This window comes from Phoca vitulina, unplaced genomic scaffold (genome assembly GCF_004348235.1).
Source record: "Phoca vitulina isolate PV1807 unplaced genomic scaffold, GSC_HSeal_1.0 scaffold4, whole genome shotgun sequence".
NCBI lineage: Eukaryota > Metazoa > Chordata > Mammalia > Carnivora > Phocidae > Phoca > Phoca vitulina.
The window spans coordinates 61021692-61093780 of NW_022589707.1; the positions used below are offsets into that span (position 1 = coordinate 61021692).

The following is a 72089-nucleotide window of genomic DNA, read 5'->3' on the forward strand; positions in this document are numbered from 1 at the left end:
CATAGAAGAGTCACAAGACTTTTTTTAAAGATTTATACATATATTAGTGTCAAAGAATGTAAAAAAGTTTATTAGAAATGAAACAGAAGTTTACCAAGAATACAGAGGACTTAAGTTAGTAACCCTTCACTCCATCTCTGTAATTAATCATACTTCATGTAAACAGCCATTATGTTTTTAAGTCGTAAAATGTTAAGTCAACATATATGATATCCACTCTCTATGTCTGAAATGAGAAATCGGCCTGCCCCTAACTCCCATGCCAAAAGCGAGCTCATCTTTCCCCTAAGGCACCCAGGCAAATTCAAACTCCACAGCTTCTGTGAAATATAAAATAATGAAAAGAAAATGTACAGGCTTAAAAAGAAATAATGATAATAATAATAAAACACTGCTTGCAGGGATAATAGATGAAAGGCAGAAAATCAAATAGGTCTCCAAAGTAATTCCTTAAGACTCTCATGTCTATCCTCCCAAAATAATACATATCAAATAAAATCTAAATTCCTCCTGCTTGTCTGTGCTGTACACACATAGTTCATTAGCAGAGGAGATAGGGGTCCTGGAAATGGGGCCGTGAATGGAGTGAGCATTTTCCTGGCCTGGATATCATTGCCCCTACCGAGGTAGTTCTTGGCCTCTCCCACTGCCCATCACTGTCCCTTCACTGACCCCAGCAAATGATGCCTTCAGCTTCCACTTGTTAACATGCTGTCTTGTCTTCCCGAGGTGCAGTCAGGTTCATGGTGTCCCTGACAATGTCAAGGACTAGCCCCAGAATCTGATAGTCGGCTGGCTAATCTTTACTCTGTTCCTCAGATGTTTCCTTGAATGGGCTTTGAGTCTCCCGTCTAAAACTGAAATCTGCTGCGATGCTCTTCTTTTGTTTTCTGTGGCAGGCCCAGTTCCATCCCTGGCACTGCTTTTGTCAGCCTGGAGGAGTCAAAGCTGTTCACCAGAACAAAGAATAAATGGCAGGAAAGGGTACTCAAAGGAAGAAATAATGCATTTTTTTCAGAAAACTCGCCCACTTGAAGAAATTAGCCGAATAGTTTTTTGCTAGTTCTTACTAGGTAAGTGTATATGGTCACCCTCAGAACTTAGAACTACTACTCTAAATTTATATATATGCTATTTCAGTGAAAAGCCACTTTATAAAGAATCAGCACTGTGAAAAATGAAATTAAATAGTACGTATGAGTGAGAGGCAATAGCTTTTAAGAAGAAGACATTAAAACAAGGTCAAAAAATTTTCAAAAGTGGAGTGAGAGAATGAGCTAAAAAGATAAGAGGTGGTAGTGGTAAAAATGAAATCTTAAAGTTGAAATTTTGGAGGTATTGTCATTATTGTTAATGGCAAAGTCTTAAAACATAACCATAGGAGTGGGTGGCAGAATAGGGTAGAGACAAGGCCATTGGAGAAAAGGTCATGGAACTCAGAAGTTGGGTCCAGAAAAGTTACAGATGTGGCTGTTAAGATCACCAAGAATTGAATACAGGTAGTATAAAAGGGAGTGATTGCGAGCCAGGACCTAGAACCTTCTAGGACAGATGAGAAAGTGTCCTGGTTGGGAGTCAGAAGATAATGCGGAAAGTTGAAGAGAATACTTAGAGAAGACAGTGAGGATATAGGGGATTTTGTTAGGACTATGAGTTCCAGAGCACACAACAAAAGGGATTTGGAAGTTAGGGGGGGAATAGGGAGATGGGAGAAAGTACTCAGCCAAACGGGAAGAGAGTCTGAAGGATAAAGATTGACTAGAGAGATTGGGCTTCACATAGTGACCACATAGGGCTAAAGGGTCTGATGAGATTACATAGATATTGAAGGTAAGGCAGTGGGTGTCGAAGAAGAGAGAGGTCTTGCCAGAGCATGTTCTTGTAATTCCTGTTATAACTCTTGTAACAAGCTCTCTTGTAACTCCTGCTAGTGGAGGTATAGAAGTGAGGTGAAGGGCCATCTTATGCCAAGCAGAAATAACTTTGGAAATTTCTTTCCAATCCCCCTTTACCTTCATCTTCCACGTGGGTCCCAGGTCCAATAAAGGGATAACAAATATGTCTCATTTTCCATGGATAGGGAGTGACTGCGTGGAGCACCATGGGATGACCAACTCCAAAACCATTCCCAGACTCAGGAGAGCAGGCAAACAGCCACATCTATGCCGGTGTCCATTTTCCCTCATTTAAGATAATTCCCTAAAGTTCAGTTCAATTCCCAATTTTCCATCCCACTCCTCACTTTGTAACCCACCTGCTAGCTACTTAGACACCCATAAAGCTTTTAGGACTTTAACATACTACTTCACTTAGGGCTCCAACCTCCACCCTTCCTGAAGGTGATCTACTCAGCCTGCTGCACTGTCTGCTAATAATCCCCAAGTCTTCATGTCCAGACAAGACCTCATTCCTGAGCACCAGAAACTTGTCTGCAAGTGTCTACGGGGCTTTGAGCACATCAGATGTGTTCTTCAAACCTCCCTGTCCTTGCCATCCTGTTGGTATACCCCCATTTGCCCATTTGAACAACCCAAGCCGTCTTCACCTCTCCCTTTCCCCAGCTCATCATGAGTCCCCAGTGTCTATGCATCCGGCCTCTGACATTCCTTAAATGTGCTCCCTCTCCTCTCTCCCCACTGCCTCTACCTTGTTCACATCTGTCTCTTCTCTCAAACAGACTTGGGAAGTGCACTCTAGCTCCCCTTCCCACAGCCATCAGAGTGACCTTTGTAAAACAGAAATGTTTCTCCCTTCCTTAAAGGCTTCCTGGCTTTACATCACTCATGGGATAAAGATCAAAGTTCTTAATCCTTGACACACAACATTGCATATGTTTGTCCAGGTACCTCTCTCTCTTGCTAGACTGTGACGGCCACCAGGGCAGGAATGCACACCTCTTTTATTTTGAATTCCCACTAATGGCTTGGAGATGCAAAACATACTCAATCAAGGTTAAGTGAAGTAATGCAAGCAGGTAGAGGAAAAGTATAAAGACAACCTAGTTTTAAAGACTCTCTCTCATGCCAGTTGACATGAGATCATTTTTTACTAGCTCTCACCACCAGATGGTTCATCTCTCTCACCATGAATAGCAGAGGCATGAAATTTTTTTTATTTGACAATTAATAAAAGATATACCAAAGGTGGAAATAGGGTCTTGATATGAATTTTCTAGTATTGGATTCTGGCTTCACCATTTTCCAGGTGTGCAAGATACTTAAACTCTATAACCCTATAACCTCTATACTAATAGTATCTGATTCAAATGGTTCTTATGGGGATTAAATGAAGCAGTGGGTATAAAGTGTGTGGAATAGGAAATATTCAGCAAAAAGTAGCTGTGGTTGATACTCTGAAAGAGGTTGCATGCATGGTTCATTCACAGATAACTGGAAGCATTATTGCTGTTAGTTAGATGAGAAACATGCATGCATTTCCTAGAATGGGGGAAATGTGTCTTTATTTTTTCCATAGAGTTCAGGCCATACAGAGTCAGCTTCTGAAGGAGACTGGGAGTTTTTGTCTCTGGTCTCCCTGACTTTTTTCTCCCCCAGTGTTTTCTACCCCTCTGTCCTCTCCCTCCATGGTCCTATTGCTCCTGGAAGAGAGGCAGCAAATCTTACAGCCCTCTGTAGAGATAGGCTTGGGTCTACTGGGGATAGGTGGGCTATCTTGTTGACTTTCAATATTATCTTAGAATTTGTCTATCCATATGTCAAAGCAATACCTTGACCCCATTGAAAAACCTCATTCCTTTTAAACTTGAGTTCCATTACTGGACCACAAATTACATTGTATTTTGTATTGGGGTGTTTTTGACCTTTCCAAAAAAAAAAAAAAAAAAAGGTTCATATTGTTCAACCTAATTACTGAAGAATGATAATTTGTTAACTATAAATATGAAAATATGTGTGTACAACCTTTTTTCTGTTATTGCATTTTTTCATTTTTTAACATACTGGATTCTCAAAAAAATGACTTGGGTTGGGGGAGGGGGTCTCCTTTACTCTCTGAGAAGCCATAGAGTGGAGCCATCTATAAAGCAATTCTTTCTTTTACTGACAATAATTATCTTTTATAACATCTCCTCGATGTATTTTTGTGTTAAAAGATCTGCCCTCTCTTAAAAGAGAGGAAAGGAGAGGGAGAAAAATTAAAGGCATACCGAGGGATCATATAGTATATAAAATGACAATAATCATGAGCCACCTATTTCACAAATTACCGGGGACATTACACATGATAATACAGGCCAAGAACTTTAAAGAGTTAAAAGTACAATCATGAAAGGCAGTCCACTTACAGTGTACTCCAAAGACCATTTTCAATCTGTGAACTCTTTGTTTCTGGTCCATGGTGAGATAAATATGAAAATTTGAAAGCAAGCATTTAGAAACTGTTATAGAAATTTGACAAAGTAATTTTATGTCTGTTGAATCAAATAATAAAAGATTTGGGCTTGTATTCTGTATGTCTGATTTTTTACTTCATTTCTAGTAATTATTTTCATTGTACTTCACAAAGGCAAAGAAAAACCTGTCCTTCACTATACATAGTTTGAGAAGCATTGATAAAAGGTATTATTATTTCTGAAATTTTGCTTAAGAACCATTAAATTTCTAATTATAAACTAGTTACATGTCATTATTTGAGAAACACTGTTTCATACCAAGTGTAAAGAGTTGCCAGCATACAAACAAGTTCCAGAACAAGTTTGTTTTGTGTTGGGTAACTTGGTTATTTAAGAGTTAGAAACTATTCTTCCCACAAAATTACATAAACCTGGGGTTATGTTCTTGGTGTAGCCCAGAAATCCCAGTTATCTCAAAAGATTGTTAAGCTATACTATAAAATTTAATGAACAGGTATATGCTATAGCCTTTAAAAACCAGTCTTTTCCATCCTCCTACAATGGAGAATATAGACTTCTGATTTCCAGATCAGAAAATACCTCTCTTTCCCACCTGCCTGTGCAAAATGGCGATTCCTAGCCCTAGCATGGTGGTGGGGATTGGGTAAGAATGGGGGCTACTTCTGCAGAAACTGTTTCAACAGCAACACTCAGAAGGAAGAAGAGAATGGAGCTACAGTACTCTTCACACAGAGCGATGAGGAAGTTGGGAGTTGGAGTTTGAGGGAACTCACTGGTTGTGTTAATAACGTTAAACTAAAGTTTCTCCAAGATTCTCTGAGATTGAGATGACGTTGGTTTTGCTGACCTTGAAAGCCCTGGTTCTTTACCACAAATGCTTCTGTGCCCTAAACTCTGGGCTGTTGTTCCCTTGGTGGCCTAACACCAAATTGGGATGAGGCTTCATCCTGAATTGAGATTTGTCCCTGCCAGAGGGACCCATGACACGAAGAAAGGTAAGCCTCCTGTTCTTTCAAAAGACAACTATTTATCTCTCTACCATTCAGCATAACCTAATATCCCTTAGATACACACAGGAGAGGGATCTTTTTTTTTTTTTTTTTTTCGGGGGGGGGGGGGGATGAGAAACCAGAATCTGCTTTTACTTACTGATTGTTTATGAAACTGATGTTTGTTGAAAATTGGCAATTCTCATGGCTTCTGCCTACATGCTGTAGGATGGAAAACCCTGGAAATCAGTAGAAGCTTATTCCAGGCATACTCACTTGTTTGAACTGTCTCAATCTTAATGAGTTTCCCTTTTACACTTCTTGTCTTTCTTTCTTTTTTCTTTCTTTCTTTCTTTCTTTCTTTCTTTATGTTATGGCTGTTAAAGTAAAAGAAAACAAAAATTAAAAAAAACGTTAGATCAAAATAGCGTCCACGTCTTGAGGTCTCCGGTGCAGATGAAGCATTACTAGGAACAGAATGTCTCTTTCCTTCCGTCTACACCCTGTCATAGAAAGGAGTTGATTCCAACATGAATTATTTACAAGAAAGAATCCTGAATCTTCTCCTGTAATGAAAAAGAGTCTTTCAAACTTTATCTAGAAGTTTCTTGCCGGCCTATGGGGTAAGGGATGTCTGTGAAGACTAGGATGAGAAAGGTACGAGGGCTGCTTGAGGTCCTTGAGGGGGTCGTCCGTTTGGGAAAGGAGGTGGAGGAGTCCAAGTTTCACGCCCTTAACCTAAACTGGGGCGTCCGTGGGTGGGGGGTGGGGAGGGCCGGGGGAAGCTGGTGGTGACAAAAGCCAAGGGCCGGCGGAGGGCGGAGACGGGGCGGAGCGCGGCCCGAGCGGGGAGGCGGGCGCCGCCCTCCGTGCTCCCCGACCGGCGCTAGCGAGGCGGCGCCGGCTCCCGCGCCATGGGGCGGCTGGTGGCTCTGAGCTTGCTGGGGATAGCGCTGGCGCTGCTGGGCGAGAGGCTCCTGGCGCTCAGGTAGGTGGGCCCGCTCGCACGGGGCCGTCGGCGCGCGGCCTGGCTGGGGGCCGCCCTCCCCGAGCGGCCCCCGCCCGCGGGGCCCCGGGCCCGGGTGGCCGCGGGCGGCGGGCGAGGGCGCAGGCCGTGCAGGGCTTCTCGAGCTGCGGGGTGAGAACTCCTGATTGTTCTCAGTTCCGCAGCTTGGTGAACACCTCCGCCGCCGCCCCCCAGCCTCTAGCAAAACCCAACACAGTTTGGGCTGAATCTGGAGACTTTCTGGGAAGTTGAGAAGCCTTTGCTGCTTACCGAGGTTTGACCGGCGAGGGCTTTGTAGTTACACAGGCAAACCCAGCGCTTCAACTTGAAAGCAAAACTATTACTCATGCATCGAACCTTTAATTATAAAGATTTATTTCAGGTCTTTGGTGCTGCTTCTCTTTGGTGCCCAAACCAGCCGCCGTCTTTTAATAAAGTTGCTCACCATCCCTTCCCTGCATAGTTTGAGAAACTTTTCAGCTTTCTAATCTTGGCGCTGTAGATCGAAGATACTTGAAACACTCAGCTACTGTTCTTGCATCACTTCCTTATTTATCTTCACTCAGGAACCCTGCAGCCAGAATGTCCAACAGCCCAAGCCTGGTCCATCTCCCAGTATTAATTATAATGAAAAGCTCGGATGGGTCGACATCATAGTTTCTAAATTACCAACTCAAATTTTAGAAGCCTCATGCGAAAGGATTCCAGAAATACGGAGCACCTACTATGTATGGTGTGCCATCCTAGGCTCCTGTAATGGAGTGAGGCACAGTCCTTACCTTTAAGAGGTTCACGCTATTACAGGGGAGGAGAGAAATAAAGCAAATATATCCATTAGGATGTCCAGACCAGGTACATACAAACCCCTACAGGCTTAAGGGGGAAAGATTACAGCCCCCGAAGTTGGGAGTTTAGGAGGAAGAGACTATTTGACATTGGCCTTGAAAGATGAGTGAAACACATATGGGGCCATCCTAGATGAAAAGTGCAGTGGGAACAGAGGGGAGAAGGTGGGGAAGTTTGGGGACTAGCAGTAGACCAACTTGGGGGAGCATAAAGTTAGGGGATGTGAATAATAGGGATTGGGGGAAGGATAGGTTTTGAGATGGTTAACTAGAAGTTCAAAAATTGGGGCCTGCTTTGATAGGCAAAGGAGAACTATTGATGTTTGGGGGGTGTGTGTATGTGTGTGTGTTTAAACAGGAATCTGTTTAAACCATATAAAACATAATCAGTTGCTGTGCTATAAAGCATAATTAACTGTGCTGCTGTAGAGATGAAGCTGGAAGGATGGAATGGAGGAGAGCGATAGTTCTGGATCCTGGCTGGACATTAGAATCTCCTGGCGGGCTGATGTCTGGGCTGCACTCCCAGAGACTCTGATTCATCTGGTCTGCGTGGGGTCCAGGCATGAGTGGTTTTGATTTTTAAAAATTCTCCTTATAATTCTAATAATGCAGTTACAATTGAGAAGTAGTAGAACAGAGAGTGGGTAGACATGGGGAAACTAGTTAAGGTATTACAGTAGTTTGGAGAGAATAACAGGACAGGGGCCCAAACTCGAGCCTCACTGATAAGGGTGGGGAGACTAAAGTGGTACCAGGGTTTCTGTCTCTACTGTCCTGTAGCTGGAGCTTCATCTGCTGATAAAGGGATGCAAGCAGGAGGAACAGTGTATGGTAGAGGGAGGAAATGGACACGTGGACCTTAATTTTCATGTTATGTAAATACCCAGCCTGCTCTGCAGAACATTCTTGAGTTGGATAATTTTGTATGATCTGTCCACCTCTCAGTTTCAAAGGCAATACCACTAAATTCACAAGCTCATTAAATTGTCCTAAAGTTCAAACTACTAGGCTTTCCACAAATAATGGTTTTTTCTTCTTATTAATCTTAAAGTTTTAAATTTAAGTCCCTTTAAATGATGTCACAGTTGCAAACCTAAGAAAAAGTAAATAAAGCTTATGTACATAGAATGTACCTTATAGGTAATTCACAATTTAATGCACCTTTCTAAAGATTTGACTGCAATAAGTTTTACTGATCAGGGATTTTCTAGGTTGGTAACTTCATTGGATAGTTGAACTCCCAAATCAGGTGATGTAAGAATGTTAATATGTGATAGGTGGCTAGATTTAGCAAGTAAAAATGCAGGATGCCCAGTTAAATTTGAATTTCAGGTAACCAGCGAATCATTTTGTAGTATAAGCATATCCCATTGCAATATTGGGGCATAATTATACTAAAATATCATTCTTCCTTTGGAATTCAGATTTGGGCATCTTGTATTTTATCTGGTGACCCTGTGCTTGGGGAATATCAAGCGCCTGTTGTTTACAGAGTTCCAGGTGGAGTGCTCAAATGCATAGCATCTCTCCTTTCAGACCCTTAGAGTCTGTTTTGAAAAGCAGCATGTTCCTACCTCTCCATAAGGAAAGGCTCTTCAAAACCCAGGCTTGTTTTTGGTTTTTTGTTTGTTTGTTTTTTGCTCTCATTTGGTGCCTGCTCTTTCATTATCCTATTTTTAGAGATGGCACTTAGGCATTCAAGTTATTTCTCTCCCCCAGGGTGCCCACTTAAATTTCAACTTGAATTTCAGATAAATAATGAATACTTTTTTTTAGTATAAGTATGTCCCAGATAGATAAGTGGAATCAAAGCTGTCTCTTTCCTTCTGAACTGTAACTGGCTAAAGTGCCCAGGGGAGGGTGGCATATTATACCCAACTTTCCTACTCCTCCCTAGTTGAGCAAAAGAGGGGGAAATAGAAATACACAAATATCCCCAGGCCAATTACTACCTGTTGCAAAGTACACACCCTTGGATGAGTCATGAGACTTGAGTACATCAGAGGCCTGTGCATGAGCAGGAATCCCTAAAACAAGCATCTGAACATTCTGCTTGTTGCCTGACTGATTTTAGGACAGCTGTACCAAAAAGCTATCCAGTCTGCTTTTGAACACTTCTGCAAGGTCAGGCTTTATTTTTAAACTACCACCCTCCTTATCATTGATTGTGTGACTACTGTGTTCTGGTCACTGTGTCAAAAGTGTCAAAAGTTCTTTATATTAAGCCAAAATGTACATTTTTAAAAAGATTTTATTTATTTCAAGAGGTGGGGGAGGAGGGCCAGAGGCAGAGGGAGAGAGAGAATCTCAGGCGGTCTCCCTGCTGAGTGTGGAGCCCGATGTGGGGCTCGATCCCACGACCCTGAGACCATGATCTGAGCCAAAATCCAAGAGTCGGACGCTTAACCCACTGAGCCACCCAGGGGCCCCTACACCAAAATATACATTTACTGACATTTGGAAAGAAAGCCCTTTTACATTTATGACTTCATTCAGTCTTCGTATATGTCTTCCTTTCTATATTAGACATGTTAAAACTGAGGCTGGAGGGAGTCAGCTAATTAGTTCAACAGGTAATTAGTGCTGAACCTGTACTCCATGCCAGGGCTTCTGATTCCAAATACAGTTTGCCCCAGCTCCCCCACTGCCTCCTAGCTCTTCTGCCTTTGGAGCAAATTACTCCCAGCCTAAGATGCCTAATCACAAATTCTTAGTTACTAAGTACTACAAGCATTACAGGGGCCCGAGAGGTAAATTCCAAGGGGTGTTACAAGTCTGTACTTAAAAGATAAAGCCTCTGTTTGTCTGTATTTAAGCCTGTACTTAAATGATAAAGCCCCTTCAGTAGTTGGTAAATTCAAAGGCAGTGAAAGGTGGAACAAAGTACTGCCAGGTAGTAACACTGTGTTCCTAGTTTGTTGAAGATAAGGCAACATAATAACTAATTGCCCCATCTCATCCCACTCTGGATGGGTAATGCTGTCTCCTGAGTGAAAGAAACAGAAATTGAGGGGCACCTGGGTGGCTCAGTCGGTTAAGTGTCTGCCCCTGGCTCAGGTCATGATCCCGGGGTTCTGGGATTGAGCCCCGCATCGGGCTCCCTGCTTGGCAGGGAGTCTGCTTCTCCCTCTTCCTGTGGCCCCCTGCTACTGCTCTCACTCTCTCAAATAAATAAATACAAATCTAAAAAAAAAACAAAAAAAAAACTTAAAAAAAAGGAAATAAAAATAGATTTCATGGTAATGATTGTTGGTTAAAATAAAACACATAGGATTCCAAAACAAAATTAAATACTATGTAACTTAATACTAATTTAAAAACTTAAATACTATTACCAGCCTATTTTTAAAATCTAATGTATGATGTAATAATCATGCTCTGCGGCCAGATAGCCTGAATTCATTTCTTAGCTCCACTATTTACTTGGGTTCTTGGCTTTTTATTTCACCTTTCTATGCCTCAATGTCCTAATCTGTAGGATGGGGATATTAATACTACCCACTACATAGTGGGGCTATAAAAAATACCGGAGTTCATTCTTGTAAAGTGCTAAACAACACCAAATACATGGTAAGTGCTCAATGAAAGTTACTTGTAATGACAATGTTCAGGCAGGGGTTCTTAGACTTTTGTACCATAGATCCATTTGGCAATCTGGTAAAGCCTTGATTCCTCAGCATTATGCTTTTATTTAATTTTTTTTTTTTTTTTTTTGTGGTGCCCCTCCTTTTTTTGTTGTTTTTATTTTAATTCCATTTATTTAACATACAGTGTTATATTAATTTCAGATGTACAATATAGTAATTCAACAATTCCGTACATCACCCTGTGTTCATCACAAGTGCCCTCCTTAATCCCCATCACCTAATTCACCCATCCCCCCACCCACCTCCCCCCTGGTAACCATCAGTTTGTTCTCTATAGTTAACAGTCTGTTTCTTCATTTCTCTCTCTCTTTTTTTTTTCCTTCGCTCATTTGTTTTTTTTCTTAAATTCCACATATAAGTGAAATCATATTTGTCTTTCTCTGACTTATTTCACTTAGCATAATACTCTCTGCCCCATCCATGTCATTGTAAATGGCAAGATTTCATTCTTTTTTATGGCTGAATACTGTTCCATTATATAAATACATACCACATCTTCTTTATCCATTCATCAGTTGATAGACCCTTGGTCAGCATCATGTTTGTAAATGCATAAAATAAAACACATAGGATTCCAAAACAAAATTAAATACTATGTAAGTTAATACTAATTTAAATACTTAAATACCATTACCAGCCTATTTTTAAAATCTAATGTATGATGTAATAACATGGGCTTCTTAATTAAAGCCTTAAATAGATATAAAGGTATTTGAATATGTAGCAATAGATATTTTGAAGTAGCAGTGAGTATAAACGGTACTTTGAGATATCTGCAACTGAGATGTGATGTAACAATGTCTGTGATTTCTGTTATTGACAGAGAGACAGGTACTGCTAGAAGGAAGTTCTGTGGTTTCCTGCCTGCACTCATCATCAAAGGAAATGCTTAGTTTCAGTTAGGTTTAAATAAAGATGTATTTTTTTCCCATCCCTGTTCATGGATCCCTGAATTTTACCCATGGACTCCTTAAAGGTCACTAGACCCCAGATTAAGAACCTTAATGTACATGTTTCCAATGGTGTCATTTGGGGAAATGACTGCCGGCTCAATTGAAGGAAAACTGTATTTTCTTCGCTGTATTATACCTATGATATAGTTGTAACTCAAAGGAAAATAACCCAATTTTAATGAAAAAGAAGAGGAAAGTGAGAAAAACATAAGGAACCTAGAGCAGTAGTGGTTGCCTGGGACATTGTATATGAGGCTGGCTGTGGGTTAAAGGGAAGGAGTGCTGAGATTGATTCACAATGTCTGCATGAGAGCAGACTGCTATCCCTGACCTAGTACACTCATAAGCATGCTAGGACATAAAGTGCTAGGCAGCAAATAGGCTATGCCAAAATCATTTGTGTCTGTACCATTTGTTTATTTATTTTTAATTTGGCATGAATGCATTTAGGCTTCTTGATCTGCTAGTCCAAAGAGGTTTGTAGAGCTTTCTCTTGTATAGTACTCCAAACTTCTTAAATCTCTTTAACAGTTAGGAGTGCTTTTAGCTGCAAGTAACATACATCAAATTAATTGTAACATATACAAATAAAGGCTTATTTTTCTCACATGATAAAAACTTTGTAGGTGAGTCATTCTATAGCTTGTCCCTTGAGCGCATGATCATATCAAAAACTTAGGTTCTTATATTTTTGTCCTTCAACCCTTCACTATTGGCATTATGTCCTCATTCTTGTCATGTTAAGAATACCGAATGGAGCCCTGGGTGTTATACACAAACAATGAATCATGGAACACCACATCAAAAACTAATGATGTAATGTATGGTGATTAACATAACATAATAAAATAAAATAAAATAAATAAAAATAAATAAAATAAAATAAAAAAATAAAATATGTCATACACAAAAAGTAGTCTATCCTTGTTAAAATAAATATATAAAATAAAAACATAGATACATCTAAAAAAATATAATAATACTGAATGGTTGTTATAGTCTGAAGCACTGCATGTGTGGTCAAATCATGAAGAAGGGAGAAGAGGGGTGGGGGGATACCAGTTAGCTCTCTTCTTGTGTCTGCCTTTTCTATCGGGAACAAAAATATCTTTCTCCAAAGCCTGAGTCATATGATTACCCCTAAATACAAAGGAGTCTGGGAAAGCAAATGTTTGGCTTGTCTGTCTCTGCAGTGGAAAGGAGTGAGGAAGAAATGGGGTGAGGATGGCTTTAGGTTTGTCAGCTAAGAGGGCCTGCCACCCCAGAATACAGAAGTTCACTAATGGGTAGGGAACTGGTGCTTCTACCAGGTAAAAAGCCTAGCAATTTTCCACCAAAAGAATTTGAAAGTCTTCATGGGCCACAAAGGTTGGAAATAAAATCCTGTCTTTCTTTTATTATAAAAGAGAATTAAGAAAAAGTGATTTGATTAGCCAGAAGTTATGCACAGCCCTTGTGTAACTTCAGTTTTAATAGTAGGCAGTCTGCATATTTAGAGATGATACTGTACAACTAAACTAGTTAATAAAGATTACCCTCTTGGCAATGTGTAGTTATCAGTCATTTACGCAGACCTGAGTTGACTCTAAAAAATAACCCATATTAAACTGTTCAAACACAACTGAATTTTATTTTATCCATATAATTTATCTTTGAAAAAGGTAGATGACAATCCTCATTACCCCTATTTTTGTACGGTTAAATGAGTATAATAGGAGGTTGTATAAAATTGACACCCAAACCAATCCATGATAGAGAAACTTGATGAAACTGCAGCTGGGACCTACTGACATATCTCCATCTGCTTCTGGAATCATGCAGTGTCCACTGAACTTGGGACGCCATCTAGCCTCATCCTTATTTTATGCATAAAGAAGACTGAGGCCCATAGAGATTCACCTGCTCATGGCCAGGCAGGCTTGCTGCTAAGGAACACAGATCTCTTCAGCCTTTTGGAGAAAAATACTGGAGTGGGTTAGAGCACCGCCTCTGGAAGGTTCTTCCCAGCAGGTGCCAAACCTCAGCAAAGTTCCTTCACCTCTGAGTCACTTCCCTCATCCCTAAAGTAGGGACAATGGTACTTACTTCTTAGGGTTGTTTTAACAATTAAATGACGTCATTCAGGTAAATCATATAGAACAGTGATGGACTCAATAAGTTTTAGCTGTTTTTATTACTGATTTCCTTTTGCCACCCATGGTCATCAGCAGCAGCATCCCTATCACCACTAGTATTACTGCTACCCATTAGGCTAAATATACATGTTTTCCCCCTTTAAATCACTCCTGGGACTTGTAAATGGGAGATGTATTGTCTTTTTATAAAATGCTTTACTTTAAAATTTTATTTTATTTTTAATTTTTATTACATCTATATATTTAATATATTTATTTGATTCACTTTAATTTTGTTTTATTGCCTTATTGCTATATTGTTTCAAAAAAATTTTGACACTAGGGGCACCTGGGTGGCTCAGTCGTAGGGTGTCTGCCTTCGGCTCAGGTCATGATCCCAGAGTCCTGGGATCGAGCCCCACATCGGGCTCCTGGCTCAGCGAGGAGCCTGCTTCTCCCTCTCCCTCTGCCTCTCTCCCTGCTCATGCTCTCTCTCTGTCTCTGTATCTCTGTGTCTCAAATGAATAAATAAAATCTTTTTAAAAAAAAAATTTGACACTATTTGAATTATATGATTCGAAATAACATACTGATTTTTTTTTAAAGATTTTTATTTATTTATTTATTTGAAATTGAGAGAGAGACAGAGAGAGCACAAGCAGGGCTGAGGAGCAGAGAGAGAAGGAGAAGCAGACTCCTCACTGAGCAGGGAGCCCGATGTGGGACTCGATCCCAGGACCCCGGGATCATGACCTGAGCCGAAGGCAGACGCTTAACCAACTGAGCCACCCAGGTACCCCTCGAAATAACATACTAACATTTTAATTAGGAACTTTATATATGATATGAGTTGCCAGATTATATAGTTGCTACCACCTGTTGGTGGTTCTGGGTTAGGTGGGCCTCGGCCTTCTTCCACGTTGCTGAGACCAGTAACCTTCCCCAAATTTGGTGTCTAGCAGTCAGACGTTGTCAAGGATATGAATAGGAGAGGGACAAGCAGCAAATGGTCATTTTTCTCTCTTAAATGTGGGGTACATTTGAAAAAATGTAAACTACTCTGCAAGCACTATTATGACTTATGACTGTAGAGAACAGAAAGAGAAGGTGAGAGACAGCAAGAGAAGAGAAGGGAAAGCCTACAGCATGTGGCTTCCAAAGAAGAGCTCCCAGATGTGTTTGGCCAAACTGCTTTGTGGCCCTCTCTCAGGACAGGCCGGTGGGGAAGGTATTTCATTACAGTTCACCATTTCCTCATTATTTCTGTGCCTTTACTTTTTGTGAAACAACAGCAACAAGTTCTTTTGTTACAGTAGTTGGCGTTCTCCAAAGTTCTCACCCAGTAAATATTGTGATGGGGATGGGACCTCCTCCACATGTTTCTTAACAGCTTCTGTGCGCCTGGCTCCGAAAAACGCCTCTTCTCTTGGCCTCGCGTCAGGCCCCGTGTCATTTTGCAGAGGGTCTGAGCGTTTTTCAGCTCTTCTGGTTCTACATCTGGAGCTCTTCTGACCACACCAGGGCTGTGAGAAATATGACCTGGTGCTGTGTTCGTCTTTGTTTGGGAACTTGCATTACAAGTTTTATTTGTTGAGTTATTGGCTTTCTTTTATGACCGACATTCACATATAGAACTTTGTGATACGCATTTTTATTTTAACTTCATTTCTGGTGCTATTTTATGTTCCTACCCTTGTTTTTCTATCTTTTCTTTTATCTGCTTTAGATTTATGCTGTGTTTTATGTATTGCTATAAGCCTCTTTAAACCCTGTCTTCAACAAAGCAGGGAATACATAAACATAGATTTTTTTTTTTTAAAACAGAAATCGACTTAAAGCCTCCAGAGAAGTAGAATCTGTAGACCTTCCAAACTGCCACCTCATTAAAGGAATCGGTAAGTATGAGAAAATGCTTGTTATACACCTTACATTGTTTGGCCATCAACACGAAAAAACTCATTAACAGTATTTTGGAACTCCACTAGTGTTGATCAGAGGAAAAATCACATTAAATCAACAAAAACCTCTTCAATCTTTTTTTTGATCACATGCACCTGTATTTCTTCTCTCTCTCACTCTCCCTGCAATTTGTTAATTATTTGTGTAGTCCTATGTTTATTGTTTGATTTCTTGCCTGCTTAGTGACTTTTCTGAACTAGTTTTGTAAAGTCTGTATTCTTCGCTGTGTGTGGCCCCTGAGACTTGTGCTCTGTCAGCCTAGTTGTCGGCTAGTGAAGGTGTCAGAAGGAAGAGAAGTCACAAAATGGGAAAAAAAAATCTCTCAAGAAAATCTCCATCCCTCACAGAAATAACTCCAGGGAGAAAGTTTTTCTTCTCTTTCCTGATATTTCCAGCTCAAATGCAAACAAATATATGCATACATATTTATTTTTCACAAATGGCATCTTAGTATAAGATTATATTCTACAACCTGCTTTATTCCAAGTGCAATGTGAACAGCTTCCCACATCAACACATGTAGATCTACCTCATTCTTTTTCATGTTTGCAGGAACCATGGTGGATTTAATCATTTCCCTCTTAACGCACATTTGGATGGTTGTAGTTTTTTTTTTTTTGCAACTACAAACAAATCAGTGAACATCATTGTACATAGAGCTCTTGTATATCGATAGGATAAATTCTTAACGGTGAGATTGTTGTTCAGGTAGCATGTGTATTTAAAGTTTTGATAGGGTGCCTGGGTGGCTCAGTCGGTTAATTGTCTGACTCTTGGTTTCAGCTCAGGTCGTGATCTCAGGCTCGTGGGATCGAGCCCTGCATCGGGCTCCACTCTGAGTGTGGAGCCTTCTTGCAATTCTCTCCCTCTCCCTCTGCCCCTCCCCACCCCCTCACACATGCGTGTGCACACTGACGCTCTTTCTCCCTCTCACTCTCTAAAAAAATAACTAAATATTAAAAAAATGTTTAAAGTTTTGATAGTCATTGCTAAATTGCCCTGGAGTCGGCAATGCTAATAAACTCAGTACCTCCTATTTATAAACACATTCACTACAGACAGGGCTCAAGATGCTCTTTGAGCAAAAACACAGTAGTGATCCTTTGCTGGATCACACACAAAAAGGCTTCGTTTTCATGAAACCTATCAGTTTTCAGAGCAGCCTTCTCTACTTCAGAGTTTCTTTCCGGTTCTGTTATTTGCCTCTCCTTCACACATCTGTTTTTTATGTGCCCTGTCTCCTAGTTTCCATTGCCACTTTGGTACTTTTTCCCAGTCCTATCTCCCTGGGCCTAGACTCCTTGACTTCTTTCTCCTGGGGCTTCTCCTCTTTGTTACTGTTGCCCATACACTTAGCAGGAAGATACAAACTCAGGATCAAATAGCAGACTGACTAGATCTGTGCCAGATAAGGCAGACAGTTCTAGAAATAAGGTTGTCTGGAGTCCCAAGAAACTCAGCCACTGCGCCCTGCCTTCTGACTGCATTCATGAAGAGCCCCCTCAGAACTGGCCGCTAAGCAAGAGCCAGATGGCATCTGTGAGGGATGTTGTACAAGGTTGGGAGGTTGAGTCCATGATCTCAAAGGTTACTGTTGCTACTGAGTTAATAATTGTCACATTATTAAACAGCCCTTGGCCCTGTGGTGCCCACCTCCTGTGAATTCAAGTCTCAGAGTAGACAATAGGGCACAACCAGACACATTACAGGACGAACCGCCAAGTGTATTGCTGTTACAACTCACTGGGATGGAGGGCTCCTCGGAGAAAAACAAGCCCGAAGACATTTGTATTCCGAACAGGCGTCTGTCTGTGTTTGTGACCTTTATGTTGTGATGTGTGTGAGCTGCTGTCTGGAATTGGAAAGAATGAGGAAATATGTCACCTCTGGCCCTGCTTGTGAAGTGTTTAATGCCTCTGAGGCACTTCAAAAGGCAACAGAGCGAAACGATGAGTGATTAGAAGCACATTTGGGATACATTTTTAGATCTAATTAGAATTGTGCTTTTTTTTCTTTCTTTTTTTTTGTTTTTGCTCTGTGGTTAGCACGCACTGTATGAACATTTGTTGAATGCTATGTTCGTGATGACTAATGGCTAGTAATAGCATGTGGTTTTATGTTTGCAATAACAGTCGCTTCTTCAGTGGTCTTTTGATTACAAGGAGTAACAGTGTGCTGGGCATGTACATTCCCATACAGGCAAAAGCAACTTCTTATGGTAGGCAACAAGGGGAGAAGGTTCTCTTTTTTTAGTATGCACTTTGGAAACAGTGGTAGCCATGCACTTGAGGCCAGCAATCCCTCTAAGAGGTAAGACCACTTTCCCCTACCTTTCCGTCCCCATCAACATCCATACTCACACACCACCACACACACACACACGCACACACACATTCCAATGCTACATTCACCATGACTAGAAATGAACTCTTTGCAGTTCTTCGGTGCTTCATACATATCATCTCAGGTCTTTCTGTTTTAATCAACAGTAGTCATCTACCACATATCATACGGATGTGTGCCTTCTGTGGGAGCACAAGGTAGGCTCACAGTCCCATTTTGTGTATTCCTTCCCATTATCTTACAGACAAGAAACCAAGCTCTTACCCAAGATTTGGCCTAATATCAACATCTAAATAATAAAAATTATAATGACAGGAGCTAGTTAAGTCTATTTGAGGCTTAAAAGCTTAAAACATTTTCTAAATGTCTTTGAAAATGCGGGCATTCAGAGTTCTGGACGAAAATAAAATTTTGAATGGATTGTCTCTTTGAGTTAATTAGCGGTTTTATACACTTGGCAATCAAGACCTTTACAAAAACTGCGGCTGGGGAGATTAAAAAAAAAAAAAAGAGCATTGAAGTTTGCAGCCCTTGTGATCAGTTACTTTACAGTCTACCTATGAAAGGAAAACAAAATACACACTACTGTGAGATTTAGATTTCTTTTTTCTTTTTATGACAGAGAAGGACCCAAAGCTCAGAGAGGTTTAGTACCTTTTGCAAATTCTCTTTCCAATATAGTATCTCCTCCCAGAGTGATTAACACACATACCTCACCAGTGAGCCAAAAGAGTGAACAATAAAAGGTACATTATATCTCGGGTACTCTATTGGGAATGGGCAAGGGCTGATTTGCTGTTATAAAGTTACACCTAGAGGAGAGAGAAATTTATCATCTTTTACTTGGCCATCCAGAGATAAGCAAATGGCCTAGGGTGATAAGATGACTACGGGCTCTGTGTGGCCAGTCTGGTACAAAGGCTGATGAAGCAACACAGTTGTCTTCAACATACTGCTTCTTTCTTGGTCCAAGACTAGAACTCCAGTTATGGCCACTTCCCAGCAGGAGAGGGTAGAAAGAACATTGACGTGGCTATTATTTTTAGTTCTTTTACCCAGAAATTGCGTGCATACTGTGCTCTCACATCCCATTAACCTGAACCGAGGCAAATGGCCTCAACTGTTACAAGAAAGGGTAGAAAATGTCTGTGGCTATGTTGCCAGGCCCCTGGAGCTGAAAAGGAGGAAGGGCAGTATGGATAGTAGGCAGCAGCTAGCTATCTCGGACAGAGATCATTACCAAAGGAATGAGAGAAAATAAAAAATCAGATGTGCCAAGCTAGAAGACTTTCTAGCACAAGAGGGTTTTGAAAAAGGTTTTAAAGAAAAGTGCAGACTATGGATTGGTGAAGATCTTGGGAGGAGGCATGGAAGCAGAACTTTTGGGGGGAAAGCCAACCTCTGGAATTGACCACAGTCAAATTTACAAAGTAAAGTGTCTGTTCAGAGAGGAACGAGCGGATGGTTCTGACAGAGAGAACTCATTCAATGCTAGGTTGTCTTTTTTCTGTGTGCTTTTAAGTCAGAACAAAAGAACTTGAGTCCCAGCTTCCCAGTGTGTGACCTTGAGCAATTTGCCAAACCGCTCAAAGGCTCTATATCTATATTCTTAACTTTAAAATAAGAGATAATAATATTGCTTCTTAGGGTGTAGGAAATTATGTGAAATAATGTATGTAAAGTGCTTACAAGGAGCCTGGCCCTTGGTAAACACTGTATTTTAGTAGCTATTACTATTACTACTCCTTTTATTAAATTAGAGGAGAAAAAATTTTCTCCAGCATTGACTACTCTTGCAGTAATCACACCAAAGAGGTGATACGAAATGATAAAATTCTCTTGTAGTAATGGATATAGAAATGAAGATGGGGTGGGGGATAGATCCGGAAAATATTCTAAAGAAAACTGCAGGTAAGACTTTTTTTTTCAGGGAGCCTGGGTGGCTCAGATGGTTAAGCGTCTGCCTTCGGCTCAGGTCATGATCTCAGGTTCCTGGGATCTAGGCCCACATCGGGCTCCTGGCTCAGCGAGGAGCCTGCTTCTCCCTCTCCCTCTGCCTCTCTCCCTGCTCATGCTTTCTCTCTCTCTTTCTCTGTATCTCTGTGTCTCAAATGAATAAATAAAATCTTTAAAAAAAAAAAAAGACTTTTTTTTTTTCTTCTTGGAATTAGGCAATGGGGTTAAACAGAAAGAAGTTACAGTGTGTGGTTAAAATGAGAATATCTTAAAAATGTTGTTCTTTCCTTGACTACTAAAACAGTACTATTGTTTGTAGAAAATTTTAAACAAAGAAAAGTATAAAGAAGAAAATGAAAATCACTCATAATCCTACCACCCAAAGAAACCTTGTTAATTTGTTTCTATATATCTTTTCTTGCACTACGTGTATAAGCATGTACACGTTGAAATTAAATTGTTTTAAGTAATTTTTCAGGAGCAACCAATTTTATTTAATTGACTTCCTACTAAATGGATCCAGAAAGTAAACCTTGGACTGACATGTGCATGTGAGTGTGTTTGTATGTTTGTGGTTGCATGTACACACACGTGGTGTTGAGTTCCCCTGATCCCTGCTCATTACCAGTTGAGAACCACCATGGGACTAGAGACTAGGGATTCTTAACTTTTTTTGCCGTATTACTGACCCTTTTTTAAACCTGCTGAAAGCCAAGGATCCTTTTCATAGAAAATTTCTCAGCTGAGCCTACAGATGACATTTTGCACTGCATAGAATTTTAACAAGTTCACAGACTCTAAAACCCATTTGTGGCTCCTTAGGAATCCACAGACCCAGATTAAAAACTCCTCCATTACGCCAGGCGTAAGTGTATATATATATATATATATACACTTACGCCTGGCATAATGGCCTTCTTGCCAAGGAACAGGAATTGCAGGTGTTCATGATTGCAGTCATCTTTACAAAGTGAAGTTCTTGGCATTTGTATTTTCTTTTGCTTTTCTCCACTATGATAGAGCCAGCAACACTGGAGGCAATGAGCCAAATGCAGACTCATGAATCAAAACCAAAATGGCTGCTTAGATGCTGTTTGTTTTTGACAACCTAGAAATAATCTTGGAGAAAGCCTTTGGAGAGGCCTTAAAGGGGAAGATTGGATTTTGTGGACTCAAAGAATGTGTCATGATTTGGCTTAATCTAAGCCATTTTTATTCCTCTTTTCTTGTGTTTGGGTCTATTATCTGTCTGTGGAATTTACACAGTGAGACCACTGGGAAGGTCTTATGTCTAATTATTTGCTGTGCTGTGTGGAGTGGACTGCAGGCAATCAATAAACAATCAATAGTAATTGTAGCCTGCTCAGAGACAAGCGTTAGAAGATTCAGCTGGCTTAGGTGCATGGTATTTTTCATTAATTTTCTTTTGCTGGTTGTTTTCTGTAGTTTAAAGCCTAAATTTAAAGATTAAATGGAAAGCTTTCTTTGCTTATGAGAACAAGCAGACATTGTTTTTTAAAGAGGGAATATATAATCCCAGGTGTTTTATCTCTGTTAATGAGAGAAATGTCTGTGTTTGCTTCAGATTGAATGAGCAGAGAAAGGGACAAGAATATTTGCATGGTTAAATGACTAGGAGCCCTTCTCTCTGAAAGTAATATTCCCCTGATGTCAATTACTTTTGTACAGACATCTGGATGTTTATCATAAGAGTGTACAGATGTCAACTTTTTCTCTATTATAGCTGGAAATGTAGTGATTACTTGACTTTGATTTGAGTAAACATAAAATATCTAACACTTAAAGTCAGAGGTTCACTGCAGGAAGGGATTTAGACTGACGTGTATTAAAGAGAGTGGTTGGTTCCTTGGAAAAAATTAGAACCATTCCTAAAAATGCAGGCACTGATAAAGTAAAACTAAGTCCCAGTTACATCTAACAAATAACGGAATTTGAATGTGACATTTGTCTATTTCTTGAACTTACAGAAGCTGGTGCGGATGATATTGACATCCTTCCCAATGGTCTGGCTTTCCTTAGTGTGGTGAGTATCTCCTTCGTTCGCCAGTCTCAGTGGAGGAGGTACAAGGGAGTTTGATGAGCCCTGCAGAGCAGTACCTTGTTTTTTAAATTCCTCACTTTCAAAAATATGTTCTGGGGAAAAAAAAAAAAAGACAGTTTAAACAGGATTTTGGAAAATCTAAATGTAGAGATGAAAAAGTCTTTGCCAGTTGATTAATTGCTCTTCATGTCCCCACTGCATTGCACTAAAATATTTCAATGCAATCTGTGTTTCAAAAGTTTCTTATTAAAAAGCATACTTGGGGCATTGTTGTGGATATGCCATACTCCATTATACTCTTTTAAATACAGCATCTATCTCTCTTTCCATTACTCAATTTTAAGCTCATGTTCTTGCTGTTATTGTTTACTTTCAAACAGTATACCAACTTTCCTAGACCAAGGCTTTTTCTTTCTTTCTTTTTCCCCCTGAATAGCCTCTCGTGAAAGTCACCAACTGAATTTATTTATGCCCTTCACTTTTGCCTTAATTCTTAGAAGCTGAAAAATAACCACTTCCCTGGGCCTACATTAGACAGACTGTAAAATTGATTCGCCTGTGTGCTGGCCTACACCAGTCATCATCTAATTGGAAGACTGTGTAAGTGGGCGATTAGACGTTCTGACCACCTTTCTTCCCTGGCTTGGGCCCCCAGGAGTGTCCTTGCATCGTCATGGGTTTGGCTTTTCTTGAGGAAGGCGGCCTGTAATGATTCTGTTCCCCCGCAGCATCCATTATTTTCAGGCTCTGAGACTCAGGTGTGAAAAGCATGGAGATGCTTTCGAAGAGTCACAGTGCTAATAAAACAGTTGTCAGGCCTATGGGAAAGGTGAGATAACTTGGCTTAGAGGAGACTGAGGGTTAGGATACCAGTCAGGCTCCTGATGGTTTTTAGGTGGAACACTGAGCAGCTGGTTGTTACCACTGAGGGGAAAAAAAGAAACATTGTAGGCTTGGGCAAGAACCTAATATTTATATTAAATTTTTAAAATACAGTCTCAAAAGACAGGGTTATGTAATTACCTACACAGAATGAGTAAAATGATATTTCTGGTAGGACTGTCAGTTTGTTTGGAAGCACATGCTTACACATGTGTATAGGCTTAGGAGAAAACACTGGGACTCCTTGTCAGAGTTGTTTGTAACTAGAGACGCAAAAATCCTAAGGCAAGTAAAAATCATTTGCCTTTTTTTTTTTTTTTCCAAAAGAGGTATTCTCAGAGATTTTTGTAATCCAGAACTCACATGTTTCGAGATCTCAAGCCCCATAGGAGTAAATCTGAATTAGGAGAAGTGAGGTCTCCTCCAAGCACATAAATCTATAGTCATTTCCACGAAGGGGCTGATGACTGTCACAATGATCTTGTAGTCATGTCATAGAATTTCTTCAGCTTTTTTGTCCTTCCTTGGTTATCTGACTGTCTTTTCTTTTTTTCAGATTTAGAAACAATCCCACTGTATTACTGCTGATTTTTAAATTACTCAGCATTGTCTCTCCTGTTTCCCAGAATTCACTCCTTTCTAAACGAGTAACGTGTATCTCACTGCAGCTGTCTTTCCCTCTTCCAAGCATGTTAGCCTGTCTGACCCATCCTGTTCCACGGTTATGGGTATGAGGGTCAGCCCAAAACCAACATCACACTTCGTGAAGAACTGGATGACACAAAATAGAATATAAGAAAGATTTAAATGGCAATGTGAGTGTACTTAACACCGCCGAAATGGTACGCTTAAAATGGTGAAGATTGTTAAGTTTTGGTATGTGTATTTTACTGCAAGTAAAAATAAATAAAACTTTTAAAAAAAGAAAAAACAGATTTAAATGATAGGGAGCATTAAAATGAATAGTGAGCACCATCGCTGCTAGAGCTTTCTGTGCCTTGAAGTCATGCTCTTGTTTATGGGACAGTGATACAAAATAGAGATTATCGGCCACTGGGGTGGCGCTGCCATGTAGGGATGGCCTAATTCTGGTTTATTCCGCTTACTGAGCCTGCCAGCCTTGAAGTGTTATCATTTGGATGAATTTTTTTAAATTGGAGATAATTTCTATTATGTTGAATTTTGTGCGTAAAGTGAGACTTAATTTTTGTATACTTTTTTAATCTGCATAAAATATGCCTTAAAAAAATCTACAAGAGAAAAGGCCAAGATTATTTTGGTGAGTCCCGAGAAAACATTAAGTAAAATTCAGCCTTTCATTCCTGGTTGAAAGCTCTAAGAAAACTAGAAATGGAAGGTAATTTCTCTGAAACCTACAGCAGACATCATTCTTAGTGGTAAAACATTAGCGGCCTTCCCATAAATGTTTAGAAAAGGAAGAAAATGCCCCCAAATATTATAACCATCAGTAATCTACTAGAGTTCTTCATAACCCAATAAAACAAGAAAAAGAAATATGAGGTAGAAAAAAAGGCAAAACTGCCATAATTTTTAGACATCATCATTACCTGCTTTTTAGATAATCCAAGACATTCAACTAACAGACTGTTCGACCCACGGGGAGAGTTCAGTGAAATGGTTGGATTCAAAATGAACATGTAAAACTTCACCAGCTTTCCCGTGCACAAGGAAGAACCAAGCAGAAACTGTAATAGTGATAAAAAATAACAATAATAATGTTCCATTCAGAACAGCAACTTAATTTTCAAATTTTATACAGAAAAATCAATGAGCAGAAATATCTAAGGACTGGTTGGTGAAAATAAAACAGGTGTGGGATATGGGGACTCGCCATAAATATATTGGCTGTATATATAAATAAAGCTCTAGTAATTAAAGAGGGGTGTATTGGTACAGGAATAGGCATGAGTCCCCAAACAGATCAGTATACAAAGGGATCTTGTACATGATAAAGGTGATAATCAGTGGGGAAAGGACAAACCGTATGCCAAGCACGGCTCCAGGCGCTGGGATGTAGCAGTGAACAAACGAGACAAAGTCCTGACTCACGTTGCAATGGGGAGAGGATGAATCTGTGTCAGATGGTAGCAGCACTTTAACGAGAAGTGAAAGAAGGTGGGGCAGTGGAGAGGGACAGCTGAAGGTGTGGTCAGGCTGCCGTTTATGTATGTCTAAATATGCGTCTATGCCAAACAGCTCTAAGTGCCGTTTGACACAGCCATAAAGCATCTAGCAGCCCTAGATCTTGCGGGCGGGGCGCGGCAGGGCGGGGCGGGGAGCATTCCTAGGCGGAGGGAACAGTGTGGATAAAGGCCCTGAAGTGAGAGTGTGCCTGGTTGGTTTGAAGAGCATTAAGGAAGTCATGTGGCCAATAGGAGATGAGGGAGGAGACCTGGAGTGTTTGGGGTGGGGAAGGTGGAGGAGGGTGAGCAGGGCAGATCATACCGGGCCTTTAGTCAATCAGAAGAACTTCCACTTCGTAATCTGAATGAGATGGAGTTTTGATCAGAGGTGTGACATCATCTGACAAAATTTGGATGTTGGTGGGAGACCGGTCTTCCTTAGGGAAAGGCCAGAAAAAATCAGTAAGGGCACTTAGTTGTGAGCTGTTGCCATAATTGTGGGGGTGGTTTGGACCAGGGCAGTCATAGCCGAAGTGGTGAGAAAGGTTCGCATCCTTATGAAGGGATATTTATTCAGGGTGAAGTCAACAGGATTTGCTGAGGGATTGGATCAGGGGTGTGAGACAAGGGGGGGAGTCTTGACTGACACCATTCACCAAGACTTTGGGCTCTCTAGGAGCAAAGGGCAGGCCAAGGACTTGAGGGTCAACAGCCCATGTGTAAACTTTCACTTCTCCCCTCCCCCCCCAACTCTGCTTGGTATCTCCCAGTCCACCAACCTTCTGGTTATCCCTTAAGAGACTACACCCCTAGTCTTGTGCCTCAACTCAGAAAAATCAATACCTATTCATCTTGCAGCTCACCAGCCCCCAATTCCTATTTTTTTCCAACGTCTCCTCTCTTCTTTCTTGCTGTTTGTAGTTGTAATGCCGCCACCTTTAACCAAAGTCTCTATTTATCATTTATTTATACAACCCATTTTAGCCCATAAACACACTGAAGCCTCAATATTTCCTCTATATTTAACTTTTTCCTCTGTTTTGAAAAGGGTTTAAAATGTCCAGGACTCCACAGCTTTTCCCCAGATAAGCCTGGAGGGATACTAATGATGGATCTAAAAAAAGAAAACCCGAGGGCGCTGGAATTAAGAATCAGCCGTGGGTTCAATTTAGCTTCGTTCAATCCACATGGTATCAGCACCTTCATAGACAATGGTAAGAGCTGATGAGCTCCCCACATTGAGAAACTTATCATGGTTTGCAAATGACTGTGGAAAATAGATTTGGATCGAATCTGTAGTTAAAGAGAAGAACAATTAACTCATGAATTATTTCTGTATTCTTCATACAAATAAGTTGATCATTTGCCTCTCCAGCTAGCAGCAACTTAGGCTACATTTGGAATTTCTAACAGTTAACACCTGGGAGAATGTTTAGATTTCATAACCTTTTTCATATATCTGTGATTATTGCATTAAAAAAGAGCTATATTTCTGAATTAAACTATAAACAGATTATTCATGAATTCTGTATATGGAGTGGAAAACACTCTTTCTTAAAGGTCAGGGGACCAATGATCAGAAATAACACCAGCCAGACAGTGATGGGAAGGACGGGGAAGAAGAATGATCTGTTAGGTCGTCTAACAGCTTATACATTCAACCTTTTCCCGCCTGTGGTATTTAAATGTCAGTGTCTGCCCAGAGGTCCTATGGTTCTATCTTGTAAATTAACTCTGTTCTTTCAATTCTTTAGACGACACAGTTTATCTCTTTGTTGTAAACCACCCAGAATTCAAGAATACAGTGGAAATTTTTAAATTTGAAGAAGAAGATAATTCCCTTTTGCATCTAAAAACAATCAGACATGAACTTTTCCCAAGGTACTTCGCCCTTTTGTTCATTCTCCAATTTATCTCTGGCATTTCTATGTAATTCCTCATGATGGTCCTCTCAGCCTTGATAAGAGCTAAAATAGGTATATGTATACACATACGTAAATACGTGTGTGTGTGTGTGTGGTTTCCTTGTAGAGCAGGGAAAGTCAGTGTCACTCATAATAATCAGTGTTCTATGAGGACTCCCTTGAGAAATGATAAAACACTGGATTACAGGCGAGCTGCTCTTCAGGGCCATCTTGGGAGCAGAAGACAAGCCTCCCTGTTTTCCCTGCCATCACCTTCCATCTCAGATGACTCATCACCCGAACCATAATAGTTTGTCCTGCCAAGGAAGAGTAGCCTGCTTTAAGTGAAGTCAGTGTGCTTTGTATGGACTGCTACAAAGTGCTTCCACCGGGCTTGTGGTACCTGTGGGCTAACACACAGAGTTGGAGGGATTCAGACTGGAAGCAGGTCACTCCTACTTCCAGAACATTCAGCTGGTTGATAATGTGGCTAAAAGAGAGTCATGTGTATCTCCCCGGCTCAGCTTGCGTTAGCCTACTGCTTCTTTTAGTTTGAACTTGGTGAATATTTTTAAATTTCTCCATCCCTGTCTAGGGCTTCTGCATGTAATTTCCAAGAGTTCTTCCAAAAAATGCACTTCGTAATCAGTAGGAGCATAAATACTGCCCAGGCAGTCTCTGCATCATGGTGCTCTTTCAGGAAGAGGGGACTCACCTTCCCTGTAGCTCTGTTTTTCATTTAACAAAGAAGAAAGCAGCTCTTTTCAGAAATTTTTTGCATAGGGTAATTGGAATTTCAATTTAAGAACGCCCTTGCCTAACTGGTTTTAAAAAGGTAATTGTTTTTAGCATATAAATCTCTCACCTGAAGCATTGTACTATGGCAATTTCATCATCCATCTCTCCGCAAGTGTTTATTGAGTGCCCGTTCATTCTCGGCAGGTCCGCTTTGTGAGTCAGTTAGAATTTGAACAGTCAACCTTAGTTTGACTAATAACTAAGCAAAGGAACTCAGGAAAATCCGGCAACTGAGTAAATGAAAGCTAGGTAAATGTTACTGACAGCCTAACCAGCTCAGCAGCCGATGAGGCTCTATCCAGCTCTATACTCTAGATAGCTGTAGCCTTTCATATTGTTGTTAAACCCTACGTTTCTTGCTGTCAAAAACATACCCTGTTGGCACCAAGTTCTTTTTTCTTTTATAAGAGTCCTGCCATAATTGCTAAATGACCTGTCTTCAGATTACCTGTTATCATGGAGAATTGTTCTCTGAAAAATCGTATTATAGTAGATTACATATGACTATAGCCATGTGATTTTTAGCTGAGCTTTTCCTGGGAAACCTCTTACCAAAAATTTAAAGCACAGATTGTGTATGCCTTCCAGAGACTTAATCTTTAATACGGAGACCAACTGGCTTCTTATTTTCTCTCACATGTTAATTTTTCTCTTTCAGTGTGAATGATATCATAGCTGTTGGACCAGCACATTTCTATGCCACCAATGACCACTATTTCTCTGATCCTTTCTTAAAGTATTTGGAAACATACTTGAACTTACACTGGGCAAATGTTGTTTACTACAGTCCAAATGAAGTTAAAGTGGTAGCAGAAGGATTTGATGCAGCCAATGGGATCAATATTTCACCTGATAAAAAGTATGATTCCTTATAAGAGTATCTTCCTTTCTCCTTAGTAGTGGTGCTGGGTCAAATTCTTCACTTTGCTTTTTTTTTTTTTTCCCCAATGTAAGAAGCTTCCTTGATATTTTTTTGGCCTATGACTTACATAATATATATATTATATGCATATAATATATTATATACATTGATTATTTGTATAAAATATTATTAAGTAGATATAATGTTTATATGTAATATAAAATATATACTAAGCACATATATATTTACATACAATATCTAAATTTTGGTATATATCATTGTAGAATTTAATTTTGTAAATGTAAATTTTTATGAAGTGGGATTATATTTACATATACCTATTAAAGTGTGAGGTAGGTGTTTCTTTTTAAATAATTATACCTTTGTTTTATTGGCTGCATATTATTCCATTATAGGGATGATCCTAAAGTAATTTAACCAATTCTCTGTTAATGGATACATTGTTTTTCATATTTTTTTTTTTATAAAAAATGTATTTCTCATTTACCACTGAAGCTTCTCCAGATATTTTTAAGGAACGACTCCTGAAGGGAGCATTTCAGCATGATCCATCTTCAGGTTTGGGGATGATACAGACAGACCTGGGTTTGAATGCCAGCTGGGCATGGGCTAAAAGTGATGCTCTGAGCCCTTCCTCTCTGCACATTTGTACAACTGTGTCCATAGAACGAATCCCTCAAAATAGAACCACTTACCCAAAGAGTGACCCCTTTCAATTGTAACTTTAATAGATATTGCCAAATTGCCCCCCTCCCAAATTATCTCTCTGTTTCTATACATCCAACCATAACATATAGAAAGGATATTAAATTTTATTAACTTCCCCTTGTGCTACCTTAGCACACTGAACAATTTAAACTCCTACAAATATAACATGAAATAAATTTGGCATTCCTTGACAACTAAATGTCTTTTTTCATGACACAATTTCTTCTTTCTTGTTGATTATAGAAGATGAGTGGAGAATCATTTAAATTATCTCTAACTCTCCTGCCAAATCTGTTTTTCTCCCCCAACTCTCATCTTTCAATTATGAGACTCAAACTTTCCAGCACCCGAGCTGCAAACAATAATAATGAGAGAGGATTCAGCTCTAACTGCTTCTCTTTCACCCTCCCCGGCCAACCCGCGAGCCAGCCGTCCTCATCCCCTTTCCTTTCCCACTGACGCCTGCGCGCTTTCGGTTCTCATCCTCTTTGGCTCGAGTAGTAGACTTTCTTCCAACTTGTTTTCAGTCCACTGACATTTTCTGCCTTGTTGCCAGTTTTGTCTTTCTGTTTTCCACAAGCCTTTAAGGCCCTCCAAAAGAGGGGGCTCGGCCGGCTTCATCTTTGACTCCTCCTGCTGAGCCCCGCCAGGTGCAAAGCAAATGCTCAGTACTTGTTGAATGGAACTGACCATTTGTTATTATGCCACTTTGTTATTCTAAAAATTCAGTGGGACCCAATTGCTTATCCAGTCGAGGCAAGCTAAAGGGTTGGACTTGCTTTAATAGGCGAGCTTCAACCTCCCTTTTTGACCGTTTTCATACTTTCCCTTCTTTAGACAAAGAACTCATTATTTTGCAAATATGCCTCTCTCATTCTTGCCCCTGTGCCTTTGCTCACATGTTTTTTTTCTGCCTAGAAGGTGCTTTGTCCTCATTTCCTCAAATCCAGTCTCTCCTTCCCTAGCCACTGCAGATGCCTTTCCTTTGTGAAGCCTTCTGTGTTCTCAAGGAGTGAGATATTTCTTCAGTCTCTAAGGCCTGAAATCTTTCTCGTGCTACCAATCATGCTGTATTATTTGTTTCATGTGTACAAACCAGTCTGATCATCCCAACACACTATAAACTTTTTAGGAAAAGCCTGCCTCTTCTTTATGTCCGTCACCATACTGAGCTCATGGCTTTACACATGATAATTGCGCAATAGAACAGTTGCCATGGAACAGTCAATTCAATGAGTAAAATTACCGTAAAGTAGTCCATTAATTCATCCTCCCTAGATGTAGACAGATTGTTCTGAATACCTCTTACTCTGAAAATTCTCAGTGTGTTAATAAATATTTTATTAAGTGTGAAGGACTGTTAATAAATAATAAAGTGTATTCTGTTCTGCACCATATATTTCTACGTGAAGATGATTCCTAGAAATATCAAATTATATCGTGGAATAGAAAAGCTTTTTTCTCGGAAGGCAGACATTTGGTTTGTTGTCCTTTCGGTGGCAAATATCAGACTTTATATTCAAAATAATATTCTATGTTACTTTTCCCCTTACAAACCTTTTGAGAAATAATTTAACAATTCCGTGATTGTTTGTAGCAATAATGAATTGATTTTGGAAGCTTCCTTTTTAAATAAAAATTGACCTTTATCAAGCATTCCTTGAGGGCCCATCATTGATTAACTTCCTGGCAGGTTATTAAGACTTATTCTTCCATACTGTATTAATGAAGCTTTATATTGGCATGGAACTCTAACCAGTGTGTCCTTTCTGTGAAGGTACATCTACGTTGCTGATATCCTGGCTCATGAAATTCATGTTTTGGAAAGACACCCTAATATGAATTTAACTCAATTGAAGGTAAAATATTTATTTTCATATATCAAGTAGGCCTTAACCTATTATACTTTGTAATTTTGTAGTTACACTGTATTATAACAGTACTTCATTCACTTAGAACAGAATATGATGCCAGGGTTGCTATTCTGGGTTTTTAAATATTACCTCCCTACAACAGGCCAAGCCTCCTGTCCCCAGCAATCACAAGGACCGACTGATTACATGCAGCGGAGGGTTGGGAGTGATATTTGCATCAGATTTAGAGCCCATTCCATGAAGTACTGATGGTACCCAATGAATTCCAATAAGAATTTTCACAATTGAAAAGACTAATAGATGAATTCTGAAATGAAGATTTATGCACATTGTCAGCTCTTTCAATAATAAATGAAGGTAGAAATTGGGTTCCACACCATTATCATTTTCTTCCTGCTTGACAACACATATTTTAGATTGATTAAGAATTTCCTATTTTGCTTTGAATGAGTTCCTTGAGCTAACTGATCATTGTGCATCTTTTAAAGGAAAAGGAGTTCATTTTTTAGAGAGATTGATCATCACCCTAACTTTCTTAATTTCAGGGAAGATGAAAAGTGGCTCTAAACCAGTTTATTAAATTTAGTTTAAGCCATATGGGTGTTAAAAGGGTGGAAGCAGGGAGCTGTGTGTAATTTTCCCACGTGTAGAGAGGCAAGAAAGGTTAGCCCTAAATTATTTAATCAAGTTTCTCAAGTCATTTAGATATTGACATTTTTTCATTTGGAAGGTGCTCAAGTTGGATACACTGGTGGACAATTTATCTATCGATCCTTCCTCGGGGGACATCTTGGTAGGCTGTCATCCTAATGGCCAGAAGCTCTTCATTTATGACCCAAACAATCCTCCGTCATCAGAGGTTCTTCTATTTTTTTAAACCTTAATTTTTCAACTTTAATTGTCCAAGTCCTTTTGAACTAATAATACAGAAAACTGTCACGGGGACAGTTTGTTTAGTAATTCTAAACCAAGGATACAATAAACTTATGCAGTGATTTTGTAAGTGCTTTAAGCCAATAATTGGCAGAATTTCACTTATTCAAATACTTTTAGAAAGATAATCTTTTGATGTATTAAATTATGGTGGAAACTAGTCAAAAGGCCTTTTCTTTAAAGACATGTGCCTCCTTGTGTGGTAGACTGGCAATGTTTTTAAATACCTGGCTTATTGTCAGCTCCCCACATGATATGACTTCTGTTCATGCTAGCGTAGCGTGGAAGTATTTCCATTAATGCTCAATTACTATAATAACCCGAAATCCTGTGTTGGCATGCAGTAGCTAGATGGTTTAAGAAAGTACTTTCTTTGAAGGCTTAAAAAAGTACTTTCATTTAAACATTAAAAAGATTGGTAACTGCTGTTTTCAACAGCATGTCCTCTTAATCATTGTGTCGTTGTGGAAGACAGGGATTATCGGCGATTGAGTGACATGGGTGTATGGTGGTTCGGTATTAATCTTCTGTATCCCCTGAATAGGTTCTGCGCATCCAGAATATTCTATCTGAGAAGCCTACCGTGACAACAGTTTATGCCAACAACGGATCTGTCCTCCAGGGAAGTTCTGTAGCCTCGGTATATGATAGGAAGCTGCTCATAGGCACTTTATATCACCGAGCCCTGTTTTGTGAACTCTGAATCGTGCTTTTGGCGTGCAAGTGTGCTAACTTCTTTTAACACTTAATTTTCTATGAATTGCTAATCGTGTGGGGATTTAACCGGCAAAATGGGCCCAGAAATGTATGACCTGTATAGTTAATTTTATTTCGGTAAGGAAAGGCCCCTTCAGTTCTGATAGCACTTTTAACGTAAAAGGCAAAGGGACAGTTTTTAAAAATGTGGAGTGAAGGAGAGAGAAGACAGCTGCTTCCAGTAAAGTGGATTCACTGAACAAAACGAACCTCGTCTCTGCCTTCCAATTGCCAGAGCGTGCATTCCACCGAAACAGGGTAGACTGCGTTTCCTGAAAATGTGAGTGACCTCAGTTCCAACAGTGTGACCACTGTGAGTGTTCAGAACTACTGATAGGTAACATTTGGATGTTTTGTACTTACGTCTTTGTTTACTGTTAATGCGTTGGAGTTCTATTAAAGGCTAACTAAAATCCGCATTTGGCCTGTCGCTTCCTTCCCAAGGCATGCCCTCAGGAGGGGAATGGGAAAGTGGCCCCTTCTTTGTGGGGTTTTCCTTGGGATAGGCAGGCAGGGCAGCTCGTTCATTGAAAGCTGAATGTAAATGAGCTCTTTATTTGAATAAAACGGAACAAAGCATCGACTAAATATAGCGACTCCAATTCTCAGTGAGTATGGAGTGTTCCCTCAGCTCTCTTCCTCAATGGCAGCCCACCTTGCCTACAGAGAGGAGATAAAAGGTTGGAGCCGGCGGGTCATGCCACCTCCCCATTGAACACAACTGTGAACTTCATCGGGAGAGATGAAGTCAGCTGTCTTGGGCCGCATGGTTAGCCCTAGCAATGCTGGGGTTAGGGCCAAGAGTGTCTGCCTCCCATAGGAGAGTTCTTTCCACTCATTAAGCGTCCTGTAAAATTATCTTAAGCCCTGCAGAGAGACTTGCGTGTGTTTCTATCCATTGTAACCTACCAAGGCATTTCGCTTCTCATACTTTTTTTTTCCATTTAGAGCATCATCATGACAATATTTGCCAGTTCCTTAAATTTGCCAGATAATGCACTAAAAATGGCACATTCATTATCTCATGGAGTCCTAATTACAGTCCTGAGGGAGTAGGTATTGATATTACATAACGGTTAACATTTCACAGATGTTCGAGGTCACACACCTAGTGAGGGGTGGCTCCCCATCTAGTTCTGAGGCCACAGGCTGAAAGGTCACCCACATGAAGGCACTCCACGGAGTTAATGAGGATCTCCTTACTTACTCTTTTACTTATTGTAGAGTTTCTTCTATTTTCTTAGGTATCGAGTTCTGCTTTTCGATGAATCCTTTAATGACTTTTAAATGTAAACTATAGAATTGTTCTTAACCTTGGCCACTGTCTACTTGACCTGTGTTTTTATTTACATTTTAAAATAGTCTCTGACTAATGTATATTGGGACTCTTTCATGCTAAAATAATTACAGTTTTTTGCTGTTTTCATTATCCATAGGAAAAAATATGTCACAGACGAATAAAGCAAGATTAAATATTAGTCACTAGAGATCCAAAACCAAGAAGCATATTAGATTTTGGATGATAATAGTGACCATCTAAAGACCTACATTCATGAAAAGTAGCAGAATACAGTAGGTATAAAGTAAACTTGTTTTCTATTGTATTTGTTAGAAATTTTATTTGAACAAAAGTAAATATAATTTTAATGAGCTCATGTATTATTTATCTTAGAAATACAAAAAGAATTTTTGAAATAATTTTGGCCTCTATGGGTCAGGGATTTTGTTTCATCTAAGCATAAAGACTGCATTTATATATGATGATACTATTGTGATCAAGTATTGAGTTTAACAATTTGGTTGGTTATTAAGAAGTCAAGTCACTCAAAAGGACTAAAACTGCAATTGGGATATGTCACCACTAGGTGGATACAGGTCTCACAGGGGTGTGAGGGTTTTTCTTGCTTTTTAACCTGACGTCCTGTTCCGTGACAGTAGGTTTATCTGAATATCCTTTTGGTTTTTCCAATTATTAGAGACTATTTTACAACAGTTAAATGTGAACCTGAATTCCTAATACACGGAACAAGGAAAATTAAATATAAGCTGTAATACAGTATTTTTTTCTCCTTTTGTATACAGATTAATTATTAATGATAACTACTCTAAGGCTAATCCTTTTTCTAAACTCATTTTGATTTGCTCAGTCGGAATCCTATCCTGGATTCACAACGTAACCAGGCTGGTGAGTGTCTCCCTGGCAAAACAACGAAGACTGAAATGGCACCCACTACCATACCACCCACTCCACCTCTCTTGGGCTACTCATAATTTTCATTACTCACTTGGCCTTCCACAAAAGGATTTCTGAGTGTGTAAGGAACAGGGTCGAGAGAGCCCCAACAGCTCTCTTAGTTTTCTGCTCCTGGTTTTCAGGATTTTTATTCCATAAAGCAGAAGGCTGAGAAGAAGAGGGAAAAAAGCCTCATCTAATTTTTACTATTGGAAAGAGAATGACTTCAGTAGGACACTGAATGGCTTTTCTGTGGCCAGCCCTGAGCTAGGCATTATGATACAACGGTGAACCAGACACAATGCCTGTATTCTAGTGGGAGACTCAGCCAATGAGAAAATAGCTAGCTAGCCAGGTGATAGATAGACAGATAGATGGAGTGATTAGAAGGAACTCAACAAAGAAATGCGATCAGGAAATAATTTGGAGAAACCTACTTTCCCCCTGCCACACACAACTTTTGAAAAGTTTAAAGTGGAGAAAAGTCAAAAGAGGAATTCAGTGACCTATATTCACAAATCACCTTTTTGCAACATTTGCTTTGTCTTTCCAAGTATAGAGGCTTGCGTTTTTCGGAGAATCTATTTGGAAGCCAGTTGGGGATATCATAATCCTCACCTGTGCATGCTTTAGCTTGCAGCCTCTCAATACGAGGCCATTCACCTACATAACCACTGTGTAATCATAACACCTAAGAGCATTCGTGATGCATTTGTCATGCCACCTGCTACCTGATCCGAATTCAAATTTCCTTTAATAGTTGCTTATCCGTACATAATCCAAAGGCCTTTCATCGTTGCTTTCCCTCCCAACCCCAGCCCCGATCTGGGATCCAGTCAAGGTTCTCAGTTACCTGTTGTGTCTCTTCACTGCCTTTTAATCTGGGACAGTTGCTCTGTCATTTCTTTGCTTCTTCATGACACTTTTTTTCAGGGCAGGCAAGATCTTATGGAAGGCCCTGCATTCTGGATTTATTTGATTGTTTCTCCCTAGAGTCTTGGGCTTAATTCAGTCAGTATCATTTATGTTTCCTGTAAAGTTTCCTGTAAAATTACTCAAGGCTCGATTAGATTCAAGCTAAGCAATTTTGACAAGAATATTTAACAAATAATGTTAATATTGTTACTTGTTAATAATTGACAAGTAATCGCATTGCATCAGAATGTGTGGGCAGGTGGTTCCACTGTTTGTGATGCTGAATATGAATAACTGATTCAGGTGGTAACCACCAGATCGACGAGGTTATTTTTTCCCTCCATTTGTAAGTCCATGTAAATATTCTGTTCCCTAAAACGTTTCCTCTGTTTGGTTGCAGCATCCTTTAATGATTCCTGCCTGGATGATTATTATATCGGAGTTGCCTAGTGGTGATTTTTCTATCATTTCTAGCACTGATATTGGTAGTCAGCACTCTATTAAAAATATTCTCTGCTCTGGTCTCCCATATACACTCTTCTGCATTGTCTCTTTTTGTTTCTGGAAATCATTTGCTATCAGATCACAGAGATACTCTTCATTCCCTGTCACAGATGTCTATCTTAACTTTTATCTCTAAAGTCAGGATAATACTCATTCTGTAGGAATTTAGTTAAATGATCTAATAATATTTTTTTGCCTTGTTATAAAACAAAATCCAACTGAGTAAATTTTAAAGATCTTATTGGCTTTATTCAATGAATCATGAAGTGGGCGGCATCCCATCTGGCAAATAGAAAGGAGATCTGATGAGCTATACAAAATGAGAGACTTTTGTAGGAAGAAGGCAGTGGAACAAGGAAGTTATCCTAGCAAAGAGATGATTTTTCAGGCAAGGTCACCTTTCTTTGGGGGAATGGCAGTTGTCTAGCAGGCAGAAGACCTCACGAGTGCTGACTGGTTAATTCCAGACAGACTTTGGGTTAAGATTACATTCCTGGGAGAGGCAGTTAGGTTAGGTATGAAGTCTCGGTTTGGTCATGTGAGCTTAGCACAATGACTCAATTTGGGGTCTGTTGTTTCTTTTTTAACAGCCTCCTTTGCTGGTTCCTGCACTTTGTTCAAAATAGAAGTGTAATGGTTCTGTCGGTTCCAGAACTGGGTGCTCTTCCTCTTTCTTCTCTCTCTCATTCATTCCAGTGGTTGGCATACCACCTGAGTGCTGATTGCTCCAAAATTAACATTGCCCACTTGAACTTTGCAGTCATCTTGATTTTGTCTTTGTCCTTAACCATCAGAAACTATCTCATTCTATCTCCAAGTGATATTTCAAACCCATTCTCAGCCAGCTCTGTTACCTGAGCCCTCTGTTACCTCTTACCTGAAAGGGTTTTCCCCGTGGGCTCCTCTCTTCCAGGATTTGCTCTCTCTAAGCCATTTCCTACCCGGTGGCGAAGTACTCAGATCATGTCATGTCCCGCTTACAACCTTTGTGCTCATCCAGTCTCTTTGAGGAGGCCTGCAAAGTGTTGTGTGATCTGGGCTCGGCTTCTCCTCCGACTTCATCTGGCACCACTCTTCTCCCCGGAACTGCTAAAACCACACGGGTGTTGCACGTGTCCTGGCGTACACTGAGCAAACTCTTTCCTTCCCCGGGACTGCTCCTCCTCCTCCTCCTGCTCAGTTCTGTTTTGTTTTCTTAAGTAGGCTCCACACCCAGCGTGGAGTGCAATGCGGGGCCTGAACCTACAACCCTGAGATCAAGACCTGAGCTGAGATCAAGAGTCAGATGCTTAACCCACTGAGCCACCCAGGCGCCCCTCCTCCTGCTCAGTATTAATGTCACCTCTTGAGAGTAGCCTTTCCAATTCTTAGAGACAGCAAAGGGCTGAGCCTGGAGCATGTCTCTGAAGGCAAACCAGCCACTCCAGAGCCATACCCCTCTATTTAGTCCGTACACTCCAGGAGACCATATTCCTCTGCTGTAATCCTCCCAGGGCCAGGTGCCGGGCAACTAGAGACCACCCCTATAGCCCAGAGCCCACCGAAATTATTCATACTGGCCAAACCTCAACTGTTCACCCTGCCCTGCCTTTCCTTTCCTGTGGAAACCCCAATAAGGCAGGAACCTAAACCTTCCCCTCCTGTCCTCTGCCTCCTGAGCACCCTAGGGTCTTTCCCAGGGGGCCCTGCATGGTGTGCCCCACCTCCTGTCTCTAGGACCTGTAAATACAATACATTGTTTCTTCCGGAGCCTCTCTGTCTTCTCTTGTGGCCACAATTGACTGACCAGTCCATAAAAGAATCTGAAACAGTTTGTTTACTTTGTCTTTTTTTCCCTTCCTCCTCTCCTTTTCTGTCTTCCTTCCCTTCCCTCCTAAAAATATATCTCCCTCCCACCCCACATGTAAGCTCCTTAAAGGCAAGGGTATCTTGTTCGCAATGGGTCTTTGGGTGCCAAATAAGTAGTTGTAAGTGCTCACCCGATATGACTAAATGTGAACGACAAGAAATGTTCCTTTGCTCACCTCCATCTCCCACGGCCCCATCACACACCGATCCAGAGCACAGGGTCAAGTGAGTGGATGTGAACACATCTGAAATTTTGTCACAGCATAGTGTTACATGTGTTCTGTTTGTCTTTGAAACAAATGTTCACACTGACATGTGAAGCAATCGCAGCAGCGTCTCCACATCGTGTGTGTGAATTTATGCATACGAGTCACTGTTTTCATAGGCATTTCTTCTTACATGTCTCAGAGATCAAACTGATAATAAGGTACACGGTGATAAGTCCCTTCCTGTCCCATTTGCCCTATTTACAGGAAACCAGCTTGTTAGTTTTTTGTGTGTATCTTTTCAACTTTTGAAAGATTTTATTTTTAAGTAATCTCTATACCCAACATGGGCCTCGAACTCACAACCCCAAGATCAAGAGTCACACACTCCTCCAACTGAGCCAGCCAGGCGCCCCTCTTTCCAATATTTTTATATAAATACAAGCTGATACAAATATATATTCTTCTTTTCCCCCTTTATGTCACAGAAGGTAGCAGACTACACAGAGTTCCACATATTCCCTTTACCTAAGGATAATTTTTGGACATGTTTTCATATCATTACAAAGAGATCTTCACTATTCTATTTTCTAGCTGCCTAGGTTTATTTAACCTAGTTTATTTAACCAGTCCAATTACTTGCTATTACAAACAGTGCTGCAATAAGTAACTGTGTGCAAACCTTATTTTGTATGTGTGCAGGTGTATCCATGGCATAAGTTCTTGGAAGTGAATCAAAAGGGGTTAAATCTGGATCAAAGGGTAATTTCATTTGAATGTTTGACAGATACTTCATAACTCACTACAGGAATTGTAACATTTTGCAATGAATAAGAATTTCCCCAAAGTATCACCAACAGGTTTGTTGTCAAATTTTCAAATGTTTGCAAAAATGATATCCCAGTGTGTTTTAGTTTTCCTTCTGTTATTACAACTGAGTTTAAGCACACTTTCGGGTATTCAAAGAGATTGGTGTTTATTTCTCTGTGAACTTTCTTGTCTTTTCTTTTTTTCTTTTAGGATGTTCGCTTTTTTTTTTTTTTTTTAAATCAATTCCTAGGAGTTCTTCATGTGTAAAGAATGGAATTATTTTCCCAGTTCATAACTGTAAATCATCAGTTATGCAATTCTTGATATAGGGTTTGGAAGCACAAGAAAATGATGTTTCTCATTAGAACAGAAAGCGGTACACAATTTTCAAGCTCCAAAATCATGGAACCCCACTATCCCATCACTTGTGGTATTGAGCCGCTGGAGACATTACTCAGATGTCTCTTCAGAAAGAGCTAATGTAACAATAAACAAACTTATTTTAACAATAAACAAACAACAAATTTATTGTACAGACTCAGTTCAGAGCCTGAAAGTGATGATCAGGATAAACGTGACTTTCTGTCGCTCCACTTGGAAGAAAAGGCAAAGATTTTTCCTCTAATATCCTAGTGGAAATCAGAGCTTTCAATGGACCCCCTGCTTTTCTATCTATTGCTCTTGCCCTCTGGTCCCCGGATCCATGAATGGGTAACTCTCCACTGGATTCTCCACACCTAGACACCTTCCATAATTTGTCCCTCTTCCTCACCATCCATCTGTCCCCATTCAACCAGTTGCCAATACTATCAGCCCCCCTTCCCAAATATTTCTCAAAGCCATACAGTTCTAAGGACATTAGGAACTCATTAATCCCCATTGCTTCTCCAATTAGCCCCCCAAGGCCACCAACTATTCTGCCCACCTCCAGGAGAGGTGAGCTCCCTACCCCTCCTTAATCCATTCTTACTGCAGAGTGATGTTTCTGAAACATCTACTGGGTCATGTCACTCCAGTGGTTTCCCACGAACCCCTAGGATATAATTCGACTTTCCTCACTTGGCCTATGAGGCCCTGCCATCCGCTCTGGATTCAATTCTCACCATCCTCCTCAGAGTCTTTTATGCTCTAGCCCAGGGGTCCTCAAAGTGTGATTCCTGGAGCAGTAGCAACAACATTCCATGCAAACTTGTTAGAAAGGCAAATTCTCAAGACCTACCCCAAATCTAACAAATCACAAACTCTGGGGCTAAAGTTTAGCAGTCTGTGTTTTAGCAAGTCTTCCAAGTGATTCTTATCACCTGGTTTGGGAACGCCTGCACTGTCCTTACTGGATTTACTTCATTCTGGTTCTAATTCCCCAGGACTCTGTAGATGCCATGCCGCCTTTCTGTGGGCCTCACCAGCCCTTCTTCTGCCTGATGAATTCCTACTTCTCCTGGTCATGCAGTCAATCCCACTCACTGCCATGTATATGGTCCAGTGAACACGAGGCTTAAACCCAAATCTGTCACACACAAATGTCTATTACCAAGGAGGCATGAAAATCATCCCAGGATCTGTTGTTCTGGAAACTCAATGAAGATCCAGCTCTGTCCTCTGTATTTCAACAAACATGTGACGAAAAGGTACCATCTGAGACAAAGTTTTGAAAGGAGGGATTCTGTTCACTTCAGATCGAAAAGCAGAATCTTCCTTGTCAATAGGGTGGACACAGGACACAATACCGTTCTAGAGTCAGTGCTATGGTCTTAACATTTGTGTCTCCCCAAACTTCCTATGCTGAAAGCCTAACCCCAAAGGAGATGGTATTAGGAAGTGGGGCCTTTGAGAGGTGATTAGGTTATGGGAGTGCAGCCCTCATGAATGGACCTAGTGCCCTTATAGAAGAGGCCCCACAGAACTCCCTTGCCCCCTCCACCATGTTAGGACACAGCAAAAAGACCACAGTCTGGGAAGTGGGTTCTTACCTGACAGGGAATCTGCCAGCAACTTGATCTTGGACTTCCCGGGCTCCAGAACTATGAGAAATAAATGTCTGTTGTTTATAAGCCACTTAGCTCATGCTTTTTTTGTTATAGCTACCCAAATGGACAAAGACAGCCAAAATCCCACTCCACTGGTGTGAGAATCCTTGTTCTCATTGTTACTCTACACCGAGCAGGAGCTGCTTATACAATACGTCTTGCCAACTGGCTTCTCCGTGAATAATCATCTCTAACATCTCGATCTAATGAGTGACCTCTCCAGGTGCAGATTTAAATGGTGACACGTGATACAGTGGTCTCCAGAGTTGGGAATCTTTTAACGCCACTAACAGGGCTGGGGCTTTGAATTACTGATTATTGTTTTCAAATGACAACTCATCACCTCTAAGGTTTAAATTATGTACACACATGCACACGCATGCGCGCGCACACACACACACACACACACCCCTACCTCCGCCTAAAGTGAAGAACTTTAAACCAGATTATAGATGACACAGCACCTGCAATAAGTTGCCCAAGAATCTGCCTCTTCCCTTACCCCTGTCTTCATGCTATGCTGGGAGGCAGCGAACACACTGATAAGGAACATGTACTTTAGAGTCACTTGACCTGAGTCCAAATGGAGTCCCTGACACTTCTTAGTTATGTAAGCAAGTTATTACTCAACCTCTCTAGGCCTCACTTTCCTTATTTGTAAAGTGAGGATGGTAAGATGGAATATGAGAAAACATGCAAAAATGCCTAGCACGTAGGACAATTATTACTATTTCATCATGTACCCTGTGTCTTTCTACGTTCCCAATTTTTCTTTCTGCCAAGTCCACATTTTGCACCCATCCATCTAATCAATTTTATAGAGCATCTATTAAGTACACAGTTCTGTGCCTGGCATGGAAGACTCCGTGATCAATGGGATGAGGGTCTGAGCCGACGTTCTCACATGGAGGTTCAGATTTAATTGATGGTCAATGCTTATTGACTCCTCACAATATACCAAAGTGTAGTGTTGAGCACTTTGCACTCATCATGACATTTGATTTTAAGCCACCTATGAGGCAGATATTCTTTTACCGAAGAGGAATCTGAAGCATAAACAAGTTAGTCGGGCACCTAAGGCTAGCTGGATCCAAACCCAGGCAGCTTGAGCCCCAAGCCCTGCGTGCATGCCTGTACCACACCTATGGACCCTTCAGCTTTGGGAACATTCCTTTCTTCATCTCTCTCCTCCGGAAGCCTTATGAAAACAGCATTCAGTTCTTCCTCTGCTTGAACTCTTAAAATTAGTCATCTTAAAAATAATTATCTTATCAATACAACTCTAGATGTTACAGTCCTCCTTTTTTTTTTTTTTAAGATTATTTATTTATTTATTTATTTGACAGAGAGAGACACAGCGAGAGAGGGAACACAAGCAGGGGGAGTGGGAGAGGGAGAAGCAGGCTTCCCGCGGAGCAGGGAGCCCGATGTGGGCTCTGTTCCAGGACCCTGGGATCATGACCTGAGCCGAAGGCAGACGCTTAACGACTGAGCCACCCAGGCGCCCCTACAGTCCTCCTTTACTACAGATTTCCTTCTTGCCCAGCCTTCACAGAAGCAGCACAGTGAAGGGCACAGGGCTCTGGAGCCGACTGCCTGACCTGCCACTCACCAGCTGTGTGACCTAGGGCAAGTGACACAGCCACTCTGTGCCTCAGTTCTTCTCACCTATAATACTGGTATAATGTTAACTGCCTTAGAGGTGGTCCTGAGAATTAAAAGAGTTAACATAGGCAAAGTACTAAGCACAATGCAAGGCACATGGTAGGTGCTGTGTAAGTGGTAGGCATTGTTATTCATGCCATAATTATGTATTCATACTGTAATTATGTGTCCCATAAGTCAGGGACCAGTTTTTCTTGTCTTAATATCTCCAGGTCTGGTAAATCCTGTTCTTTCAACAGTATTTACTCAGTTGAACTCAAAAGAACCATTATTTCTTTCTCTTGGTAAATAAAAACAGATCATGCTGGAAGATGCTATGTTGCTGGGTCCTAACTCCTAAAGTCTTCGCCAGCTCCAGCCAGCCCTTTTCCCTCCAACCTAATCTTCACTATGAGAGGGGAAAATTCATTCTTTGCGTGGCAGGAACTGAAGACCCAGAAGAAAGAAGAATCAAGGAGTCTTTTGAAAGGCTAACTTCCCTAAGAAACTATCTTTCCCTTCCCTCCACTTTGCTCATCTTCTTGTTACCTAGCTACTTCTTTTCCTTCATTTCTTCTGATGTTCCCACGGACATTTACAAATCCACCCAGTCAACAAACGGAACTGGGCACCCACCATATTCAGCATTCTGAGACAGGGCAGAAGGGCCAGGAAATAAGGCCCTGCGCCCCAAATCTTGGAGGAGAGTGAGTTAAAGCTCTCCGCTGCGTGTATCTTCCAGTATCGCTCCGCCCAGTGTCTCGGGATCAAAGCTCCGTCTCATCTTTCGTCTTGCCTTCCAGTAAGGCGACGTTTCGGCTCTGAACTCAGCTACTCGCGGTCCCCTGACCCTTCGGTTTCCCGTTCTGTTCACTGGAGGAGCTGAGGTAAAATTTCGCAGCTTTTAGCAGCAAACTTCTTCTATCGTCCCACCGACGGAAGGGTGTGTTCTTGCCAAGGCTGCCTTACCCCGGGCTCTCTCTCCGTACGTGGAGCCTTGAACAGAAGGAGTCCCGCGAGCACAGGGTTCCTTGGACCTGGGGTTGTGGAAATGGCCTTGAACCCAGGGCGGCCGGGCGGGGCGGGCGACCTGGACCTCAACGTCAGCTCCCAGGCAGCTCAGCGGCTCCCGGGGGGCGGGCGGGGCTGGGAGCCTGCCCGCCACGCCCCCGGGAGTACTAGGCGCCGCCTCGTCGCCACAGGGCACCCGGGCACCGGAGACCATGGGGAAGCTGATGGTTCTGACCCTGCTTGGGGCCGGCCTGGCCCTAATCGGGGAGAGGTTAGTGGCACTTAGGTGAGTTGGCATCTTGATGGGGGCGTCCTTGGTTCTTTCTCTCCTCTTCCAAGTTTCAATGGCTGCCCCGTGCCACCTTCCTAGCAGGTAGGAAAGAGCATTTTTAGAATCTCACTCCTCAGTTCCACCCGGCAAGCTATCCCTTGAGAAGCACTGATGTGGAAAAGTGAGCTGTTTGCCTTTCTAAGATGGTAGAGCAGAAATGCCCCCCATTTATTTTCTGAAAGTCTGCCCGCACCCCACCCCCTTTTCCACGTTGCCCTCCGCATTTTGCTCCTGAAAAAAAAAAAAAAAAATGAACTCCGTTGGAAGCGCTGGACCTGGAGGGGACCAGGCCACCAGCTGGATGTTTACAGCCCACTCAGACATTGCCCAAGGCCAGTGCAACATTGATGAGTACTGGGGTACAGAGCTTGTCCTAGATTAAAAGAGCTAGCCAGACAGCAGGGAAATGAGCTGAAACTTGCAGGTGGTGACCACCGGCGTTTTTCGAGTATTAGGACCTTTTGAAGTGGCAGATCTAGCGTTGATAGGCAGAAATATCTCACGAGAAGTCAATATACTGGGCTAGAAAGAAACGTTAGGTATGATATGCATTTCCGAGTGGATCTAAAGCTTCTGCTTGCCCTCACTTGTCTTTAAGTTGCTTTTGTTTATTTCTCCAAGCAGAAGCTGATCTCAGAAGTTCACATTAGAATCTATTGGGAAGCCCGATGCCTTTTGTGAACACTTTCTAGTTCAGCTTGAGAATGTTTATTGTTACATTTGTTCCCAGCGCACCCAAGTGAGAGAATCATAAAAAATCATAATTGCAAGGTAGATCCAAGGTGTATTTTTACAAAAGTGACAGTAAGATAAGTCTTAAGTGTAGACTCTTCCTGCATACAATCTAATAAAAATTTAAAATTATCCTTGGTATTTAGAAGAATGGTTCACTGTGGAAACAGGAACACTATATTGAAAAATAATTTGGCCAATTGTTTATATTGTGGTCAGTTTGATGACTTTTATACACTTTGCCAAATAAGTTAGCATAAATTTTTTTTAAATAATGAAATTAAAGCAAAAGCTACAGGGTTTAGCTATTAGGAGACACTTGAATTTGGGGAAAGCATTTTGGTGGGGGGTCAAAAGACAAGACTATAGGGGGTCAAGGGGAGCCAAAGTGCAGATTTATAATAGATAATACTTTAGCAAATTACATAATACTACTCTGTACATTTCAAGTAATAATACTGTTCAGTTACTTATTCTATGGTATCATTTATCGGGCAGCAACGTGCTGTCCATGTATAATGGCATTTTAGGCTTTCAACAATAATTGGGTGAGATGAGCTGATATAGGTGCATGACGTACATAATGTCCACATTATGTAAATAAGTATAAAGAAAAGGAGGTACCTACTTACTTGTTATATCATCCGTAAATGATGAGAGACAAAGTTAATGAACAAGAAGGTGATTCAAGACAATGTCTAGACATTGATTTTGGGTGTTGTGCATCGTCCTTCAGTGTTCTTTTCTTCTACAGACAAAGAGCTAATGCATCTCGGAAAGTGGAGCCAGTAGAACCCCGGTACTGCCACCTCATTGAGGGACTTGGTATGTCTGTGACAGTGCAATTTCTTGCTTGTCATCCACCCGACTGAGGCTGCCAACTACATTAATACCCTGCTACTCCTTAGAGCCTCTTGCCAGGGGTCTCTGCCCCATTTACTGACGTTACCTCATCCCAGGTCTCCAGGTGCCCTCCTGAGTGTCAAAATCTGTGGCTTTTCCCCCAATCTTTTTTCCCTTACTGATGTCTCTCCATCATCTGAAGGACGTCATGTCCCTTACTGAACACCCCTCCCGTCCATTCTGTGCTATTTCACTCCCCTGTCTGTCTTCTTCCAGTGCCTATCTTCTTTTCTCTCTTCCTCCTTCTCCTTCATGGTGTTCCTGGCTTCAAATATCATTTCCTTCTAAATTTATCTGCAAGTACCAAGAGAAATATGACCTAGCCTTTACCCTGAGGAGCCTCACAGCCTACTCAGATGTCTTAAAATAAAATTACTCAAAACTCCATAGCTGCCTCCCTAACGTCTCAAACTGCAGGCCTTCTTTTCCAGACTGAAACCACTTTCCATTTCTGTCCTTTCCTCCCTCATACCCTCACCCACAACCAGCTCTTCTTCTAGACTTCTCCTATGTATGGTAACCCCATTCTCAAAGGGACTCAGTTCCATATTTAGGAGCCATATGTTTTCCCCTTGTCCCTCATTGTTCTCATGAGACGTGTTGGTATCAACCTCCTCTGTGGCTCCGCACAGGGCTGAGCTCACCCCGTTACTGTTACTGCCGTATCTGCTTATCTGGGCTCCAAACCCCCCCATTCTCCCTCATACTGCTACTAGAAAAGCAGTTCCAGGCAGATTCTGTTCACTGTTCATAGAATGTGCTTTTTCACTTCCTCATGGTTGCTCATGAAATCCCCTGCACTGATTCCTTCCTCTTTGCTTCCTGAAATCGGCTGCAAAGTCCTCTCCTGCCTCTGAACTCCCCAGTGCTCTGAAACTCTGATTCACTTAGGACATCTACCACACACTTTATTTTATGGCTAGCAGTGTTCTCTCTCTCTCTCACTAGCAGATAGGAAACTCCCTAGGGTCAAGGACTGTGACTTATTTATCAGTATGTGTCGGGATGACAGCATAGTTTATTGTGATATGAGTTTGTATTTTCTTTTTCTTGGTACATATATTTCTTTATATATGATGTATTTCGACTATATATACATATATATATATAGAGAGAGAGAGAGAGAGGGACAGAATAAGTCTTTTTGATTTTGGTTTTCTTTCTTTGTTTTTCTCTCTTGATTTCTAAAAAAAGAAAGAAAGAAAGAAAGAAAAAAGAAAAAGTAGCCTTGGCCAATATGCTTCCTAGCACATGGAGGAGGTGTGTGCTGCTGGCTAGAAACAGAAGGAACTGGGGACAAGCTGCTTCCTGACTTTTGTTCTCAAAAACCCGAGCTCCGTCAGAAGGTTCTGATGGACAAAGGATAAGAATATGCGGAGTTTTTGAATAACAGGGATCCTTTCCCCGCTGCCTGATGGCATTCTGGGGATGGAGCAGGACCCCTGAAAGAATGGCTGCAAGGTGTCTTCAGGGAGGCTGGATCCTTTGCACTGTCGCAGCCCACGCACAGATCATGGGCCCATCCAGGACCTGGAAGTGGCAGAGCTTCGTAAATTAAAGGGAACACACGGGCTTGGCAGTGAGTAATTTGGTGGTGACTAGAATAGAATAAAGGCCAGATGGACTTCCCCAAATATTCTGCTTTTTAAAAACTTGCCACCTACGATATTTGCACAACCCTGGCAGAAGACCCAGTAATGACTGAGATTGAATTTCCCTTCGGTTTAGTGGAATGTGGGTGCAGGGCAGATTTAATTTGATTAAAAAAAAAGGGAAATGTAACATTTGCTCATTTGTTTACTGTTTTGTGGAGTAATATTCATACTTATACACATCTCTCTCTCAAAAGATAGGAGCTTGCCAAATAATGTAGCGGGGTAATTAGATTATTGCTAAAGCCTAGTCTGACTCAAGCAGATCGTAGAATTCAAATAGAGTTGAGAAGCTAAAACTAGGGCTAATGTTGTAAGACAGATCAACATTCTGATTATCTAAATATTTTGAAAAGAATGGCTGAAATGGTTGGAAACTGGCTGAGAGCAAAAGAAAAAACGTTACCTCTTGTGTCTATTGGCATATCTCCGTCTTATATTTGGAGAACTAAACAAGTTTGTCAATAGGGTGATATTGATATATCTCTAACAATAATGCCACTGCCTTCATCTATAAACCTTCTGCTGAGTTCTTTACAAACATTGACATCACCCACACAACCGACCTGTAAGGTGGGTGCTGCTTGCTATCTGTCCTTGCCGATTAGGAAACTGACACACAGCAGAATGAAGTGACTTGTCTAGTGGCCCAGAACCAGAGGGTGATGGGCCCAGATTATGAGCCAGGGTGGTTTATGGTCTATGTCTTGTACTCTTTGTCATGTGACCCTGCCTCTCTTATCTACTGACAACACATTTTATTATGGAAGTGTCGGGAAACTATGATGGCAGCAGAAAACCGAAAATCTGAGAGGCAAAATGGTGAAATATTAATAAATGGAGCTGACAAAGACAAGGCAGGCTGGATATTTAAGTAAAAATCACTAGTGAGACCATCCTCACGAGACCCAACTATCTGATGAGTGAAAAGCTTTATGAAGCAGTGGAAAACCAATAACGATTTTAGGCAGGACTTGGTAGGCAGTTAACAGAGCTGGAGAAGAATTCTGATTTGTGTTTTCTTCAAGATCCAGGCTTTTGTGGTTAATTTTACTGATGGAAGAAACTTTCCTCTTTTTGTTTTCCTTCCCAGTATTCTTTCTGGGAAGCAAAGTTGAAAAGCGAAGTAATTCTAAGCTTCAGAAATGATATCTCAAAGATCTTTTTGTATTGAGTTTATCTTTTTCCAAGGCTTTGAGAGTCAAGGATTGTTTTAACCAGGAAGTTAGTTGGCTGCCCTTGGCATCTAATCAAAGCTGCACATGAAATTCAAATAGCTTTACTGGGGTTCCACCCTTGGCAGGATTATCAAGTAAACAGCTATTGTCTTTGGTGTCTTCCTAACCTCCACTCCATCCCTTTTCCCTTTCAGCAGCTTCCCCTATCTCCAAGATCTGTTTCTACTCCATTGTAGGTCCCATTTATTTTCTTAGTTGGCTATCAGAATCTTCTTTCCAAGATGTGAAATCGTGATAATATTAATTGATCGTAATGTGTGACACTTTCTCAGGGTGCCTATAGAAAATGATTAACAGCCAAGGAGACAAAGTTATGCTGGGTAGAGGGCTGACAGGTTAAAAAGCAGTAGATACCTATTCGTGAGACTGATTTTAGACTTACCGGCGGGGTTTTAATGATAGTTGTGCACAGGCTAACAAGTATGTGGGGAGCACTCAGGGGAGGGTGTCCTGGGGGCTCTTACTCCCACAGATGCCACCGTTGCCAAGATGCACTGTGTTGTCACGCGGGTGCAGTGTAGGTGGGGGACGTGGGGAAAGAGGGGCGGGAATACTGTGCAATCAGCTGGTGACTCATTTTCACATCTGAACGGAAAGTACCAGCATCCTTGTGCTCTGGATTAAGTCAGTAAATAAAGACAAATACAGCACCGCCAGAACACACCCACTCCTGTTTTAGCTGAATTAGTGAGGTAGGTTAATGCTGTCGGAGGGTGTGTGAAATGGTATTTGGAAGATAAAAGGTCCAAACTAAAGAGCACACAACTCAGGACATCTTATGCTCAGAAATTAACACTCAAAGACAAGACAGAGTTCAAGAAACTAACATGGTTTATCTTATTTAGTCAGTCAACCAGCTTTATTGACAGCTCTTATAGTGAAAAGGCAGGGATTACATTGGGTGCAAAGCTGGTGTACTGAATGAAAACTGGTCCCTGTTCCCAGGAGGCTTACCGTCTGGCAGGAAATCAACAAGTCAACAGAAAGTTGCCTCCCAGGTATGAAGGAAATATCATGGCGGCGGTAGTCACAGGTGACCATATTAGTACATAAAATGGGTGCTAGAACTAAGGGGAACTGGGAGAGGTTGCAAAGGCTGAGGAGGTGGCCCCCAAGCTCTTCTCTAGAGCCCATGATACTCAAGCAAGGGGAGGTGAAGGTGGTGTGGGAGAGATGCGGGTTGCTAAGAAGAGGGAGCCCCATGTGCTCAGGCAGGCAGGTGAATGAGGCTGACACATTTCAGCAACTACCAAGGGAGGAACTGCAGCACAGCTGGCCTAGAGAGTGGAGAGTGGGGGCCAACAAACCGAGACTGGAGCCAACACGTGGAGAATTTGGAATCCAGACCAAGAAACTTAAGATTTCTATTGCCAACTCTGGGTTTTAAGCAGGGGAGTGACAGGATCGACTCTGCAATTTACAATGATGACTGTCAGCAGGTGCAGACAGCGGTAGCAGGAGAGCAGAAGTGACCTGTTAGAAAGCTACTGTGCAAATCCAGAGGGGGAGTTTTAGAGCTCCAATTAGAGTGATCGGTTGGATTCGGGGAGTAAGGAAAAAGAAAGCATCAAAGGTCACTCCAGGTGCTTCAGGGGATGGGTCCTTGGGGGATGGAAGTGCCATCGACTGAAATCAAAATATAAGAAATGGAGCAGATTCACAGGGGAAATGTCCAGATCAGTTTGGGACGTGTTAAATATGAAAAATGAAACGGCCAGGTAGGAATGCCCAATGTACAGGTGAATACAAAGGCCTGGAAACTGGCAGAATGATTCGGGCTTGATTTAGAGATTGGAGAGTCAACGGCACATGGGTGGAACCTGAAGCCAGGGGACTAGAGTAGATTGCACAGGTAGAAAGGATGCTTGCCATGAGAAACAGCCAAAGGCAGTTAGGGCCTGGAGCATATCCATGTCCAGAACAGAATTGGGCGGAAAAATAGGGCAAAAGGAAACCAAAAAGTGGTGTTCAAGAGAGAAAAAGTAAGAGAAAAATAAAAAGTTGGTTCAAAAATTAACCAGCCTGTATTCAATGTGATTTTTTAAATTGCTTTATTCAGTTTGCTGGGTTCTCCCCATGTCTGTTTTACTCTAGGTGGAAATAGCACTAAGTCTTTCAAGCCATTAAGATACCATAGATACAAAATCTTGATTAACTGGAATGTTTAGAAAATGGAACGCTCTGATTAATTTAATTTTCAGGTTACTAGTTGGGGATTAGTTTCAATAAGTGAATATTTAATTAAATCTTCCTCTGTTCCCTAATTTTCAGTGCCCATTGCTCATTATTCTGTTGATTCAAATTTGCATTTTATTTGGCTTTGTCCCACTTTTCTTCCCCCCCCCTTTGCTCAGTTGCCTTTTGACCCACTAGCCACACATTACCCCATGCCACCTTCTCCCCACATGTGCCAGTCACCATAGCTGTGTCACAAACCACCTTAAAACCGAGTGACTGACTTAAATGACAATTACTTTGCTCATGAATTTGCAATTTTAACAGGGCTCAGTGGACACAGCTCATTGCCGTTCCATTTGCATCAGCTAGGGTGACTCAGAGGTTGAGAAGTGAAGTGGCCTGTGACTCCTCCATTGTCTTCTCTCCTTTCTGTAGTCTCCGTGTAGTCTCTCCTCTGTAGCTTCAAAGTACCCAGACTCCCTACATTTAAGTTTAGAGTTCCCAAGGCCCATGCTGACAGAGAGAGACAGAGACAGAGAGAAGGGGGAAGGGAAGGGAGAAGAGAGGAGAGAGTGACAGTGAGAGAGAGAGAAAGAGATTGGGAGCGAACCAGCAGCAGCTATGGTTATGACTTTACCTTGTATGCCATGTGGCATCATTTCTACCTCATTTTATCTGTCAAAGCAGTTACCAAATCCACCCAGATTCAACGGGAGACGCCTTACCTCCTGATGCAAGGATATGAACATCACATTTTAAGAAGGCATGTGGCTCTGATCCATGTTGGTTCTACCATATTTGTAAAATACAGTCCGCCACACTAGATAGCCACCGCCTTTACCCTCAGTCCTGCCTGCTTGGGACCACGTCCTCTGTGGGTCTGTCTCTCTATTAGGAGCCATGTGAGCCCCCTATTCATCCTGCTCATGGTCATAACTCACTTCTCATATGCCTCTTTCCATAGCAAACTGCTCAGGACCAGCTCTTAATGAGAAAGAGAGCTGACTAAATTGTTCAAATTTGTCTATATTTGGTAGTCTTTCCCAAGACATATTGCTTTTATAATGGATAACAATTACCCAATAATTTCCCAATATGATCGGATAATGATATATTTTTAGGCATCAACAAGTTAGAAGAGAGAAATGTTTGGCTGAGAGGCCTTTAAGACAGCCTCACAATGAAGACTTTCCAAATGTCATCAGTCCATCTGCACATCAGTCTTCTATGGGGAATAAAGCTGAATCTCTCAGAGCATACCCTACAAGTTGTTATTTAAAGAATAAATCTAGGCTATGATTTATTTTATAGTTATTTGCTTTTTTCTCCTGAAAATTGAGTTCTAAAGAAAGACTATAGTATTTAGGGAAACGGACCCTGGTTTTACTGGAGAGTGGAATGCCTATGGGATCCCTGGAAGTTAATGTAGTTTCCCAAGTAACTAGTTGAAAAAGTTAATGTAGTTTCCAAAAGAAATCTAAGGTTTCGTCTGTGAGATTTACTTTTTAAGCCTTCGTTCATGCATCTTCCTGATCCTTCACTTCTTTTGCAGAAAATGGCTCTGAAGATATTGACATACTTCCTAGTGGGCTGGCTTTTATCTCCAGCGTGAGTATTTTCCACACCCCTCAGACGCTCATGTCAATAGCCAAATAGATAGTACATTAATGTTGCCGACTAGAGCTGCCAGATGGACCCCTACACACTTATCCCAACTGTGGTTAAAGCAGTCAACTAAAAAAGCCAAAAGGGGATTCCACAGGGCTAATTGGGTTACCACAGGAATGCCAGGTTTGCTTGGCCCCATGTGGGCAGCTCCCTGTGGGCAGTTACAAATTCAGTCGGGTCTCAATAACTGTCTATTGATTTCCATTGGATTCCTAGACGAGTCTCCAGGTTTGTCCTGCTAGTGTCCATCCCCATCATTGCCCTAGTTTGCCGGACCTCAGTTTCTGGTTGTCATGTTCTCACTAACTGGTATTCTTCTCTCTATGCCTGCCTGTGTTTGAGGCTCGGGAAATGTTTGTGAATCATATGTTGACCATGTTAGGCAATTCAAAAGCCTGAGCACTTTCCAACTTGGGTTCCTTGCCATTCCTTCCAACTCTTTCAAAGACAAGTAGAGAAGGGCCTGCATTTTATTTCTAATACCACCTTCACAGGTTTGGGATGATCATGAAGCTATGTGAAGGACTGACAAATAAATATAAATAAATTAAATACAATAAATTGAAATATATATGGTGTAAAGATATTGAAAATTGCCATGTATTTATTGAACAGTTGCAATTTGGAATGCGACCTAAGATTCTGAACAAGCAAATTGACTCCATTTTCAATGTGAATTCTGATTGCTGGGACTGCATGTCCTAAATATTCTATTTTGGCCAATAGAATACTACCAAATAACATGAATTTTAAAATCTATATCTTTTTGGCTAAAAGGGGACACATATATCTTTTTGGCTAAAAGGGGACACACTTAATGGCCTGAATTTCTAAATTCTTAAGTATGCACAGTATAGTAGGGTTTTGTTTGGATTTAAATTGCTGTTGGTGGTGATATGTGTTGGGGTGGGCGGGTGGGAGGGATTTTATTTCCTTAGTTCTCCTCCAAAACCAAAACTAAAACAAAACTGTCTAGAAAAGCTTTTCCTCTGTTGTCTTAAATTTTCTATTGTCAATTTAGATGTTCAATGTTATGCCAAATAGACTTTTAAAAATGATTATTCTGTAACTGGGAGATTTCTCTGCTTTTAGGAGATAATATCTGTAGTTCCAGCTGTATGCTTCTTTTCTATTTTCACTGGAACTAAAAGTACTGAACTATTGCTGTATAGAAACTAGACGTTTTCAGTGGAGAAATGTTAACAAGGGGGCTTTAAGTAATAGAGTTCTTCTTTGTAAACTAACAACTCCTAGGCTAAGGATGATTTTTTTTTTGCTTATTTTCAATCTCTTTGCACTGCAGTAAATTCAAGTCCTTGTTCTTGGTTTTTCCTATCTCCCTTTCTTGCCGTCACAGAGCATGTTTGGAAGCTGCTGACGTAGAGAGAAATTCTTTTTTTTTTTTTTTTTAAAGATTTTATTTATTTATGTGAGAGAGAGCATGAGATGGGGGAGGGTCAGAGGGAGAAGCAGACTCCCTGCTGAGCAGGGAGCCCGATGTGGGACTCGATCCTGGGACTCCAGGATCATGACCTGAGCCGAAGGCAGTCGCTTAACCAACTGAGCCACCCAGGCGCCCGACGTAGAGAGAAATTCTGCACGATATTTGTAGTCAGTCTACAGACAGGTGCCAAGCAGGTTATTTGCTTCCTTACCTTGGGACTTGGCATGCTTCTCCTTGCTTGCCTTCTTCACACATTATGGAGCCAGCTCCTCATTCTCTGTCAGCCTTTCTGTGGACACACTTTAATTCCACAGGAAAGTCTTCCCCAGTGCTCTTTCTGGGCGACGTGCCTCTTCTATGGCCCCTCACATTCTCTGTGCCTAGGCTCTTCCCTACCACATCATAACAGACATGCTTGCTTGGTGCCGCCTCCCCAGATTTCAAGCTCCTTGCAGCCAGAGCTTTGTGGAGCGCCCATTGCCATGCTGAGAACCTAACGTGCTACCTGACAAGTACAAGGTGCTTGAATATTTACTGAATGCGTGTGCTGGTCAATGAGGGCAGTAGAGAAGTTCAATGCCTACTCACACTCACAGGTAGCCTATTGGGGAAAATAAAATGCTGCCCCTCCAGGGGATTTTCACCATTTTCAGTGACGAATGATATCCAAAGAATTGCTTGCACTGACTTGCTACAAATTCCTACCCAACTGCCTTCAACAGAAAACCGGGTGCATATGAAGCCGCTTATTGGAAGTGTTTCATTCATCACGACACTTAATGTAGGTCAAGTTTGTTTGCAATGTCTTACCCTTATTTCCCTATTAAATCATTTCAATTTCGAGAACATCCAGTCTTTGAACTAGGTGGCAGTGCCCTTGTGTGCGCCCAGGCTACCAAGATACTTGCTAAGGTGGTCTTCCCGAGCTGTCTTCCTGAGTAGCGTTCTCCATTGTCAAACCTTTCTTTATGGTGTGGCAGAAAGAGTGTACAATTAAAGATGTGAGTGACTTAGGCAATTCACTTCTCTGGGCTTCATTTCCCTCAGGTGAAAGGGAAGAATTAGATGTCTCTGACATTTTTTGTCCATTATTACCATGACCTAAGCTGCTGGGCTTGGTGACAGCCTGACTCTGAGGAAAGGGTAGATTCGAAGACTGATTTCGAATCAGTCTTCGAATCAGTCTTTTGAATTCTGATTTCAAAGATTTCATGGCCTGATATTGAGGAGAACATTGATGCCCTTAACTGTGAATAATAGATACAAATGAGAGCAAGGATTCAGGGAGAGAATGTTGATTTTGGTTCGGACAATTTGATTTTGAACTGCTGTTAGGAAGAAGTTGGGAATGCTTGCAAGCTAGAGCTCCACAGAGAGGTTCCAGGTAAATGGGCAGACCTGAAAATAATTGGTATAGAGAAATATCTGAAACCTTATGAATAAGGTCTGCAAGGAAAGAGTATAGAGCAAGAAGAAAAGAGGGATGGATGAGGTTAGAAGGAGGAAGGGGCAGAAAGAGAAGCAGGACTTCCATCTGGAAAGTCTACTTTTGACTTTTTTTTTTTTTGACACGGAATAAAGGGGTACAGAGTGTCAGATGCCATAGAGATACAGATAAGGAAAGGGGGAGGGATTATCAAATGAGATAGTTTGGAGAGCACTGATATGACCTCAATAGAGGCGCTTCTACAAATCGGTGAGAGTTGGAGCCGTTCAAGGCAGGCAACAAGACCAAGTGATGTTTCTAAGAGAGCTGACAGTGAGGGGAAGGCAAGATAAACGTGTGTTTGAAGGAGTAGTTAAATTAGGAGAAGATTTGTCTCAAGGAAGGAGAAATGAGCAATTTTTCAGGCAAACGAAGGGGGCACTGGTGAGAAATGAGGGGTAAAGCAAGAGAGAGACTGTAAGTTCTAAAGACAGGTCCCCGAGAATAGGCAACCAAACAAACAGGTGGGGGAAGTAATTAACTTAAGAACAGAAGAGCGAAACTCTTTCCTTAAGAAAAGAGGGAGAAAGGAAGAAAATTGATAAAATTGAAGAATTACCAAGACAGAAAGGAGGGAATCAGAGGAAATTCATGTTGAGTGGCATGGGTTTTTTTGTTTGCTTGTTTGCTTGTTTTTTTCAGAGAAATAGGAGGTAAGGTCATCCATTGAGAATAAAGAGGAAGAAGGTATGTGCTCTGGAAGATAATAAAATAAATTGAGAATGGATACTTGGGAAAATGCAATAGATTACCTATTAGAATGAACAAAGAGATTGATAAACAGTGTTGAAGGTCTGATTGAAGTTGCGATGATAACTTTGCTGTAGAAGTTTTCAAGCTGATTTCAGACTGGCCCTATATAAAAGCTAGACCAGGGCAAGGGGAGTGGGCAGGAATTTGATAAGGAAGCAGGAAGCAAAGTGTGTGGCTTCCTTAGAAGACTGACTGTTGATTGATGATGACAGGTTCAAGGCCTGGAAGGAGAATTTTGTGGCCAGGGGCATGGGGATCTCTCCTCCAGGTGAGGTGACCTAAGAAAAATGAAGCCGGAATTATACCTCCTCAGATGGGCTTCTGCAATGTCATTGTTGTCTGGGGAAAAGCCAGGTTTCTGGTAAGATTTAGGCATAGAAGAACTGTTCTTTAAAAAGCTCGAAGACGTATATGGGGTTGTTTGCAACTAAAGATTGACTCCCCCAGGGGTGGGGTGAAGGACAGTGGTAGGGCCGAGAATAGTATTATTGTAAGTAAGTGTGTGGAGTTGTGTATGCGTGATTATAAGAAAGGGAGGGGACAGGAAGACAGAAGATCGAGTAAGAATGAGATCATTTAAATTGACTATAAATGGAAATGAGGGTACAAGAAAAGATATAAAATAGATGATGTTAATATATATCAGAGTGATGGTGGAGGGTGCCAGGGAGGAAGTGGGCTGAGTTTTGTCATTGGTGTATCACAAACCAACTCCAAGTTTGACACAATGACCTGGGATGCAGCAAAGGCCCATTGCCTATTATTGGTTAATAGACATGCGTCATTGGTCCTTCCAGGAGAAAGAGCCACTGTCCAGGTTACTGACATAAACTTTTTGCAGTATTTGAAGAAAAGGATTCATGTCCAAATTTTGAGACCTAACTATAGGAACAACATAGGTCAGAAATAGTCAACTTTACATGACTGGTTCCCCTATGTGAATTCTTGGCTGCTTCTAATATTTGTCACTATGTAATATAATGGGTGTAGGGAGGGGAGCAATATAAGGAAAGCATATACCCCTTCTCTCTGCTTTAAGGAAGGTTAGTTGCTGACTATCAGGACTGGAAAGAACAGACTCTCAGGACTTAGCAATCCTACCCTTTAACTTTCTCTTTTTATAAAAGAGGAACTAGAGGCGTGGCAGGCCAAGGGACTCACACAAAGGAACCCAGCCTAGTGTCTTGCATTACACTTTTTGGTTTCACCCTTTCTCTCTATATTAGTAATTGAATATGGGTTCTTCCCATATTCCCATTCCCATTCCCAATGACCCAGGTGTCATTGGTAATCCCTCAGATCAGATAATGGCACCAGCTGACAGAGTGAAAAATCCCAGAAATCTAAAAGAAATGCACGTCTTTGAATATTTTTGTTAGGCTTTGAGATTTTAGCTTCCATATGAAAATATTGTGAAGCGTATATATGCATTTACTTATTTTATATTTTTTACAGGGATTAAAATATCCAGGCATGCCAAACTTTGCACCAGATGAGCCAGGACAGATTTTCTTGATAGATCTGAATGAGCAAAACCCAAGAGTCCAGGCACTAAACATCAGTGATGGTTTCGACAAAGCATCATTTAATCCACACGGAATCAGTATTTTCATCGATGAAGGTAAAGCCCGAATGCTTAAAAATAAGGGGTAAACAAGGGAAATACAAGCCACTCAACCTCCACAACTCAATGTGTATGTGAAAGGAGGGAAAATTTTATTTTACCGGAAAGATGTATATTTGTAAGATAATAAATGTGTACCAAACATTTGTAAACACCACATTAAAGAAGGGAGACTACAAGGTGGTCATTCCTTCTTCCTCTTACCTCCTCTTTCCATTTGACCTTCAAAACCAGTTTGGAGACTGTTCTCAGAAATCTAACATATAAACTCAAAGGCCTTTGAAAATAATTGTGTGTGACATTAGAAAACATAACATGAAAGAAAACAAGACAAACTACACTTCATCAAAATTAAAAACTTTCTGGTTCAAAAGACACCGTGAAGAAAGTGAAGAAATAGCCCAAAGAATGAAAGAAAATATTTGCAAATCATATATCTGATAAGAGGCTTATATCAAGAATATATAAATCATTCTTACAACTCAACAACAAAAAGACAACCCAATTAAAAAATGGACAAAGGATCTTGGTAGACATCTTCAAACAGATATGCAAATGGCCAATAAACACAGAAAAGATATTTAATATCCTTAGTCATTAGGGAAATGCAAATCAAAACCATAATGAGATAGCACTCCATTCCCACTGGGATGGTTATAATAATAATAATAATAAAGCAGACAATGACAAATGTTGGCAAGGATGAGGAGAAATTGGAACCCTCACACTTTGTTGGTGCAGCCATTTTTTTTTTAAGATTTTATTTATTTATTTGAGAGAGAGAGACAGAGAGAGTAAGCAAGAGAGAGAGCACAAACAGGGCGGGGGGCGGCGGTGGAGGGGCAGAAGGAGAAGCAGAGTCCCCACTGAGCAAGGACCCCGATGTGGGGCTTGATTCCAGGACCCTGGGATCATGACCTGAGCTGAAAGCAGATGCCCAACCTACTGAGCCACCCAGGTGCCTCAGTGTGGCCATTTTTGAAAGCAGTTTAGCAGTTCTTCAAAATGAACACAGAGTTACCATATGATCCCCAAACTCCACCCCTTGGTATGTCCGCAAGAGAATTGAAAACATAGGTCCACACAAAAACTTATACACAAATGTTCATGGCAGCATTATTCCTAATACCCAAAAGGTGAAAGTAACCCAAGTTCTCACCAAGTGATGAATGTATATACAATGGGATATTATTTGGCAATAAAAAGGAATAAAGTTCTGACACATGCTACAACATGGATAAATTTTGCAAACATTATCCTAAGTGAAAGAATTCAATCACTAAAGGCCACATAGTGTATGATTGCATTTATATCAACTGTGCAGAATTGGCAAATTCATAGAGACAAGAAGTAGCTTAGTGGTTGGCAGGGGCTGGGAGAAATGAGGAATGACAGCTAATGTGTTTGGGCTCTCTTTTTGGGCTGATAAAAAAGGTCTGGAGCTAGAGAGTGGCTATGGTTGCACAACTCTGTGAATATACTAAACACCACTAAATTGTACACTTTAAAATCTTGAGTTTAACGACAATGGATTATATTGCACAAAAACTGTTGCAAAAAAATCTAAGTTATTAGTACATTGTATATACTTTAAAACAACAGTTTCTGATGTTACTTGGTACTTTTTCATTGTTCATAATTCCCAACTAATTTAATTTTTAGATATTTGTGGGTCCATAGGGCACATGGAAAATAAAAACAGTGAGACCTCATTAATAGTAACTATGTGAAGGAAAGGCCAAATGGAAGTGTTGCAATTCGGAATTTTTAAAGAAATTGTGTGTTAATTCTTTCAAATACATACTGGAGTCACAATGTATTGTTAAGAATACATTTGTTGGAGTGATTTTATTGAATAAAAAAAAGAATGATTAATAATTATTAATTCACTCATCCAATAGATCTTTGTTTAATTCCTTTGGTCTACATGAATAGACTTGTTCATTTTTAAATAAGTGGATTCCTTTTAAAATTTTCATATTTAATTTATTCCTCAAAATAAAACACTGGGCCCAGCCTTGGTATTTCTCCCCTTCCTGCCCCATTCAGTCACCTAGTTCCAATGTTCTGTCCAATTTACCCTTCAAATATCTCTCCAAGCGGTCCACCTCTCCCCATCCTCGATGCCACCGTCCCATCCCAAGCCCCCAACATGTCTTCCCTGGATTCTATAATGGGCCCCCTGACTATACCTTCTCTCTTATACCACCTCCATCCATTTTCATAAGCAAGAGTTATTTTTTATGCAAATCTGATCATGTCCCTCCCTTCTTAAAATTCTCCATATTGTTTCCATTACTCTGGAGAAAAGTCTCAATTCTCCAGAGTGGCCTGGGATCCGAGGTGCCTACCAGTGTGTATTCTGGCATGTGGGTGTTTTCTCCAGCCTCACTAGATACTGCCTTCCCCTTGACTCCCTGGACCAGCCATACTGGATTTCCTTTAGACGTATAAAATGCTCCATGCCTCAGGGCCTTTGCATTTGCAGTTCCCTCTGAGTGAAATGTCTTTCCACCACTTCTGATTTACTCTTCCTCATCATTCAGGCCTCAGTTTAAATGTCACCTTCTCAGGGAGCCTTTCCACCATCTTGTTTCCGGGTGTGAACCTTATTATATTTCTTCTCAGTATAGTCCTTCTTTTAGCACTCATCAAAATGGCAATTAAAGTTTTTTATTAATGTTAAATGATACCAACCTTCTCTCCCTCTCCCACTATTGCTCTGTAGTGAGCTCCTTCACATCTTTAGATCCAAGCTTGTCACTCTTTAAGTGGGTGCCACTCTATGAAGAAGGCATCTCCCCTCTCCAGTATTCTTGTATTTACTAATTATTTCCTCCCTGTTTTCTTCTCTAGAATACAGTCACCATAAAATCATGTGTGACTTGTTTATTGCTGGATTCCCATAGTCTAGAACAATGTCCGTTGCATAGTAGGTGCTCTATGAACATGTGTTAAATGAATAAATGAGTGAGCCCCATGAGACAGGGCAGATATTAATACTCAGTTTTATAGATGGAGAAATGGAGTTTGAAGAAATGCAGTGACATGTGACTTCACATCTGTCATTAATATGGCAGTTCCAGAAGTAGAACCCAGGTGGTTTTCTTCCTAATCCTATATCCTTTATTTGGGTGAAATTAGGGCTCCAAGCTCTGATTAAATTATTTGAGTCACCGTTTTCTGGCCTGACCCCTCTCTGGACACCTTCATTGGAGAAAGTGTAACGAGTGACCAGATTAACCTGGAGCTGTTTTATTGCATAGGATAGTGTTAGAGGTGGATTTTTTTTTTTTTTTTTTGAGGCATGGGGAGTAGGGGTTCATTCTTTTATTTTGTTTTGTTTTTGTTTTTTGAGATGGAACCAGTTTACAGATTAACCCTCAAGCATTTAATCAGACTTTCAGAAGCTGAATATATTATGATTGCAATCTTATTTTACTTATTAGTTATTTCCTTTAATTATGCATTTAATAAGGGCAAAACATTACACATAAATTGGAATGGAATGAAAAGACAAAAACCAAAAATATTCTTACCGACCATCTCTTATATGGAAGGAGGGGTCCAGTAGAAGCCTAAAGAAGGGGTAAAACCAGGGCAGCACATATAATGTTCATGCTGTGTCTGGCTGAAGGGCCACGTGGGGGCTGAAATCCAACTCAGGCTTTGCTTGCCAAACCTCAGGCCCTGGAACAGAGCCGGGTTGGACTAAAAGAAAAATTCACGTGTGAGGAAGCGCCTTTCCTTAATTAGGGTTAAAGTACCTGTGTGTTGGGCGCCTGGGTGGCTCAGTTGGTTGGGTGACTGCGTTCGGCTCAGGTCATGATCCCGGAGTCCTGGGATCGAGTCCCACATCGGGCTCCCAGCTCAGCAGGGAGCCTGCTTCTCCCTCTGACCCTCTCCCCTCTCATGCTGTTTCTCTCTCTCTCTCCCTCTCTCTCAAATAAATAAATAAATAAATAAAATCTTAAAAAAAAAAAAAAAGTACCTGTGTGTTTCAGGGGCCCTGAGTATAGCCCTTGCATCTCAGGGCTGGCACTTGTTCTATTGCATGATTGGGAACCTATCAAGAAAGGAATAGGGGACATGAATACAGATCAGGTCCTGCAATGGGAGGATGGGGCCAGGCTCTTTCAAACTCCAGAGCTCATCTGACCTAGAGCTTCTGTCAAGTCAGAAAACAGTATTTTGAGAAAACAGATTACTACCTTCCATCCTGTCCCCGGCAGTTCACATTTCAATACGAAAACAGATAGGTGAACATTCTTGAGGATGGCAGTACCCAGAACTGATTAGTCTTCTTTCTCTTGCATTCATATTTACTTCCGTGTCCGTTGGGCTCATTAAATATTGTGGTTGCAACGTTAGGTAGTTGACTTGTGTCAGAACTTTATTCTCTAGTGGGACACGTTCCTTATTTTAAGGTATTTACATAGCCATGACATTTCTTGAGCGTGTGTTGCAATGTAAGCATTTCTCACAGAAGGAATTCTCAGCACCCTCTTGCTTGCTTGCAACCACTTCTTTTGTTGAAGGGCCACCTTGGGAAACCACATCCGTCTATGTGCCATTGTAGTTCTATATCTTCCTGTTGGAGAGGGTATGTAATGAGGCTCAGGAGACCACTGAGAAACGTCTGGGCTTGGCTCTGCCACTTGGCGGTGGTGAAATTGCTGATGAGTTATTCACCTTCTGAGCCTCAATTTTTTTTAGTAAAATGGGGATTCTGGCGTTTGACCTAGGAGGTATGCTGCGGGAATCAAATGCAAGGTGTATAAGAAAAGTGCTTGAACATGACCAAGTTGTACACCAAGTCTAGTAATATAATAATAGTTGCAATAGAAGTAAACTTCTTGGAAATTATGCCTTTTTTTCCACCTTAGACCATACTGTGTATCTTTATGTTGTGAATCATCCCCACATGAAGTCCACGGTGGAGAAATTTAAATTTGAGGAAAAACAACGTTCTCTTGTACACCTGAAAACTATAAAACATGAACTTCTCAAAAGGTATGGAATTAAAGTATTTTGTACTATTTATTTTGCACCTCTGCTGTGTGCTTTGTTTTCTTTGGTTCAGCAGGCTTAAACTTTTGTTTTGTAGCATTTTTTTCCTAAAGCTTTCAAGAGGTTCCCATGGTGACACTGCCCAGCACCTCACTAGAAATTGCTGTATTCAGTATTGAATATCTTTATATTCTCCAACTTTCTGAAAGCATTTTAATCCTATAAAGGTGCTCAATTAGATTCCCAGCTCTAATTCCATCCTCCATACCACAACAATGCAATACCCACTATTGGGCTCTCTTCAAACACCTACATCTGTTTCTAATTGTCCCAGTAGGTTGTGTTCTGGGAGCCTACTGACGGGGTGTTATAACCAGCCTCCAGATGGGCCATTCCTTTGTTTGATAAAAGCTTTAGAGCAGCATTTGAAAAAAAGCTGTAGGCACATATAAAAATTCACATTTACTAAGCACTATGTGCCAGGCCCTGTGTCAAAATACTTCATTTAATTCTCCTAACAGCCTTTAGCAATAGGCATGAGTAAACTGGAACCTAAGAAGTTTCGGGTTAACTAACTTGTCCAAATTACATAATTTGTAAGTGGCAGAACCAGGGTGTTAGCCTAGATCGGTTTGAATTCAAAGCTGGACTTTCAGTCACTGTGATGAACATCCTTCTTACTGTGTTGAGAAGAAAAATAGTTTAGTTTTTTAGTGGGTAGTTTGCCTGTTCCAAGGTTGTAACAAACAAAGAAGAATTTGTCTTTTATGAAGTGGACTCAACGCTGAAAGACAGTAGAGGTTAATCCTTTCTGCGATAGAAGAATAGGAAAAGAAAAGGAAGGAAGGTCACCTTGTCTCCTTTGCTCTCTTTCTCAAAATCATGTATGAATTTCTCCTCATAGAATTTGGGGGTGACAAAAGCAGAAGCAGAAGAAGTGAAGTTGGGGGGGGTCACTGAACTCTTCCCATGATGCATTGCACTGGGTTCACAGTCACCAGCACGGGGTGACTGAGAAACTGGACGGATCTCTCAACCTATGCTTCAGTGTCCTCAGCGAAATGGGGGTTCTCTCACTGGCCTGACTTACCTAACTGGCGAATGTGACATATGACCTCACTGAACGAGTTCTTTTCCGTGAAAGCACAGCATGAGGGAAAACTCAATAGGCAACTACTTTATTGGAGAGTTACTATCCCAGGACCCAGAAGTGAGGGATCAGCCTGAGGCAGGGAGAGGGGGTATTATGGGTTGAATTGTGTCATCTCAAAAAGATATGTTGAAATTTTAACCAGCCACCCCCCCTTGCAACATTTCAGAACATAACCTTATTTAGAAATTGGATTACTGAAGATATTAGTGAAGATGAAGTTATATTAAAAGTGGGGGTGGATCCTTAATCCAATATGACTCGTGTCCTAATAAGAAGACAAACAGGGAGAATGCATCTGGGGATGGAGAGTGAGATTGGAGTGAAGCATCCACAAGCCAAAGAATGTCTGGAACGACTAGCAACTAGAAGAGGCAAGGACAGATTCCCCCATAGAACCCTCAGAAGGAGCATGGCTCTGTCAGCACCTTGATTTCAGATGTCTCTCCTCCTGTGAGACAGTAAATTTCTATGGTCTTACACTCCCCGGGTTGTGGCAGTCTGTCACGGCAATACTAGGAAGCTCACACAGGGGGAGGCTATCGTGAGTGGTTATTAAGCCAGCCACTGTTAAGTGCAACTGCTTGAAATCATGGGATTGTCCTCCTGTAAGCAACATAAGCAACATGAGCCTCATTTTAGGACAATCTGGCCACAAGAAGAAAGTGCCTTCTCCTATGAGTCAAGGTTTGCCCCAAAGGGTGTTAACTCTTGCACATTCCTGGTTGTGCATGTGCAAGTCAAGTCTGGTGATACCCTGTGCTTTGGCATCAACACAGAAGCCTGGAAGCAGGAGCCTGAGGCCCGTCACAGAGATGAGGTAAGGCTGTATAAGGCTACGCTATGGAAGGTCTGTCAGAACCAGGCAGAACTGGTTGAAGAAGTGCCATCTGGAACAGGGCAGGTGAAGCTCTGAGGACCTAAAGAGGATTTTTGAGAGGTGCCCTGATACTCAGCCTTAACCAAGCATTTCAAGGGGTAGAACAAGGTGCTATGGGATCGAACTGAACCTATGGTGTCTGCCAATACTTTTTGGAAGAAGGAATGCTTAAGCTGAGACCCAAAAGATGAGTGGCCTAATGACCCTGGGAAAGTCATTATAAATCAAAACCTCAAAGTACTTCCTGATTCATCCAAATTTTTTTATAAATTCAATCTAAAAGTATTTAATTTTTTTTGTCATTTTTTTCAAGTCGCCATCTCTTTTTTTTCTTTTCCAAAATGTAAATGACTTTATTGCTCTTTACTCTTATGAGAGTATGACTTGTTTCATTTAAAAAATTTTAATAATACCGAAGAACATAAGCAAGAATGAAGAGCACTCACAATCCTGATATAAAGATCAAGATGGACTGGGTTATTTGGAAGTGGCAGAACCAGGGTGTTAGCCTAGATTGGTCTGAATTCAAAGCCAGACTCTCAGTCACCGTGATGAACATCCTTCTTACTGTGTTGAGAAAAATAGTTTAGTTTTTTAGTGGATAGTTTGCCTGCTCCAAGGCTGTAACAAACAAAGAAGAATTTGTCTTTTTTATGAAATGGACTCAACGCTGAAAGACAGTAGAGGTTAATCCTTTCTGTGATAGAAGAATAGGAAAAAAATTGTTACAATAACAGAAAAGAAAAACTGTAATGTTTTTAGTGGCTCAAAACCACAAATTTTGTTTTGTTTTCTTACTCAGGCTACATGTCCAAGGTAAATGATTCAAGGACTCAATTTTATATTGTCCTCATGTAGGGCCCTAAGAGGCCACACTTTCAGTCATCAGAGAAGTTGCTGGTTACTGTCGAAGAGTAAGGGAAGCATGGTGGGTCACATACTGGCTTGTCTTCCATCCAGAAGCCACACACCACATCACTTCATCTCACTGGCCAAAAGCAAGTCACATGGCTGGGCCAAACATCCAGGGCATGGAGAAGCCTCATTCTAGAAGAAAGAGAACCAGAACTATTGGTGACCACTGATAATAACTATTATTGCACTATGACCACCACACATAACCATTATTGACATTTATGAGTCAACAATTTGGAGTTGAGGTTTGTTTGTATATTTCTGTGTTTTTGCTGACTTCTGTAGAAGGGAAGATTGAGAAAATAATAAACTGCTAAAAGAAAACCCGTCAGGTGCAACGAAAAATCATGTCCTTTGTGTGGAATTCATACCGCTTCATGCATACCTTTTCAAACTGATGAACATAAGGGTCTTTGAAATTCAGGGTTTTTGACAGCAATCTAGATATTTAAATACTCCATGGGTTTTGCTCTCTCTCTCTCTCTTTCTTTTTTTCACTTTAGCCTGAATGACATTGTGGTTCTTGGACCAGAACAGTTTTATGCCACGAGAGACCACTACTTTACCAATTTCTTCTTGGTACTATTAGAGATTATCATGGATCTTCGTTGGACTTATGTTGTTTTCTACAGTCCAGGAGAGGTCAAAGTGGCAGCCAAAGGATTTAGTTCTGCCAATGGGATCACAGTCTCACTAGACAAAAAGTAAGCTTTTATAATTTTCCAATACTTTGCTCTTGACATTTTAGTGGATTCCTTCCTTTAAGAGGTGTTTACTTCCTTAGGCCTAAGTAGTCACTATATAAGTGGACGGACCAGGTGTGGCCAGGATTCACACTCCATGGGTGATCGTAAGCACACCATTTGCCCTCTTACATGTCAGGCTCCCCCCCGATGAAATGAAGGATGTGGACTCAAGGATGTGAGGTCCTTGTTTCAATTTATTATGTGACTCTAGAAACACAGTTACCCAACACACTGAAAAGGACAATAAATGCACAATATCTCTGCCCTTTATGAGGCTGAAAAGTGTTTAACCACTTACACTAAGTTGAGTTACCCAAAAGTTCTTTTTAGAGAAGGAGACCTGACTTAGACTGGGCATTGTGATTGTGTGAATTTCAGATTCACTGATATACTACAGCAGACTTTTCTGTAAGAAAATCCGATTTCATGCAGCATGAAATTCTACGAGAAACTCTTTTAAAGTGTTTTAAAATGGAAGGTTTTTAAAAAAGAAACGTACCCATGAATATTAATATGTGCATTTGAGATAATAGAGATGATCCCTATAGAAAACAACTCTAGGGGCACCTGGGTGGCTCAGTTGTTAAGCGTTAAGCATCTGCCTTCGGCTCAGATCGTGATCCCAGGGTCCTGGGATTGAGCCCCGCATTGAGCTCCCTGCTCTGTGGGAAGCCTGCTTCTCCCTCTCCCACTCCCCCTGCTTGTGTTTCTGCTCTCGCTATCTCTCTCTCTGTCAAATAAATAAATAAAATCTTAAAAAAAAAAAAGAAAACAACTCTAAGTGTTCTTCCTCTTTTTAAAAATGATTGTGATTGAGCCTCATGGTTATTTGATACTTCTTTGTAAGCACTAGTTTTTTTGTGGAAGTATAGACTCTTTTGACCTTATAATAAAGAGATCTGCTTACCTCCACCCAATTTAAGGAAAAAATTGTGACTCCTAAGTCATGAGACTGAGCTTATATGTCACCTAGAAACATCAAGGTCATTACTTTAAAGTCACATCTCATATTTAAAGCTTACTTAAAGCTCTTGAAGAATACTAAAAGTAAGACTGTGTTATCTTCTTGTCCTATGGTTTAGAAAGACATTGCAGTGGCACTTGGAACTCTTGTGAATTGTTAGACTTCTCCTCCAAAGTAAAAGTTAATGTCATCTCTCAATATTACTTGCTTACATATAAATGCTATTTACTTCAAAGGTATATCTATGCAGCTGATGTAACTGCTCAGAACATTCATGTACTGAAAAAACATGAGAACTGGGATTTAACTCAAGTGAAGGTAAAAGTCCCCTGGCTTGCCCACCCAGCATGGCCTCTTAGATCGGCTCCCATGCCTGACCTAGGAATGTGCTCTTTGAATGCAGGAAACATGACTATTTTAGAAGAATATTGGTGAGATTGTGCTTGCACTTCTAAAATTCAGTAGTAAGGCCCTTAAAAAGACCCATTTCAGGAGCCAGAAGGAGCTGATGGGAGGGAGGAGTGGTAGAGAAGAAAGTTGAAACAGTGTCTTTATATTTCCTCTTTGTTGGAAGGTAATACATCTGGGCACCTTAGTGGATAACTTAACTGTGGATCCGGACACCGGAGATATTTGGGCAGGATGCCATCCCAATGGCATGAAGCTGCTGATCTATAACCCTGAGGATCCTCCAGGGTCCGAAGTAAGTTCCTATACTTCTCTGAGCTCACAGGCAAAGCTGCAAGAACAATTTGTTGAGGTGACTTGGGAGAATTTAGTGGGTCACATGCGGTATTCCAGAAATGAACAAGTTCTGCATATAGAAAAAGCAGAGATTTTGGCAGGATGGGGAGATACAGCCCATTAACCTTTTCAGGTCTTCTGGTGACAGTTTAACATCAGTGCTAGACAACATGTCCCATCCTTGCAAGGGCTGTACTTGCTATTGGGAAGAATAGATAAGTAGGAGCTTGATTATTCACATTGACCTAGATTGCCATATCATATTTCCAATCTGAGAAGGGCCTGAAGTTAGGCAAAGAGAGAGTCCTATGTGGGGCTATCTTTTTTCACACTACCTACTACGAAGCTCAAAAGAAAGGCTTTAAATGACTGTAGTCTGAAAACAAAATTAGTTTTTCCAGCAGGTTCTAATATATATGATAGTGTTGAAGACTGTCTCATTTTAAAGATGCTATTTGTGTTACTTAAAATCTCTTCTAAAACAGCAGTGCCTGGGTGGTTAGTCGGTTAAGCATCTGACTCTTGATCTCAGCTCAGGTCTCAATCTCAGGGTCGTGAGTTCAAACCCTGTGCTGAGCTCCATGATGGGCGTGGAACCTACATAAAAAAAAGAAAAAAATATCTTCTAAAACAGTAGCATACATCATTGAATTTTATATGGCATTAAAAACAAGAGCAGAATTTTCTATAGCATTGAGTTTAAGAATAACAGATCTCTAGTAAATTCAATATAGATATAAATTCTTGGTACACATACTCTGAGAGATTAATTCACAAAAATTTATTGAGTGCTTATAATGGGCCAAACGTTGTTCTAATGCCTGGAACGTGTCAGAAAACAAAACATACAAAGATCTCTGTTCTTCTGGAGGGGGGATTGACAATGAAAAATAAGCGTAAGAAATAAGTAAATTATATAGCAAGCTTGAAGGTGGTAAGTTCTATGGGAAAAAAAGTATAACAGGGTAGAGGGGATCAGGATTGCTGTGAACAGGGGGATGGGCTGTCCTATTATTAAATAGAGAAATCAGGGTTAGGCCTCATTGAGAAGGTAAGGTTTGGAGAAAGATAATAATGTTTGAATCTAGATTTGGGGAGTTGGGAAATTGAGATTCAAACTCTAGCCTGGTAATTGGCCCTGGTAACATACCCTTATTTCTGCTTCCAATATTGCTCTTCCTCAGTTAAAAAGAAAAAAAATTGTTTCTCTAATTTATTAACATATTAGTCACAGCTTCTTAAAAACAAACAAACAAACAAGCAAAAACACCAAAAAATATAAAGAGAAACAAAAGTTCAGTCTGAGCCTAGAGCCTAAGGAACTGTTACCCTAAGCTAGCAATCTACCTTGGCTTCAGATACATGCCCCCAAAAGTGAGACATATTACTTTTTTGCAAACACCCAACAATGTCTGCCATAAGATAATGAAAATATGATCCATAGCACGTTTGGAAAATTGTTTAGAATCTTTCTCATGTCTCTATTTTCAAGTTCATCATAGGTTTATTTTAGATAGGACTTCTTCCTTCACAATCAATGACACCCTTCATTTGTGGTTGAGGCTAAACTTTTCTACATGAGTTCCAAGTTTGAGTATTTTCATGTAACAAACCTGAGATGAAGTTACAGGATCTTTCTTAAGACGAAAAAACAAAACTCAACTAAACTCTATTCTTAATAAGTGTTGATACATATTCATGACTCATGAATTTCTAATTGGTTTTCTTTAATTCCTATCATGTCCTATTTGAGTGAACTTCATCCAGGCTATTTAGAAAACTGAGCACTTTTATGTTTACTGATGAGCAAACTAAAGCGTGTTAATCTTGAGGATCAATAACAGTAGTAGGCGGGATGTGTCAGATTGAATTCCAAAGTATGCATTCTCTATGCTTCCTAGCCACGTTATGGATGCGAGGGGGGGTTCCAGCTGGGACAACTACCATCCTACTGATTATGAGGTCAGGTTGGCTTGCTAACTGGTGTCCCTTCATCCTCTCTGTCCTGTGTTTCCCTCCCCACACAGTAGGCCTAGTCAGAGGCAAGACCCTTCCCACAGAGGAACACTATTCACTCAAGAATTAGATAAGAGCACCCACTGGTTCTCACCTCCTTCTTCTATAGGAGATGCCTTGAACTATCAAAATTGTGTAAACAATCTTGTTGGGGAATCTGGCGAATGTCAGATCACCAGTTCACTTGACTGCATAGATATAATTAGAACATTAATACTTTCATCAGAATACCAAAAAAAAAAAAAAAATTGTACACAAATTTCACTGTATTGATTTCTGGGAAATATATTAGTCCTGGAATATTTGAGAAGAAAATGTCACTGGCAGCTGTTTGCTCATACAGCAACCGATGAATAATTTTTTCTTAACAGGTACTTCGCATCAAGAACGTTTTGTCTGAGAAGCCTAACATCAGCATCGAGTATGGCAATAACGGCTCTGTGCTTCAGGGAAGCTCCGTGGCCTCTGTGTACCACGGAAAACTGCTCATAGGCACGGTATTCCACAAAGCTCTGTACTGTCTGTTCTAGACTCCAGACATTCCAAGAAGTCTTGTCAACCAATGAAAGACAAAATGGCAAGCAGCAAAATAAATGCATTTATTTGGGGTCTTCGGGATTGCAAACATGGGAGACGTAGATTCGACTAGAATTGAGAGCGTGCCCCAGAGAGACAAAGGAGGTTAGAGTTTTTAAAGAGGAAAGAGGGAATTTATGTGAGTTGTGTGAAGAAAAGGTGCTTGGGGTTGGTATAGCTACAGCGACACTAATCTATGTGTGAATGGTTGGTAGGGCAGACAGAAAGTCCATTTATGTCCATCTTAACACCTAGTAGATGCCTTGGCTATTAGCTGAGTTTAGCAAAAATTCTGAGAATTTGATACAGAACATGGGTGCATAAGCCCCACCTCCTCGACGTCTTCCAGGCTCCCTTTTAAATAACTTTCTTAGTAATGGTCACTCAATTTTATTGTCTCTGTTGTCAGTCTACATGTTTGGTAAAAATAAACCTGTAATTAAGGGCACCTGGGTGGCTCAGTCGGTGAAGCAGTGAAGCGTCTGCCTTCAGCTCAGGTCATGGTCCCAGGATCCTGGGATCGAGCCTGGCCTCAGGCTCCCTGCTCAGGGGGAGTCTGCTTCTCTCTCCCTCCGCCTCTTCCCCAGCTTGTGCTCTCTCGCTCTCTCCCTCACTCTCTCTCTCAAATAAATAAATAAAATCTTAAAAAAAAATAAACCCGTAATTATATGATAAGTGGAATTGTACATAAATGACAAACACCAATAATAGTGTGCCCGGCTTTTCTTATGTGAAGAAGCCTAGCGATTA

At 40.9% G+C, this 72089-nt stretch overlaps 2 protein-coding genes across 2 annotated transcripts; both read left to right on the plus strand.

The window, feature by feature from the left end:
- The first annotated feature begins 6194 nt into the window (after positions 1–6194).
- Positions 6195–33548, plus strand: PON2 (paraoxonase 2). The gene is made up of 9 exons (XM_032402103.1): positions 6195–6349; positions 15754–15824; positions 22176–22231; positions 26324–26489; positions 27030–27156; positions 28636–28836; positions 31346–31427; positions 32173–32301; positions 32920–33548. The coding sequence occupies exons 1-9, from the start codon at positions 6276–6278 to the stop codon at positions 33076–33078; spliced, it is 1065 nt and encodes a 354-aa protein (XP_032257994.1). The 5' UTR covers positions 6195–6275; the 3' UTR covers positions 33079–33548.
- A 10965-nt stretch (positions 33549–44513) lies between these two features.
- Positions 44514–71841, plus strand: PON3 (paraoxonase 3). Its single transcript, XM_032402104.1, has 9 exons — positions 44514–44615; positions 46147–46217; positions 52916–52971; positions 58170–58335; positions 63225–63351; positions 66797–66997; positions 68240–68321; positions 68578–68706; positions 71135–71841. The coding sequence occupies exons 1-9, from the start codon at positions 44542–44544 to the stop codon at positions 71291–71293; spliced, it is 1065 nt and encodes a 354-aa protein (XP_032257995.1). The 5' UTR covers positions 44514–44541; the 3' UTR covers positions 71294–71841.
- The last annotated feature ends 248 nt before the right edge of the window (positions 71842–72089 follow it).

What these genes read in the sequence shown, in the direction of transcription:
- PON2 (XM_032402103.1), top strand. Translation starts at nt 6,276, where the DNA reads ATGGGGCGGCTGGTGGCTCTGAGCTTGCTGGGGATAGCGCTGGCGCTG. An exon ending in GTCTGGCTTTCCTTAGTGTG is followed by an intron (nt 22,232 to 26,323) that starts GTGAGTATCTCC and finishes TGTTTTGAAAAG; the next exon opens with GGTTTAAAATGTCCAGGACT. An exon ending in AATATTTCACCTGATAAAAA is followed by an intron (nt 28,837 to 31,345) that starts GTATGATTCCTT and finishes CTTTCTGTGAAG; the next exon opens with GTACATCTACGTTGCTGATA.
- PON3 (XM_032402104.1), top strand. Translation starts at nt 44,542, where the DNA reads ATGGGGAAGCTGATGGTTCTGACCCTGCTTGGGGCCGGCCTGGCCCTA. An exon ending in ACAGTCTCACTAGACAAAAA is followed by an intron (nt 66,998 to 68,239) that starts GTAAGCTTTTAT and finishes TTTACTTCAAAG; the next exon opens with GTATATCTATGCAGCTGATG. An exon ending in AGGATCCTCCAGGGTCCGAA is followed by an intron (nt 68,707 to 71,134) that starts GTAAGTTCCTAT and finishes TTTTCTTAACAG; the next exon opens with GTACTTCGCATCAAGAACGT.